This window comes from Abrus precatorius, unplaced genomic scaffold (assembly GCF_003935025.1).
Source record: "Abrus precatorius isolate BTA unplaced genomic scaffold, Abrus_2018 Scaffold8, whole genome shotgun sequence".
Classification (NCBI taxonomy): Eukaryota; Viridiplantae; Streptophyta; class Magnoliopsida; order Fabales; family Fabaceae; genus Abrus; species Abrus precatorius.
In genome coordinates this window covers 38,184,254-38,255,116 of record NW_020874428.1, presented here as the reverse complement: position 1 = coordinate 38,255,116, position 70,863 = coordinate 38,184,254, and the positions used below count along the sequence as shown (strand labels likewise).

Below are 70,863 nucleotides of genomic sequence, written 5' to 3'. Positions count from 1 at the left end.
TTAAATATTTATTTCTTATAAATAGAATTTGGAGCTATTTATGTTGAAATCTCTAAACTTGAAATAAAATATATTAAATATGTGCTTCTCAGTTAGTTGGTCCCTTTTCTTTTCATCCATCTCTTAGTTGGACTCAAATTAGAAAGATTATAATTAAGGAGTGCAAACAAATTGAAGCATGCCTGATTTGTAAGATTTTGAAAAAAATATGAAGTTGGTAAAATGAACGAGTTACCATCATAGTCATCATATCATTTTTTAACTTCACACTTTTTTTAATCCTTTTTTTTAATCTCGAAATTTGTATGAAAATGTCTATAATTTCCTTTACTGTCTTCGCAGGTAAAACTAAAATCCTTTTTATGTCTATGTATAGGATCATATTCATATTTAGTTTGAAACTATGGAGTAGATTACCATATTAATCTATTAAAAATATAACCTCCATTATACTACTTATTAAATGTTAAAAATGCACTCATAGTCCTCAAAGATACCAAATCAATCCTTACATATACACCAGGATTATTAGAAATACACTTTCACTTTTAATATAAAATTTTAACGTACTTTTGATAAATATATTATACCGGTTATAATAACTCCAATGTTTGTGATGGGAAAATAAATTTAATTATAAAAACACAATTTTAAGAGTCTCAAGCGTAATACATACTGTTAATGGATTGACATGAGCATAATTATGGGTTAAGTTTTTAGTATTTGACTCTGTCCCTTCTCTTCTTCACAGGGTGCGTTAGAAGAGACAAGGAAAACTAATAAATTCCATGCACTTGCAAAAGTGAGTCCTGAGGGTCGAGTACTCAGTTGTTCATGGAACGTACTGGTTTGCTGAATGAAGCAAAAGCATGTTTAAACTTCAAATTTTGAGGATGTTGATTGGGATCGCCAACTACAAGATAGCAAACGTAGGATATTAGTTTCCTAGACTCGTAGAAAACTCATGCACATCATATTTTTAATTTTTGGGAATAAATTTATCGTTGAAGCCCCAGTGAAATAGATATATGGGAAGTTCTGTTTTGAAAGATGTTAGCTACACAATGTTATATTCTTTAATTATGTACACTACCAAACAAATTTATTATGGCTTATCATTAAATTTGTCTTTATTTATATAAATTTCGTTTGATAGAAATTAAATAATTAATATAAATATTGCAAGTTTGTATTATTAGGGTGATGCGAATAACCTTATTTGAGGAGAAATACTTAACCTAAACCAATAACCTATTAGTATATATATATATAGCAAGAGCAAAGCTGAGTCAAGGGAAAAGCTGTGTACATACTTTAGGCCATTTTTTTTTTTTCAAGGCCATAAATTTTTCAACCAAAATATGTTTAATGATTTTGTCTGTAAAATTAAAAATATTACTGACAAGTGCTATTCTATTTTTATAAAAAAAAATAATTATGAATTATTAATTGATAAACAGTGATTAGAAACAAGTTTCTTTATTAAAATATATAAAATTTCCACCTTATTATAAATTTTCTTCATATGAAATAAACCCTTCATTTTTATTTAAAAAAAAGGAATTCTATAATTATCTTATAATTCGCCAAGGACGGGTCTAGGGAAAACGAGTTTTGATTTTGACAAGAATATTATTATTATTATTATTATATTTGTGCACAGGCACGGCGCGTGAGACGGTGGCGGTGGTGATATTGGGAGACGCAGCGGGGAGAAAGAACAACAGTAGAACGCGTTAAAAGCAACTTGCTCCAAATTGCAAATACCATTCCAGTAGTAAATAGCGTGGCCATTCCACCTTGCTCCTCTTCTTATTTTCTTCCCCAACCCAAACTGTTATTTTTCGGAAACCCTAGTTTCCTGCAAGATGAACCCCTACGATAACAGATATTCCAACGCCACTTCTTTTCGTGACCGTCGCAGGTATGTTACTTCACTTTCATATTATTAATTATTGTTGTTATTTTCCCGTTTACTATAAAAACAAACACGTTTTTGTCGTTGTAGTGATCTGATTGGATCTATGCCGCCGCGGCCTGTGGTGGGGCGCGGGGGTCCGACTCCCTACGGTGTTCCTTACGGTGCCCCTGGACCCAATTTTGGATCCGCACCCGTTGCCCCGATTCCACCCTTTGTGCCTCCTCCTGGGGGCTTTAACGTAGGCCGAGGCGGTGGTTTTGGTGGTAGAGTGGGCAATGGTCACGTGAGTGATAGAAAGCATGACATAGGTCGCCATCATGGAGGTGGTGGAAGAGGTGGCGGTGGTGGAAGAGGTCGTGGCGGTGGTAGAGCTGGAGCTCACGGTTTTAGGGCCTCGGGGAGAGGAGGTAGACATGGTAGTGGATCTTCTAGGGATGATTTGGACAACATTGCACTCCCCAAGCAAGATTTTAGGAATTTGGTCCCTTTTGAGAAGAATTTCTACGTTGAGAGCCCTTCCGTAAGGGCTATGTCTGATCATGAAGTTATGCATTACCGTGCCAGTAGAGATATCACCGTGCAAGGGCATGATGTGCCAAAACCTGTTCGGATGTTTCACGATGCAAATTTTCCTGGTACTTTACTTGTTTATGCTTATGCCCCTGTGCTTGTTGATGTCTGTCTCTTGCGTCCTTTGTCTGATTGTATGATTTGTTTCCATGTCAGATTATTGTCTTGAAGTCATTGCCAATTTGGGTTTTGTTGAGCCCACTCCAATTCAGGCTCAGGGTTGGCCCATGGCTCTAAAGGGTAGAGATTTAATTGGCATTGCTGAGACTGGCTCGGGTAAAACTTTGGCATATCTGCTTCCTGCTTTAGTGCATGTCAATGCCCAACCTCGATTAGGTACGCATCAGATTCCCTGCTTAAGCTGCCAAAGGTGGGTTCCATTTCATCTTGGTATGATGGATGTTTTTGCTGGTTTTTCAGTACAAGGTGAAGGTCCCATTGTCTTAATTTTAGCACCAACTAGAGAGTTAGCTGTTCAAATTCAAGTAGAAGCTCTGAAATTTGGGTCACGAGCTAATATTAGAAGTACGTGCATCTATGGTGGTGCACCAAAGGGGCCTCAAATCCGTGACCTTCAAAGAGGTACCTCTTTTTTACAAAACTTAAGTTCTTTCTTTGCCTGTACATAAATGAATGATCTTTTTTATGGAGGTCAAAATGGTGGAATAACATGAACACCTTAACTTTTGGGACTTGGCAGGTGTTCAGATTGTTATTGCTACACCTGGTCGTCTAATAGATATGTTGGAAGCTCAGCACACAAACCTGCAGAGAGTGACTTACCTTGTATTGGATGAAGCTGATCGAATGTTAGACATGGGTTTTGAACCTCAGATACGGAAAATTGTAGGCCAGGTATTGTATGCAACTAACCTCTATCTAATAAGTAGTGGGGAGAAAAATACTCGAATCTGTTTCATGTGTATGCCCTATTGCTACACAGTACACACCAGAAAATAATGAAATTGGAAATCATACATATGCAAGCATGGATGTTCAAGAGTAGTTCAGGTTTTCAAGGGATGCGCTCCTGTATACATATTATTTAATGCAATTTTCATACTATGTTTGAAGTTTCTTTTTATTTCAGTTAAGATGGTAATTTTAGAAACAATCTTTGCTAGGATAGTAATAGACATGTGGCATACCCTAGTTCTTATTCTAGATTACTTCATGTTTGGAGGTCAAAATCATGGTGGTTCCCCAACATGGTTGAGAAAGAACTTTCTTCTACCTCTATGTCAGTGTAGTTGCCGTCAACCCCACCCCCTAAAGTCTCCTTATGCATTAGTGGAAGTACATTTAAATCTAGTATACTCATTTTAATCTAATTGGCTTGCAAGTATTCATGAACTACTGATACATACTCTTGTATTATGTTGAATCTCTTAGCTTTAGAGATCGGCTGTAGTCAGTTACAATGGCTATTTGATATATAACAGATTCGACCAGATAGGCAGACGTTATATTGGAGTGCTACGTGGCCAAGGGAGGTTGAAACTCTTGCAAGGCAGTTTCTGCGCAACCCGTATAAGGTTATGCAATAGTGTTTCTGGTTCTTATGTTTACTATCATTGATGCATATCTATATTTCTACTTTGTTTTTTTTTTTTTAATAAAAAATTGTGTTATGAATTAACTTTTTTATTTAGTGCAATGAATTAATATTAAACTTCATTTAGGTGATATACTGATGAGTTTGTTTCCTGTGGGTTATCATCATCTTATAGGTAATTATTGGGTCACCAGATCTGAAAGCTAATCAATCCATAAATCAAGTTGTTGAAGTTCTAACTGACATGGAGAAATACAATAGGTTTGTATCTTCACTGGTAATAGAAAGTGACCAATGATTTTGCTTACGGATTTAACACCTTAGCTTTCTGAATGCAGATTGATCAGACTTCTAAAAGAAGCAATGGATGGGAGCCGAATTCTAATATTTATGGAGACAAAAAAGGGATGTGACCAAGTTACTAGACAATTGAGAATGGATGGATGGCCAGCACTATCCATCCATGGTGATAAAAACCAGGCTGAAAGGGATTGGGTCTTGGCTGAATTTAAAAGTGGCAGAAGTCCAATAATGACTGCCACTGATGTTGCTGCACGTGGTCTTGGTAGGATCACTGTGTGTTTAGAAACCTAGGATTTTTGGTTTAGGTCTAAAACTTTAACCATAGGCGAGTCAGCCGGCTGCTGTCCAGTTCCCCTTGATATAATTTGTGGTTTGGGTGTGTGTGGGGCCATATTTTCAGTATGTTGGAACTGCCTGTAACTTGACCAAAGGATTAATGAGTTGCATTCAAACTTCAAAGATGACATTGTTTTGCTGCAGTCACTAGACTTGCTACTGTAAATTTGGGAACCATCTTTTTTAGAGATGTCAAGTTATATGGATGCCCGGGGGCAGAGTTCCTTGATAGCCTGGATGTTGGCTATAATTTATTAGGTAATATATCATGTGATATGCAGTAAATTTCGTAGGTTGGTTTAATTCGGGGCATTTTACATGATTGGCAAAACAAGGTTAGTTATCAAAATTTGCTAGTCTTGCCTGAAATGATACAAGTTGTACAACAGTCATCCACTTTTTAAGAAACATAGTTGAATTGATTGATCCCCATCCATCCACAGTTATGGAGCTGGTCGTCTTTGCAGCCGGGTTGACTCATACATGCTTAGTCAATAATTGGATGTGGTAGATGGCAGTGATGGTGAAGCTGCTCCTTATCCCTGGAAGGTTAAGGTGGGCACATTGATGCAATGAATGTGTTTCTTGAGTTTGATCTCTAGAATCTTACGGGGCAGGGATAAGGATTTTTGCAGTTTTCTCCATATTTCAAGTCTTGTACTTAATTCCTTATAATGTTTTACTTTGTTGCTTGTAGATGTGAAAGACATTAAATGTGTGATCAATTATGATTTTCCATCAAGCTTGGAAGATTATGTCCACAGAATTGGCCGAACTGGTCGTGCAGGGGCTAAAGGAACTGCATACACATTTTTCACACATGCCAATGCCAAGTTTGCTAGGGATCTGATTAAGATTTTACAAGATGCCGGTCAGGCTGTGAGTCCTTCACTGTCTGCATTGGTTCGGTCAGCTGGTTCTGGTCAATTCGGTAATTCAATTTCTCTTTGACACTGAAGTCTGGGGTTTCTATTGAGATGATCTGTAAATTGTTCATGTCGCTTTGTAGGATCTGGAGGAAATTTTCGCTCAAGGGGACGAGGAAGCTATGGTAATCGGGGTTTAATATCAGGATCCAATGCCATCCCTCTAGGTTCCAAGAGGCCTTGGCAGTGTCTGTAGTTGATGCTGCCTTGGGCAATTTCTGTGAGAGGGGTTTAGGATACATATGCCAGCGTTACATTTGAAACAACACATTCATTGTTAACCTTCAGGACCAAAAACAATTTTACAGTGACTATAGTCAAGTCATGCGTTGTAAATGATTGATACGTGTATTGAATTAGTTGGAATGAACCACTGGGCCTACTAATAACAACTACTTCGTCGACCATTCGTGTTTTGATTATATTTCACCGTTAGCAATTCAATGAGTTAATCCAATCGATATATGTATTAACAGGTAGCCGAAGCAGGATCATACCAAATACAAATATGGGTTAGGCATGGTCTGACTTTATTAGTATGCTGCAAAGGTCCCTTTTCTTATTTGTTGAGATAACACTGCCTTTAGGATTTGGATTGGGTAAATGCAGGGTTAGTGAGTTCCGGCGTGTTTGGTTAGTATTCGTAAATTAGATTATTAGTGTGTTTGTAATGACTTATATTTGATTATATTTATTTTTAAAGTGATTTTTAAGAAATGCAAGGTTTTAAAAATCAAAGTGGACTATAAAATGGTCAAGTTACTAGTCTAAATAACTTAAGAAATTGAAGGAGTAGAAATTAGTCAAATTTGAGTACGAAATGTTGTCAGTGAATTGACTTTGATTAAGTTTAAGAATATTAAAATTTTAAATTTAAGGTTTATTTACAAAATGAAGGTTTATATATAAAACGTACAATGTTAAATTTTAGTTAATTTAAAAAATCACTTAATTTTTATATTAAATTATTATTAACAAGTAATTTTATCGATTCAGTTATCAATCTTCTTTTTAAAATATTAATAAAATAAGAATTGTTTAAATTATATTAATTATAATAATTTTAGATATATAAGTTTTTAAAAGGACACAGTTTATAATATATTGTTGGGTGATTTTTATAAGATCATTTTTTTATGATTACTTTTAAATGTAAAAGTATACATGATATTAAGTTTTTAATTATTTATAATTTTAAAATAATGTCACTAACGAATATCTATTAAGATAAAATTTAATTGATTAATTTTTTTATTCTTAATTTTTCAAAATACATTATTTTTTCATTTGGCTTCTTTTTTATAAAGAGATGTATTTTGTTTGAAATTTTTTCCTTTTTATACTTTTTATGTCAAGCTTTTAAGTTTTTTTAATATTTCGGATTTTTTTTGTTTGATCTTATTTTTATAGAAAAAATAAACAAAAGTTTAATAAATGTACTGTGCAGTTTTAACTTTTTTGCAACAATATCACTTTTTTAAAATGAGATATTAAATAAAAATAATGATATTTTGAGGGAAATAAAAGCATAATTTATCGAATACATTCAGTATTAATTCAAATAAACAATCTTTTAAAAATGAATGAAATAAATAAAATAAATACGATAAAATAAAATAAACAGTGAGGTTACTAAGGTTAGGGCACAGGGGCAAATCAGTAAAATCAACACCAATCCCTTCGCTTATAATTCGCCCAAAACCCTAATTTGTTGCTGCTGGCAGCTCCGTGAGATAGACGAAGAGCAAAGAATCAGAGACAATGACGACAAGGTTCAAGAAGAACAGGAAGAAGAGAGGTCACGTGAGCGCCGGTCACGGTCGTATCGGGAAGCACCGGAAGCACCCTGGAGGTCGCGGTAATGCCGGAGGCATGCATCACCACCGCATCCTCTTCGACAAGTACCATCCCGGTTACTTCGGTAAGGTTGGTATGCGCTACTTCCACAAGCTCCGCAACAAGTTCTATTGCCCCATCGTCAACATCGACAAACTGTGGTCAATGGTTCCCCAAGAGGTTAAGAACAAGGCTTCCACCGACAAAGCCCCATTGATCGATGTCACACAGTTCGGTTACTTTAAGGTTTTGGGCAAAGGGGTTTTGCCACAGAATCAGCCCCTTGTCGTTAAGGCGAAGCTCGTTTCCAAGATTGCCGAGAAGAAGATCAAGGAGGCTGGTGGTGCCGTTGTCCTCACCGCTTGATTTTTAGGGTATATTTATTTTTTATTATAACTTTTTCGAGATCTTGGATTTTATCATTTGCGCCTTCTGTTTCAATCTATCTGAACTGGATTAATTGAAATAGTTTTTATGCTCATTGTTCTGGGTTGTCGTTTTTATTTTTATGTTGCTTGAGAAACTAAATTGGTGCTGTGTTTTTGTTCTTATAATTATCTGATAATTTAACTCTTGAATTGAATGTTGTTAACTTCAAATGGATGCTGTGGAGGGGTTTCGATGTTTGATATTAATTCGAATTAGGTAGTGGTTTAGATGCATTACTTAATCTTGGTTTCTCGTAATGCCTCGTATAAATGGATTTTGTTGTTGTAGGCGTTGTATTTTGTGAGTTATGATGCGAGTTTTACATGAGAAATTGAACCTTTTATTTGTTTTATTGATGCTCGTGCGCTATATATATATATTCCAATTTTCTCAAAATGACTCTAGTGCTGGAAATTCTTTGGTAAAATTGATTTGGTGTGTGGGAGATGGCTCGGGTATTAATTTTTAAGAGCTTCCTTGGGTGGCCTATTTAAGATGTCGATCGTAGTTTCAATCTATAAGGAAGATTGCCTGTGCAGGATATCTCGTCTAAACTAAAAAGAAAAAATTATTAGTCTTTGTAAGTTTGGTAAATAGGTTGCAGCATTACTTCTCAATGCCCATAGAGATTACGTCAATCCATTGCTTACCTTGCATAGGCTAGTTTTGCGATATTTGTGAGAATCTTCTGGGTGGATAGATCCCAATGATTATTTCTTAACTTGAACAGTAGCATGGGCAAATATCTCAAGGATAATTGCCTGTGCATTAGTTACTTTTAAAAGGTTTTCAACATGTTTCCAAACTCACTGAATTTTCCCTTGTAACTTAAAGCTAAAAATGTCTCTGAAAATGTGTTCCGTTGGGCATTTTGGTTCCTTCATTACCATCAATCATTTATCCTCAATGAAGTTGCTCCTGTAGCATGTTAAGTTTCCTATCGCATGCTTATGTGGTGAAAAAAATTGTCATTTTAGTTTTTGTCCAAATAATGGATCAAAGGGGAAAATAATCTTTTAATGTTGAAGTGTCTAGAAGGCAAAACTTATTTTGTTCTTATTTTGATTTAGACACTTGCTAACAAAAAAATGGATGTTCTCTTTTTTTATCCTTTGGTTTAATGGGAAGTCCACGTGGTGAAATGAGTTTCTTTTTTAAGATATTCCTTTTACTACGACACGTCTTTAAACAAAGTGAAAAATAGTAGATAAAAATGTTAATGCTTTCAAACATATTAATTCAGTGCTCGAGAGAGAGGGAGTTGTACAAATAATAGTCACGGAAGCATCTTACAAGGCATTTAACGTGACATGCAGGTCTATTAACATTAAGTAACTGATGTAAATGTGGGAATTAAAGTAATCAATGGAGTTCAATTTTGGGGATTTTTTTTTTCAGAATTAAAAAGTAGAGGATAATCAAATTACTAGAATCTTATTTTTTTAAATATATTAGCATCAATTTATTAAGCATTATTATAAATATATTAAGAGAACCAATGTTTGACCCATTTTATGCTTTTGGTACTGGAAGCATGCAAGCTTCATATATCAATACACTACCTGCATGTAAAACGACTTATTCTAATGCACTACCAAATAAAATTGTAGTAACTCCACTTATTCTACTCTTGTTGGCAACATTTTGGACACCCTATTCCACCTGCGTTCCTTTTATCTACCATGAAATTGTATTGGTCTTGGTCATTCTACACAAATTGTAAATTAGTTGAATGATAATTAATTTAATAAAAAATTTAATATTAACATATACTGAACGCATGCTCTAGAGTATGTTACCAAAATGCTGCAAGGCCTTGGTCCGACACTCCTAATAGTTTCATTCATTCAAATAAGCAGATATATAATTTATACATGTACACTTGAAAATACGTTAAAATCTTCGACTTGATGCCTATGTCCTTCAAATTCTTTTGGGTACTAATTTAGTAACCACACATGTATTTTATTTTAAAATAAATATAAAATATTAAAATATATTATAAAACTCAAAAATATAAAAATTGATAATTTTCTATGATTGTAAAACTAATGAAATATAATACACGAATAAAAATTAAATAAATTATGATGTATGTTTCAAAAAAAATGTAAATTAAATAAATAATATTATTTTAGAAAAAATATAAATGTAAGAAATTACACACTTTTTCATATATGATATTGTGATAGATATAAAAGATACCCTAATTTTAGAAATAAAATTGTTATAACTAATTAAAAAATTTATAAGAAATTTGAAGTTTATATAAGATAATAAAAAAATTATAAAGATAAATATAAGTATTTCAAAAAAATCTATAATTTATATAAGGTAATAAAATATTTTTTATAAGTGTAAAATAGGTATTTGCAAAAAAAATTAAAAATTTTATAAGATAATAAAAAAGTTAAATAATAATTTTTATTTTTAAATTTAGAATAAAATAAAAAGTAAAACAATTACAACGAATTAGAGTATAATTCATATATTATTCTCAAATAATTATAATTATAATATATATATATATATATGTAGTAATTTATTAAGGATAATAATTTCACTAAATGTTTTAGTTATTAAATAGTATATTCTCATTTATATGAGACAAATTGATTTGTTTCAAAACATAATTTTATCATAAACTTATAATATTAAAAATATTGAAATGAATTCTAATTAAACCTAGAAAAGTAAAATTATTAGAAAATCCGATAATCAAGGATATCAAGTTTCCATTAAAATATACAATATGATACTTGCATGTGGGAACTAAGACTTGCAATATATATATATATATATATATATATATATATATATATTGTTGGATTTGTAGACTCCCTTTTCATGTGGAGAAAGGTTTAAATATATTGATTCATTGTGTTTAACTAAAATTAGGAGAGAGAGGTCAAATAAGGGATGAAAAAAAAAAGAGAAAATTTTTATCACAAAACATTTGAGAGAGGACAAAGAAATAAACTCTTGTTATTCTCGCATATTAACTGATCATTTGCAATTGCAGCTTCATTCACTATTGGATCAAACTAATTTTTTGATATCATGTTCATATTTATTTTGTCTAGATAGATTGTCAAGAAAACATCTTGAGAGAGAAACATATATCACAATTTTGTGAAGCAGGATCTTACACTTATGTAAGTTTAAAAATTCTTATATTCAATCTAAACTTTTCATTTAACTTATATCTAACGAGTTATAATTTATTATTTTACTGCAGTTAAATATAAGTTAAATAAAATATTTAAATTAAGCGTAAGAGTTTTTAGACTTACATTAGTTTAAAAAGATCTTTCGTATATATAATTTGGTATGGACACTCAATACAATTCCTTATTTCTATCACAGATTCTGCTTCACGAGCGAAAAAAAATGTAATCTTTAAAAGAAAGTTAAAAAATAACCTGCCAATTAACGGAACACAAACATATTATTGATTCATAATTTACCTGAACAATGACAGCTGCATAATAGAATGCATTAAGACTCATAAAAACTTGCTAAAATTTCTAATCTATTGTTGTTATGACTAGGGATGGAAACAGGTCAGGCCCGTTTAGACTTAGCCTGACCTTTTTAATAAACAAACCAGACTCAGACCTTTTTTAAGGCTTGTTTAAATAAACAAAACAGGCCTGAGTTGTTTATAAAGTCTGTTAAGCCTGACAGGCCGACCTGTATAAATAAATAAATATATATATATATATATTATATAATTTAAAAATAGAGCTATCAAAATATATTTAAATAATAAAGTTATTTAATAATATATTTTTATATTCTTAATTCTGTTATTATTAAATTAATATATTATGTTATAATTTTATTTTTTTATAATTATAATAAACAGAAATTATATTATATTAAAAATTAAAAATTAAAAATATTTATACATGATTACACTTTTTAAATAATAAATTTATTTAATAATAAATTATTATATTTAAACAATTTAAAAATAATTAAGTCTTTGAACAAGAATAATACGTAATCAAAACTAAACGAAATAAAATTTAAAAATAAAATAATAAAATTATATTAACATATTTTTTATACTCTTAATTTTATTATTATTAATTTAATTATTATATTATGTTATAATTCTTTTTATTTATAATAAATAGAGATTTCTTAAATCTGAATTATATTTTATTTGAAAGTAAAAATTTATTAAAAAAAATGATAACAAAATAAAATAAAAAACTTATTATAATATATATATATATATATATATATATATATATATAGATAATCAGACCATGTAGCAAATAATATAATTATAAATAAATTATATAATAATATATATTTTTATAACTTGAACATGTTTTAATTAAATTATTAGTCAATTTAATCAATTTATATGTAATTTATAAATATGTGTTTTAATTTATTGTAGGAGTAATATTTTCTATATTACATTAATATTATAGTGTAGTTAATTTTACATTTATTTGTTAATTTAAAATAACAAATTAATGAGACAAATAAAATTAAATATTTTATAATTATTTTTTAATTTAATAGTTATTATTGTTTTTATTTTATATATATATATAGTACATTAAGTTTAAATTTTTATATTAAGTTTTATCACATATTTTTTAATTAAGATAAAAATTTAGAAATATAAGTTATTTTAATTTAAATATAAATTTTAATAATTCTTCCTATGCTCATATGTTATTTTTCTGCATCTATGAATTTTATAATATAAGTATTTATCATCTACAATTTTTATAATGATGATATTTATTTAATTTTTAAAATATAATAATTTTTTTAGCTGATTCAATAAATTTTATAAGTGTTATTTTTTGTAATTATTTTTTAATTTAATATTTATTATTATTGTCATTATTATATATATATATATATATATATATATATATTGCAGTAAGTTTAAATTTATTTTTTTTAAAACATATAATTTTCTTTTAATTGATTCAACAAACTGTGTGAATGTTATTTTTTTTTTATCAATTTTATGTATTCATTATAACTTTATTTGTTGAATATAAGATGTCTTTAAATAAACAAAATATATTTCTAAAATAAAACTAAAATATTTACTATTTATATAATTTTTAAAAATAAAAAAATATAAATATAAATTTTATTAATATAAAATATTTATAATTAATACTTAAATAATATTTTAAAAATTATTTATAAAATTATATAAATATTATTATAATTATTTAATTATTATTAAGAATATAGATAGAAATTAAAAAAATTATAAACTAATTTAATAATAAAATATTTATATTTTTATTAATATTAATTTTTTTTTAACAGACTTTGTTAACAGGCTTTAGGTCAGGTCAGGCCTAAAATAAAGTCTTTAACAAGTAACAGGTCAGACTCAAGCCTAATAATTATGTTACAGGCCAGGCTTGTTTAGAGTAAAGCCTAGCCTAGCCTGTCCTGTTTCTATCCCTAGTTATGACCTTTTAACCAATTAGTACAGTAACTAATCTTTTCTTTAGCCACCGTTGGCATGCCTTCAAATGGACATTGGTTTGAGATGATGCATTAACTTTGTATACATTTTGTAGGAGCATTATGATAATAAGTGAAGCAAAAGAGAAATCAACTCACTTAAGATAATGTAGAGAGAAGATAAAGAACGTGAAGGGTTTCAAGTGCATCATTTTTTCGTGAGCATGGTGTAGATCAATGTAGGCCTAAAGAAAATAATGCAAAAATAGTAGAAGAAATTAATTAATTTTACGGTGGAAAACGGTTCATTGCAAAGTGAAATGGAATAAAATATATTTTATTTTATAATTATATTTATAATAGAATGTAAAGGAAGAACGTTTGGTATCATCTCATATTTAAATTGAATGAAAGGGGAATGAAAAAGAGATATATGAAATGAAATGTATTTAATCATGAAATAAATAATACATTAATTTTTTACTAATTTATTATCTTATCATATTTATTTTAAAAATTATGAAATTATGAAATTATGAAATTAAAAATTAAAAATTAAAAAATTTTCCTACCTCCTTTCCTTTCTAAAATATCATTTTCAAATACACACTCAAAGAGACACAATAAAATAGCCATTACAAATGTTACATGAATATAACAATCTGCGCTTACAGTATAGTTGCGACCACACCGGCACCCATCCAAATCGAAAAGCTATAGGCCTGTACGTTAAATTTATCTTGTTTTTTTTGTTTTTTTTTCTATTTTTTTTCCTTATTTCTCATGAATTATAAATACCCTGTAAGTGTAAAACATTCATTGTCCATAATAGAATAACTACTGGGATTTTAAGGCACATGTTAACAATAATTTTTAAGGTATACATATTTTAACATGTTAAATATTTATATTTTTAGCAATAATATGCTACAAAATATTAACTAATTTCCCTTTTATAATTAATATTATGTTTTTATTTAATCAATCATTGTTTTTAAATGCATTCAAACAATAAGGTATACACATTTTATAGTGTTAAGCAAACAAACTTACCTATGTACAGAAAGTAGTTCTATTAATTAAATGTTTAAAATTTCATATAATACGTAACAGTGACACTAAAAATACTTATATTTATTTTAATTTTTTAAATATTTTTATCCACACATTTTGAAAACACTCTAATTTCATTGTTTAAAAAACACGACAACATTTTCCATATATGAGATGAGGGCGGAGGGGTAAATTAGTAAAATAAGCAATGATTCTCCGCTTATAAGAGATGAAACCCTAATTCGTGGGTATTGGCAGCCCCGTGAGCTAGTGGGAGCAGAGCGGCGAAGAGAGGAGCGACAATGACGACAAGGTTCAAGAAGAACAGGAAGAAGAGAGGTCACGTGAGCGCCGGCCACGGGCGTATCGGAAAGCACCGGAAGCACCCTGGAGGTCGCGGTAACGCCGGAGGCATGCACCACCACCGCATCCTCTTCGACAAGTACCATCCCGGTTACTTCGGTAAGGTTGGTATGCGCTACTTCCACAAGCTCCGCAACAAGTTCTATTGCCCCATCGTCAACATCGACAAACTGTGGTCAATGGTTCCCCAAGAGGTTAAGGACAAGGCTTCCACCGACAAAGCCCCCTTGATCGATGTCACACAGTTCGGTTACTTTAAGGTTTTGGGCAAAGGGGTTTTGCCACAGAATCAGCCCCTTGTCGTTAAGGCGAAGCTCGTTTCCAAGATTGCCGAGAAGAAGATCAAGGAGGCTGGTGGTGCCGTTGTCCTCACCGCTTGATTTTTAGGGTATATTTATTTTTTATTATAACTTTTTCGAGATCTTGGATTTTATCATTTGTGCCTTTTGTTTCAATCTATCTGAACTGGATTAATTGAAATAGTTTTTATGCTCATTGTTCTGGGTTGTCGTTTTTATTTTTATGTTGCTTGAGAAACTAAATTGATGCTGTGTTTGTGTTCTTATAATTATCTGATAATTTAACTCTTGAATTGGATGTTGTTAACTTCAAATGGATGCTGTGGAGGGGTTTCGATGGTTGATATTAATTCGAATTGGGTAGTGATTCAGATGCATTACGTAATCTTGGTTTCTCGTAATGCCTCATATAAAATGGATTTTGTAGTTGTAGGCGTTGTATTTTGTGAGTTGTGATGCGAGTTTCACATGAGAAATAGAACATGCACACACACACTACTGTTTCTTATGCAATCCTATTCGATGGATGTGAGGACAATGGTTGATTTTGGATAGATGGCGTTGAACTGTCACTGCGTTTGCAAACCAAAGATGAATTGCAAACCCAAAACAATGGTTTTTATGATGAAATGGGGATGGTGTTATCCAATAGAGAGACGAACCTTGTGTGCAAGTGGTGGAATCCATGTGCAGGTAGGCGTGGTTCAGACTTCATTTCCAGTATCCAACGCTGTCAAAATGACCCGAGTGCTGGAAGTTTTTTGGTAAAATTGATTTGGCGTGTGGGAGAAGGCTCGGGTATTAAGTTTTGTGAGCATCCTTGGGTGGCCTAGTTTAGATATCGATCGTTGTTTCAATCTATAAGTAAGAAGATTGCCTGTGCAGGATATCTCGTCTAAACTAAAACGAAAAATTTGTTAGTGTTTGTATGTTTGGTAAATAGTTTGCAGCATTACTTCTCAATGCCCATAGAGATTACGTGAATCCATTGATTATCTTGCATGGCCTAGTTTTGCGATATTTGTGAGAATCTTCTTGGTGGATAGATCTCAATAGTTAATTCTCAACTTGAACAGTGGCATGGGCAAATATCTCAAGGATAATTAACGTGCATTATTTGAAATAGCAGCTTTTACCATATGGCATTACAAAATTAAACTCATCCGAGTTTTTTTTGTTGTTATTTATATTTTCGGTCTATCGATCGTTGATTAAGAAACTCAAAAACACTTACAAATTCGAAGATTACAAGAGCATAACAACAATGTACATAACATAAACAAAATATAACTCAGTATGCATGCCTAGGTCTGCATAGAATTTAGCAAAGTTTAGTCTTAAAAAGTCTACAAAACTAAAACCACTAGCAATTCTTAACAAACCATAAACTTTTGCAAATGAAACTTGAGGGAGCAACAAAATGCAAGTAGGGCGTTGCTTTTTTTCCCAATCCTTCCAGATTAGTCTAGAGCCCAACAACTAATCACTGTTATAATGAAAACTCCACCGGAATACGGAAGAAAATAAAATTGTGGTCATATAGCATATAAAGGAAAGAGGAATAAAAAAGATCTCTTAAAACAGAGGAAAATTCACTTAATGTGAATAAAAATTCCATAAAGGAATAGAAGAGCCCCACAAGAAAGGAAGGGGAGGGGATCCCGCCTAACAGCAGCTAGGGTTTCTTCTTCGACTCTGTCTATAACTTTTTTTTTTTCCTAATAATATAATTACCTTTTTTTTTCCCAATGGTGATTCATTCAAAAGAGTAGGAAGCCCAAATCCAGGCCCACTTGGCAATACAACGGACTGACATGCTTGCGAACAAAATTGAACCCTAGACTAAAATGTAGAAACGATGGGAAAAGTGGAAAACGTGGGAGATCCAGAAATGTAGCGATAGCCTGCCTCTTCGGCCCAAGTAGTAGTTTATTTGCTTAGTTCACTGGTTCGAAACACTATATTAAACAAACACCTAGAGTAATTTAATATATTAAACTATATTAAATTGAATTTTGATGGTTCTCTTTCTCAAACTAGGTAATTTGCTGTTTACGGCAGTATCCTCCATGACCATTTTCTTGTAACCGGGGATCTTAGTTCTTTTTTTCCTTATCTTTATATTCATCAATTAGCAATTATAGCAAACTCAACTTGGAGGAGATTTGAGTCACAATCAACAATTTGCTACGATTATTTTAACTCGTTAATGCTACCGAATTCAGTTAAAATTAATTTTTTTTAAATATATTATTTATCATGAGGTTCCTTTTTATGATTTCTTTAAAGTTCATAATCTCTTTTGTTTCATAAATTTGAAGACCATACAATCAAATTTTCTTAGCGATACGCTCTAATACTTTTCTTTGCATGTGTTAAAATAATATTAATACCTTTTTTTTTTCTTAATATTAGAAGAGTGTTAAGTACATACTTTTTTAACACACTCTTGATTATTAAATAAAATTTATTAAAATTTATTAAAAAATAGAGAGAATCATAAAAATAGAAATAAGAAATAATGTGAGTTACATAATTTTATAATTTTTTATTAAATTTAATAAATAACTCAAAATAATTTAAAATGAGTATGTTAAAAAATATATTATTAAAATTTCTCTTTTATCTTATTCTCCTCAATAAGTCTATCAGAATTTCTTCTCATATAAAATCCTTTTTTGTCATTTTTTTGTGTGTAGATACACATTTATTTCAACATTTTTATTTTTATTTTTCTTACTATTTTCTTGTATAATTTCCTTCAAGTTCAATATATAGTACTATAGACGATAACTCGTTGCATTGCATTTTGATAAAAACTTTTCTTTAGTTTTATAAGTATTTTTACCATTATAAATAACTCTGAATGTTTTTCTTTTTTACTTTAACCACTGATGTTCTATGTTATGAATAATATTTTTGTTAATTTTTCAAACATTCTATAAAATAAATTTCAAATACTTAAAATTACTAACTTATATTCTAATATTATCTCTAATTTTAACCTTCATTTTTTATACCATTTCTTACTAAAATTGTAATATATATACCCTACCAACTTATTCAATAGAAAATTTTTTGATTTCAAAGATATGTTCTTTAAGTTTAAAGTTAACCTCTCATCTTGATTCTTCAACCAAGATTTTGTTATCTTAAAAATAGTATATTTATAGATAATCTTTTGAATATGTTTGATAGGTGCATTTAAACTTAGGTTAAACAAATAAAAAATTCAAAACTAAACTCTAATATAAACTTATTTTTATAAAAAAAATCTTAATTATATTTTTTGAAGTTGTTATGTTTATAAGTAGTTTTCATATATGTTATGTATAGCTTAAATATAAGTTAGGTGAGAACATTTTTTTAAAGTCTTTTACAATACTTATTTTAATATACAATTATATATATATTTTTAAGTCAGTAAAAGTAACACGTGAATCTCTTTTTTTACTCCAATATTTTTCTATCTACGTCTTTAAAAAAGTAATTGTATTTTTAAAACTTTATTTCTATTAAATAAGATATTAGATTTTAACTTTATGAGTGGAAAAATATATACATAGTCTAATTGTGCTTTGTAAAGTTTTAAATACAAAGTAGGTTGAGTACAACTCATACTCTAATAATGCATGCCTTGTACTTATTGAAGCTTACAAAGCAGTACCATAGAGGTAATATTTTATAGATTCGATTTTTCTTGTTGGATAAGAATGCCAAACCATAGACTTCAGCATTTAGTACTTGTCCCTGTATATATGTTTCTACTTTCTAACGCAGCCACATTGGTAGGTGACGCAGCAGTATATTAGATTGCCTTAATCACTGTTGTCTTGCGTTGCACTTGTTCTGTTCTCTCGGAAGCACCAAGCAACACCCTTTTCTTTAAAGTCCACATCTTTTCCTATGATATTTTTTTCTTTGCTCTAACATTAATATTAACTATACATCATCCTTCTGTTTGTTTATTATTGCAATTTATTTCTAAACAATGCTGCCATTTCTGCTACTCTGTGAGAGATATTGGTCCTATTTATTTCAATTATTAATTGCCACTACCCAACTTGGTGGGGAAGGTCATTTCTAAATGGAAAATGGAAACGGATTTGATATTGAGGTGTTCAATAAATACATATATAATTCATATGCGTTATCACCTATGGAGTCCATGAAAGGAGGCCATGCACATTTATATATATGCTGGTCCCTCTCCATTTGGAAGATACCCATTTCCTTGTGATTTATTGCAGAAACATCCTGTCCAGTTGCAACCTAAAATACCCTCTTGGTGGAAACACAACTAGTGCAAAGGTCTGCGTATTTTCTCGTTCTTTATTGAGGTTGTCTTGTGACTTTATGGGTAAAAAAATATTTTTATTAATAAATATATATTATATTAAAATTATTTCATATTTATTTCTTAAGTAATTTTAAAAATATAATATTGTGTAATTAATAATTTTACACAATATATTCATGGACATATAATAAAAAAATTATTACATTTTGAGTGATGTTTAAATTAATATAAAGGGTAAACTTAGGTGTGGTGCCATAGATGTTGTTCTTCAGTTAAAATTGAGTTTTACTTCATTAATATGTACGGACACTTGTTGCATGGATTATTAAAGTAGAATTTTAATTTCAATTAGAAAATAATATAAAAAACACTTATAATATTTTATTTGAATTGTGTTGATTTAAAAATTTTATTAAAGTAGTATATTCCTTTGTAATGCTAAATTTATACTATCTTACAAAATCTTTTATTTATTTTCTATTAATTTATATAAAAAATAAATAAAAAATACATACATTTAATTCAACATTCAAAAGCTTTCTTCATTTAACAAGTAGAACAATTAATACAAAAATGTATAACAAATTTAAAATTATCATACAATCTTAATAATTAGTGGTATTTTTGAGAAATCAAGTGATAACATAAAAGATAAGAGAGCTTATCCCCTTGAATCAACTCAGAAGATTATTAAGTTGCATGACATGAACTTGAACGTGAATTTATTTTTTTTGCAATAAATTTTATCCTTTTTCTCATCTCTTTATCCACTTGTGTATGTATATAATTTCAATTGATTAAATTGTCAGACGTGGACTTCTTTTTTATAAATTTTGTCATTTTTCATCCCTTTATCTACTTGTATGTATGCATGTACATGTGTAATTGTGTGTGTATTATTTTTATCTTCAAGTACTCTGATGCATGGTGTAACTGTGAGATTAGCTCTCAGTGAATTTAGATAAAGCATTTCTTACAATGATGGATTTATGATTAAAAACTTGGACATTATAAATAAACTTATAATTAATTGTAAACTGTAATTATGGCTCTAGGATAAAAAATGTTGCCGATAAACATAGTTAAATATATATTTAAATATATTTTTTGTCTAAACTATAAATATCTTTTACTGAAGACAATTTTATTTGAGTCAGTGTGATTATAAAACTTAAGTAACTTTATTAAAATTTTTCATTAAAATTTAGCTTATTTTAAGATATATTTGTTTTTAAATACTTAAATCTCAATCCATTGTCTCTTTCAATTAATAAACTATTTACCATTACATGAGCCTTTTCTATCACGATTTACTGTCACTCCCTTAAATTAATCGTCTAAATATGTCCATTATCAAAAGCAGACGCTCCTATCAACTCCTACTTACTTATCATATTGTATCTCACTGATAAGTCCCTTTCCATCAACATTTTTAAACTAAAAAATTTATGATCATATATGACTTTCTTAGTGCACTATGGGTAGAAGAAAGAAAGAAAAATAAAAAACAAAAAACAAAAAATATAATGAATAATATGATAAATGAAATAACAAATAGAAAAATATAAGAATCATTTTTAATAATCAACCTAAAATTAACACTTATCGATGACTAAGATGTATATCATTTATACTAACTTTATTAGTGTCTCATGTGTTTATTGTTTTTTTTAATTAATTTTTGCTTAAAATATTTTTATTATTAATATAATTATATGAAAAAAAAGTTTTTAACAGTGATAATAAGCACTTAAAAATATAATAAACACACTTAACAACTTCCGTTTTGCCTTTATCCTTGGACAAAAACAAAAAATATATTATTTAAATGACTAACTTTTATATTATGTTACATATTATTATTATTATTATAATATCAAAATAATATATTATAAATATAAAAAAATCTAAAAAAATTCCCTTTTAGCAATACAAACAACATTTTGAGAAGAAAAATAAACAGAAATTTCATTATAGAGCGCAGAGAGTAAGCACGTGGTTCTGAGCTTTAGTTTGAGTTTATGTTACCGTTATATATAACAAGTCCCTCTATCTTACCACAATTGTTGTATTATATTTGCTTCCTATATCCAAATCACGCTTCTGATTCTTGCCACCAATACCATCTCCATACATAAGAGTCATTGGTCTCAGAGAGAGAGAGAGAGAGAGAAGAAGAGGAAGAATAGAGAGGGAGTAATTTGCTGCATGTCAGTAAACTGTGTTGAGACATATTGTGGTGAGCTCGCTAACCCTTCGCAATGGCCTCACCAGCTTGGACCCATCATCAGCGTGACAACAACATACCCATCTCCATCTCTGAACCTTCCACTAATGCTCCTCCTCCTAAAGGTACCATCTTCTTAACTGCTACTGCTATGCTTTCTTTCCTATGAATATGCCAGATTCTAACATGAGTTTCTAGACCATGCCTTTTACTTCTTCGGTATTTTAGTTCTCTATCTCGTTGTATATAATTGATATGCATATGTATGTGTGCATGCATGTATCCATGTACGTATGCATTGCTTCATAGAAATAATGGACTCACCTCCGTTGATTTGTTTCTCAAGTCTGTTGTCTATTCCTGTTTGGGGAAAAAATTTCAAATTCACTACTAGAATTGTAATACACTCGCCTTCCAAGATTCATATACTGAAGCGTTTGTTTTATAGTTTGTCACTTTATCTGCCGATGCTTTTCAAAGTATCTTTCAGTGAATACGTTACTCTGATTTTCCATTACACTTCTAGAAAGAATGGAAGTGATAGATTTTGTCGTTCTCTTTTTGCTCTGTGCTCTTTTAGCTATTTGGTTTTTCCAATCAATTTTAATTTGTTTAAAAGATTAGGAAAAGGTCTTGTTAGTAGCTGATTGCTTCTCGAATTTGTTTATAAAGATGCTTATTTACTTCTGGACGTAGGCATAGCGAATTGAATTTTATATCAGAGCTTCGGAAGCAACTAAAAAACAAATATTTTATGTGACATTGTATATAATTTTTCTATTTTTTTCATATATGTCTAAAAGCATACCTTAAAATCAAAAGAACATTTTTTTGTTGTCTTTAAATCTGTGTTAAAAAAACATTTTCCATTCTTGTATTACATTTCTTGCAACGTGGAACAGGAATCACTACAATGGAAAGGACCCAATCACGCCACCCTTTGGACCCTCTATCTGCTGCCGAAATCTCTGTGGCTGTGGCAACTGTGAGAGCAGCTGGAACCACTCCTGAGGTTAACTACACCATGAATTGTTTATTTAAAGGATATATTTGTATATTTGAGTTTTTCATAGTTGTCCCTAATGATTCTTTTCCTCCAACTGTCTTTGTTTCTTATAGCTCAGAGACAGTATGCGCTTTATTGAAGTAGTTTTATTGGAACCAGATAAACATGTTGTTGCACTGGCAGATGCTTATTTCTTTCCACCTTTCCAATCATCATTACTTCCTAGAACTAACGGAGGGCCTGTAATTCCCTGTAAACTCCCTCCAAGACGTGCTAGACTTGTTGTTTACAGTAAAAAGACAAATGAGACTAATATATGGATTGTTGAGTTATCTCAAGTACATGCAGTAACTCGTGGAGGTCATCACCGTGGAAAAGTAATTTCATCATATGTTGTTCCAGATGTTCAACCTCCAATTGTATGTCCTTTTTCCCCCATGACTTCTGGCTCCATTTCTTACCATTGTGTACTAGTTTCGGTATTTGAAAGTAATTTAATTACTTACTGTACTTTTAACTGCCATTGGGTTTGCTCTAAGGAATTTTGCACACTTTCAGAAACATACATGGAAATCGAAATATGTTATATCAACAGGAAAATGTCGGTAGACTGTAATGATAATTCTTGATTTTTCCTTGTTACATTTTTCATTTGTTTATGAATGAGAATTTCACATTAGAATATTGAATAGTATATCAGATTGAAATGTTGAAATTTGAGTGAGTCAGGTTCTTTACATAATTGTATTTTATTTGCATTTTAAATCTTTCAAGTGTAGTGGATAAAACATATCTTCCAGTTCCACATGAGAAAAAGAAAAGATTGGTTAACTTGTCAGATTGGTTATTTGAAATTCAATGTTCCATTCCATCCCAAGTTTTGCTCCAGAAGATAATCAGGGTTGAATTAAATATATCTGAAATATGAGCATGCAATATGAACTGTGTCAAACTGCAACAGATAGCAGTTTTAATACACTGCAAATTTCAATTCCGTAATGTTCTATCCATCTTCAGGATGCTATGGAGTATGCAGAATGTGAAGCTGTTGTTAAAGATTTTCCTCCATTTAGAGAGGCTATGAAGAAAAGGGGTATTGAAGACATGGACCTTGTAATGGTTGATACCTGGTAATTTTAGTTGGGTGTCCATTGTTTATAAATTTCTTCTTACACTATTTAAACTTTTTTTTCATAAATCTGCTGCAGGTGTGTTGGTAATTACAGTGAAGCTGATAGTCCCAGTCGTAGACTTGCTAAGCCACTCATATTTTGCAGAGCAGAGAGTGACAGCCCTATGGAAAATGGGTATGCACGCCCAGTTGAGGGCATCAATGTGCTTGTTGATATGCAAAACATGGTGGTAATTGAGTTTGAAGACCGTAAACTTGTTCCTCTGCCTCCGGTTGATCCCTTGAGGAACTACACACCTGGTGAAACAAGAGGTGGAACTGATAGAAGTGATGTAAAGTCCTTGCAAATTATTCATCCTGAAGGTCCAAGCTTTCGTGTCAGAGGGTCTTATGTTGAATGGCAAAAGGTTGATGTTGAATTGCTTCTTTATTGATTTATATTCAGAAAAGTGAATATAGTAAACATAATGATTAGCTACTGATATTCCTAATGTCCAACTAGTTCTATAACTATCACTTTGTTCTTTTCCTGTTAACAGTGGAACTTTCGTATTGGATTCACACCCAGAGAAGGTTTGGTTATATATTCTATTGCATATGTTGATGGTAGTCGAGGGCGGAGGCCTGTGGCTCATAGACTCAGTTTTGTGGAGATGGTTGTGCCCTATGGAGATCCAAATGAACCACATTACAGGAAGAATGCTTTTGATGCTGGAGAAGATGGCTTGGGAAAAAATGCACATTCTCTCAAGAAGGTTTAATATGTTTTATTTGCTATCTTTATCTCTCTGATTGAGTTTCAGTTGCTCAAGTCAATTTTTGTTACAGGGATGTGATTGTTTGGGCTACATCAAATACTTTGATGCTCATTTCACAAATTTCACTGGTGGAGTTGAGACTATTGAACATTGTGTATGCTTGCAAGAAGAGGACCATGGAATTCTGTGGAAGCATCAAGACTGGAGAACTGGCTTAGCAGAAGTCCGAAGGTCTAGAAGACTTTCAGTTTCTTTTATGTGTACTGTGGCTAATTATGAGTATGGATTTTATTGGTACTTTTATCAGGCAAGTCAAACATCACATCTTTATATGAGATTAATATGCTTAACGTTAATGACATAAAAAATTGATCTGGTTTTTCTTATAGATACTTTCCCAAGTATCACAAATTGATTATCCTCTGAATAATTGTGAGGCAGTTATCAGCCATTTGTACATTGTGACCAGACCCTTATGCCCTGATAGCCGGTTTTCCATTAAGCAAGTTCATCATTATTTACTTAATCTTTCTTCTCTTATCATGAATTAATTGGATAACGTTTTCTTCTTTTTTTGAAATATTCTTGTTAACTGTCTGGAATGGTGCGTCCTTCCAGGATGGAAAAATTGAAGCTGAAGTTAAGCTAACTGGAATTTTAAGCCTAGGAACCCTGTTGCCTGAAGAGTTTCGAAAATATGGAACCATGATTGCACGAAGTCTATATGCTCCAGTTCATCAACACTTTTTTGTAGCTCGCATGGACATGGCTGTGGATTGTAAACCTGGTGATGCTTTAAATCAGGTACATGAGGATTGAACATCGGTAACATTTTGATGACTTCTTTTATCATAACTAAGTGCAACTAAATCAGGTTTATTGATTCTATCAAACGTATTCTTGTTTGTCCTGTTTCTCACTTTCTTAATTTGATAAAGCTGTTTTGTTGTAAAGTTAAATGAGTGTGGCTATTTTAATGTTTTGTTCGTGATTGAACTTGTAATCACTAATCAGAATTCTCCTCTTCTAATTAACTTATATACAACATCTTTACTTCTTTTCCAAGTACTCATTCTTACACTATCAAGATGTTTGGTAGGTTGTGGAGATCAATGCCAAAGTTGAGGAACCCGGGGAGAACAACGTTCACAACAATGCATTTTATGCTGAAGAGACTCTGCTCACATCTGAATTGGAAGCCATGCGTGATTGCAATCCTTTGACTGCTCGACACTGGATTGTACGAATTTCGCTTTTTCTAGGGCCGAAATTTTCCTATTCATGTTAATAATTTAATACTTAAAACTAAATTCTTTTTTTTCTATGGCGAGATCATTGATGATTTCTTTACTATTCACCAACAATTTTGCATGCAGTTATTTCTTAAGAAAGCTGTGTCTCAGAACATAGCTTTTGACTTAATTATTTAAATGACACTGCCACAATGGTACTATTTTTTCAATGATGGTTCAGGTAAGGAACACGAGAACAAGCAATAGAACTGGACAGTTGACAGGCTATAAGCTTGTACCTGGTATAAACTGCTTGCCATTAGCAGGTTCTGAGGCCAAGTTTTTAAGAAGAGCTTCTTTCTTGAGGCATAATCTTTGGGTAACACCATTTTCACACGATGAAATGTTCCCTGGAGGAGAATTTCCTAATCAAAATCCACGTGCCAGCGAAGGACTAGCTACATGGGTTAAGCAGAACAGATCTTTGGAAGAAACTGATATAGTTCTTTGGTCATCTCTCTCTCTCTCTCGCACTGTTTTTATCAGAAAAGAAAAGTCTATTAAGAGATGCAACAGCTCCATGCAATAATAACCTCGAGTGGTTTACATTTCGTAAATTATATATAAAAATTACTTAATTGTTTTGCTAATGAAAAATGTTGCATATTTTCTCTAGAGACTAACTTTGTCAACTTCAGGTATGTATTTGGAATCACACACGTCCCTCGTTTAGAAGACTGGCCAGTTATGCCAGTAGAACGCATCGGATTCATGCTGGTGGTAATTGCATTGTTGATTGTTGTGGTGATGTTTCATCGTTTGTGTCTTAAACTGGGAGTGAATGGCTTTCATTTGTGTGACTTGTTTGTGGGTGCAGCCTCATGGATTCTTCAATTGTTCCCCTGCAGTGGATGTCCCGCCAAGTTCATGTGAATTGGATTCTAAAGATAATAATGATAATGGGCCTTCCAAGCAAATTCAGGGTGGATTTGTGGCAAAACTATAGACACTTGTCCCATGTCATGTCTGCTTCCTTTTCAGTCATCTCTCTTCTCCACTCTAAAGCTTCATCGAGTAGTGCGTGCAAGTGCACATTATCTTTTCCAATATTGGATATTAATCAAGCTAAATCTGTGTTACTTTCTCCTTATAATTCATTTGTATTATGTTAGATGTATTCGAATTCTGAAATAAAATAAAACTTTTATGATAATTAGATATTTTTAGGAAAGCATAATATAAAAAGCTATTTTTTTAATTTTTTAAAAGTATGCTAATAAATATTTTAGGATATTAGTTAAAAGTTGAAAATTTTATAAAAAAGTATTGGTGACATGTTTTTTATAATTTCTTAATCAGTGGTCGTTTTAGAACTGAAATTATTATTAACTTTGAAGGGGTTGTTGATGTAGCAGTGAAGTGACAAGTCTATTGGTTTTTGTCGGCATGGCACGCAGTAGCAAACGTAACGAGTGGGTTATATTAGACGCGGCACCCTGTGATTGGCATCCTCCAGTAAACCATGTTTTCTCTCCACGTCAGATTCCAATCGAAATCTTAATAAGGATCTATTGGCTCTTTTAAAGTAAATATTTTTAGAACAACTAAATTAATAAATAAGAATATATTTAATTTAATTCCGTTTTCATAAAACTTATAAATAAATACAATTGTTTAATCTTTATTTATTTTAATTACGTATGTAAATATAATGTAATTTCTATATTTAATACATTTTAAAATACATTTTTACATGAACAAATATTTTTAATTTGTTATTATATTTCATTTACATAAAAATATAAATTAAAAAGCCTTTAACTTTAACTTAAAAAGTTAAGTTTAAGTAAATAATTATAATAAAATTGTATTAAAAATATTGTTTATATTTTTATAATTTTAATACAATAAATATGTTATTTTTTAATTATTTTATTTTATTTTATTTTTAAATGTTTAAACTTAATCTTAAAGGTTAAAGTTAATAAAATTATGTAAAATAAAATTTTTTTTTATTAGAAAAAAATTAAATCTGTCTTAAAAATAAAATTAATTTATATAATATAAATATTTTTTTAACTAAATATAATGTTTTGTATTTTTCATAAATTATAATACATATTTATCTTTAAATTAATATTTATTTATAAATTAATTTGTATTGTTAAAATTTATATTTTAATTTGTTGACGTGTATTTTTAATGTTTTAATCTATTTTACTTGGCACTAATAATATATTTGTAAATGATAAAATTAATTGATCTTGTGAAATATTTGGTTTGGGTTGGGTTGGGTTGGCATTGGCAGGGATCTGTGAAGATTACAAGAAGCGTGTATTCACTATTTCACTTCAATACTCCATCCTCTGTTCAGTGTTCAGCTTCAAAATATGAACATTAATTAATTTAATAGGAAAATATCCTCTGTACGGACACCGAATGTATGTCTTGATATTTTAATTAATTTTCCTTATCTAATTAATTAATATTAGCGACTTACTATTCTCAGAGTCAATCCGGGGACGGCAAAGAGTCGTGTAGGAAGAAGCAACAAACGACCTTCTTCGATCACCCTTCAACTCAACACTGTTTACAATACTACCACTTTTCTTTGCTTCCTCTTCAATTTTCTCATTTTCACACTATTCAATTCGATTAAAAAGAAAAGAAGAGAAAGACCACTGCTTCAGTTCAGCCTCTCTGCTTCAGTCTACAGATAAGATAACAGACGGAGTAGTCAAAGCGAGAGGAGAGGGTTGGTGTTGACTCCAACCATGAGTAACCCTAACCCCAACCCAGAAGAGGAGAAGAGGCTCCAGGATGAGCTGTTGGGTCCCATCATACTCGGAGAAAGAGTCATAAAACTGGCTGAGGAGGCTGAGTCATCCAAGGGGGACTGCACGGACCTCGCGAAGAAGGTGCAGGTGCTGTGCGACAACCTACGCTCCGTCGTGCGCGTCGTGTCGGGGAGTCAGTGCGTCAACGAGCGCCCCATACGTCGCATCGTCGGCGAGGTCTCCAAAAACCTAGAGCGCACGTTAGCACTCGTTCGCAAATGCAAGAAGCACGGAGGCGTCCTCCGCCAGGTGTTCTCCATGACCACCACTGCCGACTTCCGGAAGGTCTGGAACCTTCTGGAATCTTCGAACGGCGACATGGTGTGGCTCCTCAGCATCTTCGACTCCAAAGGCACCAATCTCTCCCTCCCTCCCATCGCCAGCAACGACCCCATCCTTGCTTGGGTCTGGACCTACACCTACACCCTCCAATTGGGCCAGCCCAAGGACCGCGCCGAAGCCGCCACCGAGCTTGGTTCACTTGCGAAGGACAACGACCGCAACAAGTTCATCATCTTGGATGAAGGTGGGGTGTTGCCGCTCCTCAAGCTTCTCAAGGAAGCTGCTTCTCCCGATGCTCAGGTTGCTGCCGGCAATGCTCTCGTCAACATTGCCACTAATCAAGATAGGGTCGTTAATTTCATAGTGGATTCCCATTCTGTCCCCACCATTGTTCAGGTCCTCGGTGATTCTCCTATGAGGGTTCGTGTTTCTTGCGCCAATTTGGTAGCTGTCATGGCCGAGCAAGACACCCATGCCCGTGAGGAGTTTGTGAGGGCCAATGTGACTAGGCCTCTAGTGTCCTTGTTGTCCATGGATACCGTCCTTGCCGACCCCATGGCAGGCCGTGCCAGCATTCATTCCCTGGTTCTGAATTTGTCCTCCGCAAAGGAGGCCAATTCGGATGGGAGTGGCAGAGGGAGCAACCACCATCGCAGGGAAAGGGAAAAAGAGGTTGAGAGCCTGGAGTTGAGGAATGATGTCAAAGTCAGTTGTGCTAAGGCTCTTTGGAAACTCTCTACGGGGTGTCTTTTAGCTTGCAGGAAGATTACTGAGACTAAAGGTTTGCTTTGTCTCGCAAAGATTATTGAGACTGAGAGTGGGGAATTGCAGTTCAATTGTCTTATGGCTGTTACGGAGATTGCCGCTGTGGCAGAGTCGAATGCTGATCTTAGAAGAGTTGCTTTTAAGAGAACTGCTCCGGCGGCAAAGGCAGTGTTGGATCAGCTTTTGAGAGTGGTTCAGGAAGAGAGCAATGTGGCATTGCAGATTCCTGCCATTAAGGCGATTGGGTCCTTGGCCAGAAACTTCTCTGGAAAGGTTCCACAAGTTCTTGGTCCTTTAGTTGACCAGCTTGGTAACCGAGATGTTGATGTAGCAAGTGAAGCTGCCATTGCTTTGGGGAAGTTTGTTTGCCAGGAAAACTACAACTTTGTTGACCATTCTAAATCAATACTTGAGCTTGATGGAATTCCCAAGTTGATGAGCTTGCTGCAGTTTAATGATCGTCAACAAGTGCATGGCCTAAAATTACTTTGTTACCTTGCCTTAAATGTAGGTGACAGTAAGGTTCTTGAGCAAGCGCGTGCCTTGAGTACTATAGAGAGGTTTGCTCGTCCTGTTTTAGCTCAACATCCTGATATGAAAGATCTCTTGGCAAAGGCCATACACCACCTCACTCTTTATCAGCCAGGAGCTCAATTGCACAGACAGCCCTTGGGGCTGTAAGAGCAAGAGCCACTGATTTCGTTAATCAAAATAATGATTCTTGTAAGTCTTTCCAATAGAGTGTATTGTACATAGAAAATGATTTATTACATTGTGAAAATGTCAAAATTGTAATTTAACTGCCACTTTTATTTGTTTGTGGTATTGACTGAATGATCATTCATTCCAATTACACATAAGGCTGGTTGACGCAAAAGATGATTAGATTTACAACTATGCATCGAGAAATGTTGTACATGCTATAACTTACATTATATTTAATGGCATTAGCAACATTTCATTTCCTTGTGATTTCTTGCTCTGCCTTTTTTTTCCTCTCCCTATAAGTAACACTAATAGTTTGATTTCTGTTTTGTAGACTTTTGTCTTGTGTTTTACTTGGTGTTTTTCAATATATACATGTGTAAGGCCATAGTTACTACTAGTTATGTGAATGCTACTCATGTATATTAAAGTACGACATAGGCATTCCCTTTAATACATAATAAATAAATAAATGAGATAAAAGCTGAGTCAAGAGCTGTTGACACCTGTTGTTAAACTTACACACTTACATCACTAAATAACTTTTGATAGAATGTAAGATTAAGCAATTCAATTGTTGGTTTGAAGGTTCTTATTAAGTATATCAATTTTATTAAATTTCATACAAAAACACAATTAAATAGATACTTCATCACATTATTTTATTTTAATGGATAATAAATTTTTAAAATATTAGTAAATGTTTAAATTATATAAAATTTTATATACATGATCAAGAAGATAATATAAGATGATTTAATATTTAAATTAATTAATTTCACGTTTTGCAAAATGTTATTAAATAGTGTAAGTATGCAAGTTTGACACTTAGTGTCAATAGATCTTGACTCGATAAAGCCTTGCATTATGCCTATATACATGACAACATATTCTATGCATTTTTCCCTCTGAATTTATGCTTAAAAAAGTAATATCCTTAAAGCATTTTTTTCCAAAGTTGAGAAAAACCCACCCTTAGTATTATGGCTCTATTTGATGATGCTTGTATGCATCTACATTAATTTCATTATACTAATTTATTTGGCAAAACCGTTTGTCTGAAGTTAAAAAATGATTAGATTCATGCCTTTATCTGCTTACCCTGGGAAAAAAATTGTTATTCAATGTGTGGATATCAATGTACTTAATTTTTTTAATTGCAATTCATTTATATTGACAAATTTTATCACTTAAATGTCCCAATTGCTCAGGGTTTCCTTCTAGAGATCTAAATCCCGTCCGGAATTATGTGAATAAGCAGAAGTCATGTATTCCTCAGACATAACGGCTTCTGCAATCAAATTTGGAAGAGAAGAGAAGACTAGATTTCATATTTGTTCGCTGGTTATTAAATGAAGGGAGGAGGGGTATAAATATTTTGCATTGTTTGGTGGGAGCATATCAGGAGCTTGTACAATATGTTGATAATGTAAGTTGGCCTAAGGATCTCTTCGGATGTACTTCAAGAGGCAATCTAATGTTTGAGAAGTAAGGATAATGGCGACCATAATTTTGATCCAAATTTATCCTGGTAGCTATATCTGTGGAGTTTCTTGTTATTAATTACTATATAAACCTAAATAATATGAAATGTAAAGTTTGTACAAACTTGTCAGGGATTAGATAGTGTCTCCAAGGTTTGCAGCTTGCGCTCTGGACTAGGTAATATATGGACAAATATGTTGTTTTAAACAGTTAGCATGAATATCTTGCATTGTTTTCTGGAAGCATAATATCAGCTTGTACATCACTGAGGATATCTTGGGATGTTCTTTTAGAGGCAATCCAGTGTTTGAGAAATAGAGTGTGGTGGGAGAAATTGGCTTACTAGATATTAATTCAGGAATGATGTATAAATTCTTAAGAATTTCTTGGCATTATGAACTGCATAAATCTACTTAATGGACTGTCTGAAGCTTGTACAAAATTGTCATGGATTAAAAGTGTCTCCAAAGCTTCAACTGTCGTTCTGGATAGGAAGGTGAATATTTGGGCCAACTATGTCGTTTAAAGCCATGGACGTGATGTTTTAGAGTAATTTATTCTCACTCGGGCTACATTTTTTCAATATTATTCTGATTGTTCTTCATTTAGCTTTGCATAGCATATACTGAAAAAGAATTAAGTAAAATGTCATTGACCAAGTTGTGAACAGGGAATGGACTTGCCGGTGGCTTAGTCTTCAGCAAGGTATCGTGCATTTCTGTTTTCTGCTGTTAAGTCGCGGTATTTCTATCTCGGAGATACTTGAGAGTTGTGATAAGGCCTGGATGATACTAACCTTCTCAAATTAGTGTGATAACTTCGTTAGACCTAATCTGTTAGTTGTTATTAAATGTCATCCCCGGAATCGGATTTTGTTGTTGGTTGTAACATTGTAATCAGACGGATAAGTTTATGACAGCAGGGTAGACCACCCTGAATTCCCATTTGCTTCGATATTCTAAATATAAGTGTGTTGTTGCACAGGCCCTGTCACTGGTTTTCAGAATAAAATTTACTACGCCCTTCCTTGAGTCTAACAAATTGCAATACAAGTCATTTTCCTGGGGTAAGCACAAGCACGTGACCTTCAATTTTTAGTTGCTAGATTACGTTTCTAATGCCATCAATTTCTGATTACACATCGTTATGTATTTTAATGCTCAAAAAGTAGACACTTGGTTCGATGGTCTTCCCCCAAATATAGATGAGCCAAGAGTCTATCCCCATTTCCCCCCAAACCTTCTGATGGAAAATTGAGCTGCTTTTTCCTATGGTAAATAAATAAGTATATTTAAAACCAATTTTAATAATGATCTTTTCACCCACGCTGAACTTTCATTTAGGAATCACTTTTCCTTATCTAATGATACGGATCAATTGTCACTTACGTACAAAGAATGATAATGTATGGATGAGTAAGATGGCCATGTTGTATGTTTTGTCAATTGCCAATATTTTGGGATGGCATTTTGTACAGCTAACAACTGCATCCTCAAAAAAACACACGAGAAATCATGCCATTGAATGTTGGCAACAACACCTTTTTTATTTTTTATTTTTTCAATGACTACGAGGAGGTTTGTACCTGTAATTTCTTGCAAGTTACTGCAAACTTTTTTCTCCTGGCCTATTCCTAGTGACTTGTGCTGAGAGTAACTTGAGTTAGAAGGGAATTCGAGTTTCAGTTAACTTTGTTAAACCAAGTAATTCATTAGGATGTGCGATGAAACTAGAAAGTCACACCTCAATACTCGTATATGCAATAGAAGACGCTCAGTGAACACGTAACTAGAAGTTTCGTGGTTTGAGTGAAGAAAGCGCAATCAGTGAAAAACACATTTCCATGGATGTCAACTGGCAGCTTATCTTTTTGATGAGTAGCTATTATTAAGACGTTCAATTTAAGGAATGCTTTATGTACTTTTAAGTTTGTTCGCTTTCTCGTTAGCCTCGAAATTAAAAAGAAATAGGAAAAAAGCAGTCTGTTTCCTTTGTGGTGTTAAGGTCATAATCACTTTTAAGCCATGAAGCCGAATTCATTCGGTAAAAGTACTCTATTTTGCAATTTTTACCTTGTTAAAGACTCGCCAAATGTCAAACATAATTGTTTCTAGATATTTTGCAATCATGCTAAGAAGTATGTTTCTTTTATCTAACATCATTACAACATATCATCGATTCTTCTAACTTAGTGCTTGTAATTATGTTAGCAAGGTCTTTCGGGCTAAAATTCATCATTCCCAATGACAGTTAAAGTTTATTTTTGACATTGTTTTCCATTCTCATGGCCATGGTCCATCTATTCCTCTAGAAGCATAAGCTCTCTGGTTAAGTTCAACGCTTCACTCATGCATTCGATTTAAAGCCCAGACATCATGCATCATTGGGTTCTACCTAACTTCATTTTTATTCGATTTCTCAAGTTCTTTACTTTAGTGCCATTGCCAATCGCATAAGAAATCAATTGTTAGCTATCATATCATTTCAAACTCAACGTGTAAATTGAGCTTAGCTTATAGAAGCTAAATATTTCACGGGCCCAATTAGTTTAATTCAAGATTATACACACTTTTGACATCCGTGATTGTGTAATATTATTTATTCAACTTCAAGGTTTAAAGTAATAGATTACCTTTTTTACTACTTAGATGGTTGGAACACGTGAAAATTTAATTTACGATTAAAATTGAGGTTTAAAACTTTATGATGTATAAAGAAAAAAAAAAATAAAAAATAAAAAATAAAATATATATATATATATATATATATATATATATATATATATATATATTTGACTAACATCATAACTTGTTGGAATATATTTTTCCCCTTTTAAGCGTGAGACAGCATCTTGTCGGTGTCCCTTTATCATGTAGTTGAGAATTTGCTAAGTTCAAAGGCTATTATGCGGCCAAAGCATCTCAATATCACTTGTCGGATGCACCGTTAGTTGACCCGAAAAAGGCTACAACATTCCTTAGTATTTCACTTCAACAGTCTTTAATATTTCTCCTCTTTTTCCCACGTTGTCTTCTTTAATTACACTTTTTTAACTTCTATGACGAATGCAAATGGAGCCCGAACTCCTCAGGAAGCTACTAGCTAGTAGCTGCGTCGGCACACGTAATTCTTCTCACAAATGGTAATAAGGGTCATTAAGATTTTAATTCAGAAAATGAAAGCAGTTAACTAAAAAATATATATTATTTTAAAAATACAAAAATCAATTTAAAATGTTTGATAAAATGTAAATGATCCTTAACTAATATTTTATGAACACACGTTATAGCATTAGCAAGAACTTCTCTTTTATCTTTATTGGCATGAACTAATTAAGAGCCTTGTTAACTTTTTTTTCATTTTTCACCAAATCCAAAGAGAAAAGGTTTCACACACTTAATAATAAAGGTTTTACAATGGTTGGTTCAATCATTGCATTTAACCTGCTTTTCATAGCAATTTTATTGCCTCCGATTTTGCTGAGAACCTTAATGACTTTTGACCACAGACACGTATAACTGCCTCCAAAATCAGAACCTCTTTGATAATTACTGAGAATTGGCGGCAGGACCTTTCGTAATTTGCGTATAATATGAGTACATGCTAGCTGTGGCTTAATTATGTATCTTTTTGTCAATGTCTATCATAATTTCAAGCTTAAGATCAATTACATGAACAGCCATACATGATAAATCAGCAAGCGTCATCTTAGCCTTAAAACTTGAAGTTAATTAATTTATGATGTGGTTATGTACTGTCCCTCTCATGCTTTTATGATATGGTTATGCCTCAGTTCACAGCTGTTCTAAGTGAAGTAGTAGTGTCTTTCACCGTCTTAATCTGGTATATGGCAAAGTAACAACCTAGGGTAGGACCATTTTTTGTGGTCCGGCTCGTAGTTACTACACACTTTTGTATGCTCGCTAAGTCAACATTAGCTCTAAAATACATGCACTGGGTCCAAATTATTAGTAACATCATCTATGATTTCTCATCCGATCATCCCCATCACCAAGGTTTTCTCAATCTAGAGGACCTATTGACTTTTGTGAATGGGTTTGCGTGAGAATTGAGAGCACCTTTATCCTGATTTATGACTCACTAATGGCTTGTGCTATGTCTAATGCATGTGTGGTTGTAACAAGTACTAGAGTAGGTGGTGTATGTCATTGTGTGGGTTCTCTTCTCTCATTTGCTTTGATTGGCTTTCTTTTTCATAATTAAAAATCGAGAGCATGTATATATAAACAACAGAACGAAACAGATAGGCATATTAAGCTGCTATAAATTGTACAATTACGTCTTGTGTGTTTAAAAGCATAATTTTTTGAAACTGCCAGAACCCAGAAGAGCCAAGATTATATATGTATAAATAAAAATATCTATAGCCAGTAATCACCATGCAAGTTGTGGTCATAAGGCATGAATTGGTTCCGCCGGTGACTACTATATTGGGCCTTGAAACAGCATGTAGTGGCAGCAAATTAAAGATGATTTTAAAGATGGCTTAAATTTGAACATCTGTTTGGAACCGTAAACATTACACACAACAAGAGGACCCTAGCTTTAGACTTTAATAATGATAATAATCCATAAAATATCTCTCTCCAATAATGCAAATTTTGGGCAGCCAATTTTAGCCTTTTGGAGGGATTCACCAAATACATGGTGCTATCATATGCCAGCAAAAGCAGCATCCCTCATTATACGATTCGACAGGATAATCTTCTTATTCAAACTCTGCCAGCGCTGGTATATCTCTACCAAAGCCCACTATATACATGATGTATATTGAGAAACACACGAGCGTGTGTTCCTATGTGTGATATATAATATAATATTGGAAGGATCAAGGAAAAAGAAATAGAATTCGTAATTTGCTGCAGTGTATGGGTGTTTGTCTTTTTTATCATATTTGAGTCTTTGACTAGCTGTTCTAGGGGACAGCTAAAGGAAGCATGACAAGGACAAAGAGGGAAGAAAAATGAAAAGGATAATACATATATGCATCATAAGTGCATGTAATAATTCACTAGTGGGACAATAAGGAAATATTTTACGGTCATAAAAGAAAATTACACTCAATACTCTTCAGGAATATATCGTTATTCAAACTTTGGATGATGAAAACATACATCATTAGGAAAAATAAATGCGGGGGAGGGGGAATCATCTCAAATCTTTCGCTAGAAATCTCCTATACTATCAACATATTTCTATCTTTGCTAACTCGTTTCAACATGAAAAAGAGTTAAAAAAAAAAAACAAAAGAAAATAAAAAAAGAAAGAAAGAAAGAATTTACAGTTCAGATATGCTGGAATACATCAAAATTTGCTCCTGTTAGATCTTCAGTAAGTGATGATAGTGGAAAGCTAGTGAAATCTATGGAGTTGTGAGTCTGCAGCTGCGCTTCTTCCCATGAACTTGTCTTAAAATCCTCAGATTTTACGGCATTTACTTGGAACTGAAACAAGGGGTCAAACTTGTTCTCACCGTCCCAAGAGAACCCTGCATTCTCCATCATGCTTCTCATATCACACCCTCCTCCTGGATAAATAGTACTCATGTTTGAGCTGTTGCTGGAACTCTCTTTCACCTGATCATTCATGAACAATGAACTGATTTTGGAGGCTGAATTATTGTCTGAAAACTCAGTCACCGACAAGTTTCCATGATCAGAATTGGTTAGACTTGGCATTGAAGAGAATCCAAAGCTTGAATTGGTTCCAAACTGGCCCTGATCACATGCTCTAAGGCTTGTGTGATAATGACTCACAGGTAAGTTAAAACCTGACTGTGTAACGCCCATTGGGAAATCATAGTAGGACAAAGGGTCCAATGCTGGCTTGCTCATGAAAATTTCTCTTGAAGCTTCTGTTAGCCCTCCATCATAGTAATTGGAATCGCTTATTAGAAGTCCTGATCCCTGTGATGATGCAAAGGTTGATGTAGCCGAAGGCCCTTGAGACAATGGCGTTTGCATAGAAGTTGTCTCTGTGCTTTTCTTTTCTTCCTTTACATGAGCTTCAGTAAGAGGCTTGTGGGTAGTTGGGTCAATCCCTTGCTTCAGAAGCTTCTTCTTTAAACATGAATTCCAAAAGTTTTTAATCTCATTATCTGTTCTCCCTGGTAACTGTGCTGCTATTTGAGCCCACCTGATATTGAAAAGAAAATCATTTCACAATTGTCAATTTTCTTTGTATGTACCAAAACAAAAGGAATTTATTTTATATATTATATTCATATATCTTGATCACCCTTCAATAAATGTTGTTACCTATTTCCAAGCACTTCATGAAGACTGATTATAAGATCCTCCTCCTGCTGAGAGAACAACCCTCTCTTTAAATCAGGCCTAAGATAGTTTATCCATCTCAATCTGCAACTCTTTCCACATCTTTGCAATCCTGCAATTCATGAAAAGAGTTAGGCTCTTCCCAACGTTTTTCAGTTGAAGTAATGAAACATGTAACTTGTTGTTACCAGCTAGTTTGGGAACTGAACTCCAGCATCCAACTCCAAATCTTGTTATGTAATTGAATAGCTTCTCATCTTCTTCAGGGGACCATAAGCCTTTCCTCAATTTTTGCTTTACACAACAGGAATGGCGACCCATTTGTGCGAGGACAGTGGGAATGCCAATGTTACTTAATTTTGGAGGAAGACTATGAAGTGTGAAGTGGTCACTGCCTCTATATAGTGTGAAATATTACCCCAATGCTTGTGTCATTTAAACGTTTCAAGAGGTAGAAATATTGTTATGTTGTGGGGTGAAGAGGGAGTAACTCAAAAACTAATTGTGTTCATTTAAAGAGAGGAGGGCTAAATCATAAATCATACTTAGGATTGAAGTTAAGAGAGAGAACCCTGAGGAAGGTGCAGCAATCAAGTGGGTTTTACGCAAATCCGGTGCTGCTTTTGCATTGCAATGGATTGGTTTTTAAGATATCCATATTTCTAGAAAATTGTAAATAAATAAACAAATTAACGGGAGTGACTCTATAAACATGTACTGTACCAGTTAAGCTTCTTGTTTTTATTAATTGTCAATTAAATGCTAACTGCTAACTCTGTTTTCTTTCTGATTGCGTCTGAAATATTACCACATATAGTAAATGATAATCATGTACATATTCTGCATGTTAAATTTCGACCCTTTTGGCTTTTTATTAGATTAATTAATATGGATCAGTCATCATCTCGTAACATATAGTTGATCTTTAATTAGTTTTACCCTTCACAATATGACCTCATCCCTGCATGTCATTTGAGAAGGTTACGTCTTATTATTATTTATTAAAATTAAAGATGTACGGAGGTTTAAGGAACTTATATTTGTCGGGCCATTAGTTTTGGAGAACTGTTCAGAGATGTACATAAATCTTACCTGTAATTTTTTTCATTATTATTAAAAAGTCTGCATTAACAATAAATCATAAATAATTTTAAAAAACAGCTCAAAATAGTAATACGACAAGAAAAAAGAGAGAATTTTTCTTCGCTTGCCCTGCCAGCTACTTTTACGCAGAGCAAATTGCCATAAACAAGTATCTTGGATATGTAAAAATAATGAAAACAAAAACTCTTTTCTGTATAATTTCTTTATATTTGTTGGCCATAGCTGTTTTAAGTTTTCTGTGAATGTTAAGAATACTATAAAATCAGCCGACAGTAGTACATGGAAGGATGTGTGGGGCTCCGAGGACATTTTAACTCTAAATTAAAAAAAGACTCAAGCGGTACTTATTATCGATAGAGTATATTTTTAAATTTTGTAAATATAATTCAATTTAATTTGTTCTTCATAAATTTTATAATTTTAAAAGTTATTTTTTAATATTTATTTACTCATTATATAACATAATTTAAGATGTATCATCTTAGAATAATTATATATTGATGTGACATAATTAAGGGTATGTTTGAATATATAGTTTAATTAAGTGCTAATTAATAATTTTTTAAAATAATAAACTTAAATGGATTTTAAATCCATGTTACTAATATGCATGATTAAATGCATTAATGTATATTATATACTATCATAAAATTTAAAATAAAATTTAATGATGATTATAGAATTAAGAAATATATATTTAGATTTATTTATATATTAAAGTAAACCTATCCAATTTCAACCCTCGTTTCGTCCCTTCATATGTGTCCAAATAACTTTTCTATCTTGCCACTTTACCATTTTCTGCAATTGCCAAAGTGACCTCTTTTCTCAGCGAGTTTGGCCATTCATGGCAATTATATTTATAGATAAGTTCTTCTCGAAGCAATAATAGATCATGTGTGACGACAATGCTGCCTAGCACAAAATATTTGTTAATATGCGTTTTACTCACCATTTTATCTTATAATACAAGTTGTTGATCATTCAATTTTTAAATAAAGGCACATTATCTTGCAGAGAAGATTTTTGTCGCTATGCATGTAACAAACCCTAAGCAATGAGTTGAACATTTTCCCTTTGAAAATTAGCCTTGACGATTGACATGGATAATAAGAAAAGATTCTTGTCAATGTCAAAATGTCTAAACCTTAACTAGCACGGTAAAAAATTGATTATTTATATTTGACAAAAATTGTTCAGATTACTTTTGTTTCCTAATTATATTTACAGTGGCCTCAGAAAAGGGAAGATAAGTTTAACTACCAAACATAAGCATACAATTGATAATTTGGATAATAATAACGTAATTACAAGATATTAACATTAAGTAATGATATGCATACAAACTTTTTCCTTCGTTTATTTTAAAAAAATAATCTCCACATTTTTTCCATCTCCAACATATGCTTTTTTTGTTAGGAAAAGTTCATACAACCCTTTTTTCTTAATATCTTTTAATAAAAATTATAATGATTTGAAGTTACGTATATTAAGTTATTTATTTTAATTGTCCGAACAATGTTGTAACAGTTATTGCTATAGTTGTCTAAATCATTTTATAATTCCCGAGTTTATGTAATATAATTTGAATACTTTATTCGCAGTGAAAATAAAAGAGCAAAATTTTGCAACTATCCTTGCATGGTTTGCGTTACATCAGCAAGTTTTGTAAAGTCAACCCAAAAGACGAAGGGAAAGAGAAAGCATAGCCAGTAAACTCAAGTCCCATAGTATTGACCGTAGAATTGATATATTTAACAATGTAGTTAAAATATGATGAAACGATATGTAATTTTATTTTATTTTATTGGGAATTTTTAAAAAGTAATAGCAATGGCTAGTTAATTCAACTGAATTTTAATTACTTTAATCGGTTTAAATATGCCTTTCAATTATAATTAGACGGTACAATAATCAATTAAGCATCCTTATTACAATCCAATCATCCCATCCGATTCCATCGAAGCAAGACAACACCGATACTCAAGCACTTAGCAAGAGGTCCAATAAAAGATCGTATTAAATGATTTATTGTTCTTATTTAATCATATTTACAATAATGTGTTTGACGTAAACATCATATAGTTAGTGTGAATGAATGTGATACATGTGTTCATAAAGCTCACTATTGTTTAATTATAAGGAAGTTATGTATTTTCCATCACAAGTTATATGGAATCGCGAACACATTGACCAGTGTGCTATTAAGTCATTTTCTAAAGATTTGAAACAAAATATGTGAACCCGCGTGGAAAACACCAATTTTAACAATTTGAGAGCAATACGTGACTGTTATAGTTTACTCTTTCTACTATTTGTATGAAGAAAAACATAAATATATATTTCTATATCTTCATCATAATTTTACTACTATTATTTTAAAAATATCATTATTGATTTATTTTTTTATTGAAGATCAACTGCATAAAAATGATATGCAAAATTTTGATTTACAATTACAATTTTCTGCAAGGTTTATTTAGAGTACAAATATAGAGTTATAGATATTTCGAGAAGTTCGGTTTAGTGAAAAATATATTATAGAAACGTTAGTATTGGGCGATTATGCGGATAGCTGCTAGTTTTAATTTTTTTTAAAATGTAATTTTTAAATGTGAAACATATTAGAATTACTAAAACATACATTATTGTCATTGTGACTGGCACTATTCGTTAGTCAGTATCACTGTCACTAATATAACTATAGAATGAGATCTTAAATTTTTTTAGAGATGAATAAAAAAACAAAATTAACGTTATATAAGTCTTTCAAAAATATATATATCAACCTACCCTCTATTATTGTCTAAATTTTATTAAAAATTACAAGAATGATTACTACTCTTTTTCATTTTAAATTAAAATATTATTAAAAAAAAACATTTACGAGTCTATGGTGACTGAGAATTGTTCAATCCGTTCATCACGGCAATGGAGAGAAAAGACATTTTTTTATTTATAGAAGACTGTAGCAAGGAAAAGGCAGGGGAATGAGGGTAAAAAGAGGGTAAGCTTTCTGCTCTCAGTCTATTTTCACAACTAGAGAGGAAAAAAAAGGGTACAATACATGATAAGTTTTCATTTTTCTCTTTATTTAATTCGATAATGAACAAACTCACGAATTCATGATTTTTTCTCTCTATCACTTTTTTCTTCTGATTTTCCACCAAAACCCATGAATGAACTCTCTCAGGTGAATTTCAATGATTGGAGGCTGTTTCATAAACGTTTCCATCCATCACCATGACCGACACCTATGTTCACAGTGTCAAAAAATATTATTAGTTTAGACAACGAGACATTAGAAATTTGGCAAAATTACTATCTCTAAATCGAGACAATATATATAATAAAAAATTAAATATTATATCTAAAGTTATTTATATTATAAAATATTTTTAATTTAAATTATAGTAGATATTTTTTATTTTACGCATATTTTTACTATAAAATAGTTAAATTTAAATTTGAGATATTCAAAAATAAAGATGATATAATACAAAAATAAATAAATATCGAGACTTGAAATTACAACAAAATTTTTTAAATATTTTTAATAATTATATATTATTTTTAATTAAATAAATTATAATTTTCATAATTTGATTTTAAATGTATATGAATATTATTTATTTTAAAATATATATTATAAAATATATCTTAGTTTTAATGTATGCTTTTCTAATTAATAATGTAGTTTATCTGTACATATATAAATTGATTTATTATGTCAATAAATTGGACTGATATGCTCTTATCTCTTATATTGTTTAAATCTCAATTCGAATAAAAAGAGTTTGATTAAAATTCTTTGTCAAATAAGGATAAAAATAAATTCATCTCAACCCATTTCAAGAATATCTCTAAACAATACTTCCACTTCTATTTAAATAACCTAAATTATAGAGATTTGAATTCTTTCTCTTTGTATCAGAAACTGGATATTTAATTACATTTTTCTTAAGAGAAAATATAAAAAACAACAAAAAAATTTATAGATTTGCTTAAGCGAATTTTGTGTCTTCTCTCTTAATCTTCTCTTCATGCTTAATACTTTATTTTTAATATTTATATTCAACTTTCTTCCTTGTCTCATGCTTAATTCTTCTCTTCCTCTCCTAACTCTCTCTTCCTTTCATCCTATGTCTAACTCTTTTCTTCTTTTTTCTACTCTCACTTTAACCCATACTTATATCTCCCTCTTTCTTCCATATTTACCTCTCCATCCTCCTCTCCATTCACCATTATTCCTATACCACTTGCTCTCTTTATCTCTCTTCATCCTCAATCCTCTCTTTCTCTCATATTTAGTCTCCATCTTCTCAAATACACAAAATCCGCTTAAGTTAAAATAATTTACTTAAGCGAATATGCAAAAAATTACTAAAACAAAAAAAAAGAGCTTATTTTTGTATTTTTGTTTAAGCGAGTCCATTTTTGCTTATACAAAAAAAATTAGATGTCTTAGTTCCCGCAACAACAGGAGAAAATTTGGATCCAAATAATAGTCTATTTTAATGAAAGATTAAAAAAATCAACAAGTGTATTAACGAAGATTCTTCTTTATAATTAAAAAATTCATAAATAAATTTTTTATTGAAAAACTTTAACCCTATAATTATTTTTCTTATTTCTAATAATAATAATATAAGTAATATTACCTCATTCATCAAATTTTATTTAAAATATTATTATTTTTAAAAAACATTCTTGTATTTTTTTAAAAATAATTAATAAATTCAAATTTCTTTATCATTATTTTTTATTTAAGTAAATAAATTTGCAAGTGAAAGTATAAAAATGTAAATTCTCACAAAGAGTTTTAGGCTCCCTTCAGGTAGAAGATGGAATACGGAGCAAAGAAATAAAAAATAAATAAAACATAAACTACATAAAGTATTTTTATAACAATAAAAAATAAAAGAAAAGAAAATTTTTCACTTAATTAAATGAGTAAAAATAAAAAATTATATAAAAATATTTATAATAAAAAAATTAAATTTTTAATATAATATTTTAATAATTTTTTAAAATTTTAATATCTTATATTATTTTAAAAAATTAACATTAAAAATAAAACAAACAAACTCATGCACCCTTGGCATTAGTGGTGAGAAATTAAAAGTGAGGTTTACACGTTCTTTTTTTTTTTCATGATAAGATAAAATATTTTTTTGGTAAAAAAAAATTTAAAATATTGAAAATATATTTAATTATTCTAATTTTAACAAACATAATTTTTATCAAAACCAAAAAATAAAAAATAAAATGAATAAGTATTTCTTCAGTATAATCCTATAACAAGCGTTGCAGTAAATAGTAATCGACCGAATGGTGTTCGTTGATTTGTTTCCCTTATCATTGCATACGATACGATCGGTGGATTACCCAATTATAAAATCTTACGTGTCCATCTGTACCAGCAGATCTTTTATACGCGTCAAATTATTTTGTACCAATTGTTATTAAGTTTTACGAGTATTGTTCAATTAAAATAAAAAATTGTTGAAATGAAACAATTACAAATATTATATAACTATTTTAAAATTTTAAAAACAGTATAATAGTTAATAAAACTTTTATTAAATAAAAAATAAATTTAAAGTTAATATTAAATTAATTAATTAATATTTAAAGTAAAAATATTATTTTATAATAAAAATAATAATTAACTCTTATTTATTGAATTTTAAAAAATATTAATTTGTACTCTAAATATATATGAAAATCGATTAATATAAAAAACATCGTATACTTATTGATTTCACTCCAAGTTGAAATCTTATAAAACAAAATATATATTGACTATTCTCTGTATATAATTTATATCATTTAATAAGAGTGAGTATAATTTATATTGTTAATAAATTTTTATTTAATAATTTATTTTTAAATTTAATTATTAGATTAAAATTTATAATAATATAAATTATATATACAAAATTAATATTTCAAAAGTATTTAATATCTTATTTATACATATCAAATTTAATACATGTTTAAAATATATAAAAATAAGAATTCTTTTATTGTAATTTTATATTTATTAAATTTTGACACAAATAATTTAAATAATATTAATTGATTGATAAAAATTATTTTTATATTAAGTTGATATGAATGTAATTTACACCAAGATAATTTGATATATCATATATATATATATATATATATATATATATATATAATATGTTCAACAAAATAACTTAACTAGTTATTTTATTCAATAATTTATTGGTACACAAAAATTTATGATATAAATTTAATTATAAAATGTATTTAAATAATTTAGAAAAGTAATGTTAATGATTTAACATCACCAAAAAAATTATAAAATTCACGAATTATTTTTAAACGTTCCATTATCGTGATATAAATAAGAGTTGATTCTTAATCGTGTAACAATTTAAGAATTAGTTAATTACATGGCATTAAAGTTGAAAAAGAGTTTGGTAAGACAATTGAATAAAGGAATAATGGAAGAGGCATGAACGTGTTTAAGAACATTGGCTTTTCATCCACATCTTTCTCCCTTATTCATGATTCTTTAAATTGATGGTAATCTGGGCAACGCAAGATTGGAGCACTTTCATTTTCATTCTAAATACGAATGCATACATCACATTCCGAGGGATTAAAACACGAGATTTTTAGGGTATATGAAATGCGTGCCCTATGCGCCAAACTAGGGCACAAATAAATCAACTTGTGTATTAAATCCAAATTAAGATATTGATTAGTGATTTAAACATACTTCCTCTCTAGGTGGTTTAGGTAAAGTACTTCATCACATATAATTGATAATAATTTGAGGGAGTTATTGGTTATTTTAATATCAGCCTCCAACCTTCCCTTAATTCCTCAAATAAACCGTCATATTAATTGCACAAATATGGGATTATCATAGTCTGAATAAATTTTTCTAATATACGGCTAAAAAAATATAGAGAAATTTGCAAATAATCAAGTTATCACATGCATGCTTGATATATACTAATAGCCCAGTACCCTTTCTCTTGTGTATATAAATTTCTTCCCTTTCCCCTGACCCATTCTTTTGTACTAGTGTTTGTGTTGTACTAAGGTTACTTTTGCAAGTGGTGCCATTAAATCCTCGTTTGGCAACATCAGCATGATGTACCTTGGCATAGACTTTCATCCCCCTTATCCCTTGTCTTTCAGTGTTAACAAAAGTAGACAATAAGGAGATCTTGGCAATTTTTCCTTAACTCCCCTTAGACACCAATTTCCTCTCATTTTTCAAAGGTAAGCAAAAGAAACAAGGCCAAGTACAATGACAATGGGGTATTCTCTCTCTCCAGAGGTTGACTACTCCAAATTAATATCGTTTACTTCTAGCTGTACCATTTAGTTGATTTAGTGTTTATAAATGGGAAAATGACAAAGCTGCCATGACAGTACATATCAATGTATCTTTCAACAATTTCCAGCCTGCATTTTTGACAATCAAATCCACAGACATGCATGTGATTTAACACCATTTCCTTTGTCCCACTGAACGATGCGACACTACGTAGGACCTGTGATGAACTTTTATATGTTTATTAATTACTTTCCCTCAAACATGTAAAAATAAAAGTTGTCTTTCATGTACTTCTCTCATCTTATCAATTCGTTTAACACATTAATTCTGTTAAAATTGTGTTAATGTGAGTATCTTTTTTCAATTGTATAAAAACTTTTAGCACAATAATTATATTAATAAAATTAAATTTATAATTTTTTAAATTTGACACATGTTATTAATTGATGATATATATATAGCATCCTAAAACAAAAGTATGAGGGGTCGACGATCATTGGAAGATACTGGTATTTCCTATAAAAGCATTGTCATTTTCAAATGGTCCCAACAAAGACCAACTATAAAGCTTCCTTTTCAAGTGACGATGATCACAAAATGATAGTGAAAGTAAAGGGTTGGAAAACCATTTCTTTCCCTTCATCCTTCCCCCAAATGATTAGCCCCTTTGCCTGGCCTTCAAACTTTTAATTTTGCCCCTCTTCATTAAAATACAACGAAGTAACTAAGAAAGAGGAGCTGGACCATAATAGAATATTTCTTGTCGCCAACACAATTCCTAAAATGACCATCGAGGACACATAAGTTCTCTCAAATTCAATTTCCTGTAGTGACGTGTGGCAATGAATTTTGGACACAAAATATAGGTAGCCAATCCTACTCAAACTGTTAAATTATACAATATAAAATGTAAAATATTTTTCATATATTAATTCGATTTAATATATTATAATACATTTTTTATACTATCACTAAGTTATATGTTGTCACATCTTTAAAATATTTTAATTCTAAAATATTTTTAAAAAAATCACTTCTTAAATGTACTTGAGAAAATGGTGTGGTACCAACTTGAAGTTATCAAAATTCTTCAATCAGATGTTCCTTGTAGGGATTTCATGAAATAAGTTATGCTTATACTTCACCCAACTCTAAATTTTGACCTATTTTTTTGAACCCAAACTTATCGCTAAACTTGCAAAAATTTAATTATGTATGGGTTAAAATGAAATAATTTAGGCGCAATGAGATTGAGTTAGCTTAAATTAAGATATTTTTATAAATAAGATTATCACACTAAGGGTACTATTAGTTATTTTACTTAAATCTTTTAAAAAGTAGGTGAATAATTAACGTAATTTTAAAATTACAAATATTACTAAAGGTAGTCATTATTTTCAAAGTCACAATTAAAAGTTCATCAATTTACACAACAAAAAGTAATTGTACCAAGATTACTGAGTCTAATGATGTGAGTAAAGAAGAAAAGTATAAGGAGTAGGGAAAGTGAATGGGCAATAAGTGAAAGACAAAAAAAGATTAACAGAGAAATCTTACGTCATATTTATTATGTTCGATGGGTCAACAAAGTGTAAATTGATAAGTATTATTCTGTTGGAGTAGAATGATTTAAGTATATGTGCATATATATTATGTTCGAGTCACATTGGGTGATCTAAGACTAGACCCTAAAGCCTTCCTAGCTTGACACTAGGTCAAGACACTATGAGCTTCTTTTTTGTTTCATGGACAAAGGTCAAACTCAACTCCAAGCTTTTCACATTTTGGATGGGTTAAGGAACAAGCTTAGATCCTAAATAGTCCCAGTAAATTCCTTGCGATGAGGGTTATTGACAAAAAATTATTAATGCATGAGCTGATCTTGATACTATAGAGTGGAAGTAAAAAATAAAAATAAAAATCAAGGTTTGAACATGAAAATTGTAGTAAATTGTTGAGGTGGAAAACAAGGTTATGATGAAGATAAATGGTGCGCATAATATTACCTGGAATTTAATAGATCCCATTGAAAAAGTCATTCAACGAGGATTCAGCTTATTAATAAAAAGCTTTAATTTCAACACAGAAGGATGGAAGCAATTAAAAGGACTTTATTGATTAATTTGTTTTTAGATTTGTAGCCAATTTTATCAGCAGACTAAATTTTTTGATTTGAAATGATAATCTTTAGTATTTGTCCAAAGAAATGACTACTAAAATTCTAAAAGCCGGTAAAGGGCCTTGGAATTTTAATATGTCTTGATGGATTCAATGTTGTGGTCTCAATTTTTCTCTCCACTGTTCGTATGGATACATTTGCAAAGAATTCAATGTAGCACTAAATTTGGACAAAGTTGGAAATTGCTTTTGCAATCTAAACCATTTGAAGATGGATGATCAATGCATCTTCACATTTAGTGATTCTTAACATTAAGCCTTGGGTGTAAGGATGGAGATAAGTTTTTCATTGAGGGCTAGGCCTATCCTACATCAAGCTTAGGTCAAGGTAGGCTTTTTTATTAAACAAGTAAAGTCAAGAATTTTTTAAAAAGCAATTTAGTTAAAAAGGTAGAACTTCAAGCCAACTAAAAAGTCTTTCAAAACCTAATAAATCAATTTATTTAAATAGTAATAATATTATGATATTTTTATATTATATATTTCTTTTATTTAAGGTTTAACTCTGTTGATTTATATACGTTTACGTTCGTTAGCTTATTTAAAATAAAGTTTTTCTGACATATTTAAAAAATTGTCAAGTATAATTTTAAATAAGTTTACAAGTTAATTTAAATCTTTAAAAAACGTCAAGTCAAATCTTAAAATATAGTTGATATCAAGTAAATAAACTAAGTTCGACCCTTGAATTCATGAATCGATTTGATTTCAAACTTTACAGCACTTAATTTAACTCCACCTATTTAAATGTTTCCTTCAATAGTGATAAACAACCGACAAATGTAACAAAGCAATATATGCTGACTTAAGATTTTTTATTTTTTTATTTTTTGAAGGTTGCAATCATGATGTTGTTGATGTAACTCCAACTCTCCAAGGTAATAAGCTTACATCTAGGAAGTTAATTCTTATTTAATTTATTTTATTGTTTGATAGATATTGAATAAATGTCGGAGTTATTAATCATTCTGATTTTGCAAGATTTGTTATTTTTTATCGTGAAACTGTTAATTTGCTTGATCAATCATGCAGGGAAATGATTGACAAAGTTATATATATTGGTTGTAATAAAGACTCTTGCAAAACAAATATTTTTATATGTTCTATTTTCAATTAATTTTGATTAAAAAAATATTTTATACAGTGTGGTAAAATGTCTCAAACTCCAAGAGAATTGTTGGAATTGGTTGAAATTCACTTTTCTTTTCAAGGTTGAAATTAAATATCCTTCAATCCAATATTTCAACCTTCTTATTCTGTTGAAAGAATGTGTCATGATCCAATTCTAATGAACAAGTTTAAGAATCTGCTGCAAATAATTTGTTTTTTCATGTTAATTTTAACAATGCTATTAAAATGATAATGCATGTTTATTTTATCTTGAAAATGACTTCTACCAATAGAATGTCTTTTATGGTGTTGGTTCTAGTTGAAGTGAAAATAATTTTGTTGTTATCAATACAAACCCAAAGAGCTTGTTATATTTGATTGTTATCGAATGTGTTTATTGGAATAAGATTGGCTTTGTTATAAAATAAAAAATAAAAAAAAATAAAAAAACTTGTTTTTTATATTATATTGTTGAAATTTGCTTATACTAACCCTTACTTCATAGATGAGTTTAAAAATGGCTTTGGGTCAGTCTGATTTTTGAAAGATATCCTGTGGACAACTCTCATGGAATTCAGTTCACCAGAGTTAATAACGGAGGTTTGATATCTCAAGCTCATCTTCAAATCGTCTAGGGTCTGGTAACATACTCTTAGTTTGTGGTCAACTATTTAGTGAGATTTTCAAAATTCAAATAAGGATTTATGATGAACATGCAGAGGATATTAAGTATGATATGCTTATAAATGATGAAGTTAAAAACAACATATAAAGATGATCATGGATATGAAAATCCCTCCCAACATGAAGTGAATTTTACTGTCAAGTTACGTCCCTAACTGGCAACTGACAGTTAGAAGGTAAGTTTAATCCAACTATATCTTTTTTACTATGTATCGATAAGTTTGTTTATATTATAGAGTTTGCCAAAATATGGCACAACATGTGTTTGAAATCTGATGCCAATAAATGGATTTTCCATGGATCATTTGGAAATGAAGCTAGTTTGCACTAAATTAAACCTAATAGGAGTTAAAAATATTAATTTCTGCATTTAATTTATTTTATTTTATTTATGTTGGACGAATTATTTCCTCTTTTAATTATCAATTTATGCAGGAAAACTAGACCGAAAAACTAGTAACTAAATTATTTTACTCACTTAGGTACTTAATTTCTTCTGTCAGTATATATAGTCCAAATTCTTATATCTTAGCAACAAATTACCCCCCCCCCTTTATTTTTTATAGAATCATAACAAATAACAAATGAATCGTTGTTCCAGAATAAAAATAAAAATATTCAGAATTTAATAATTTTTAAAATTATAACCACAGTACGTGAGAAAGATCATATTTATTCAAAGTTTTTGAACGTTAATATATATTCTTTCATTGAATAAATATATTCAATGTAACCAGTTTGAGATTTATGACCATTTTCTATACATGTGTTAAGTTAATTAGTATGCCATGTGTGTAACTAGGGAAATAGAAAATAATTTACCCAATACCTTATCGTTATGCATTACATGCACATTTTGGTAAGATATGAGAACTGACATCATTGTCTGGATGGTCTTGTCCCTTGAGGTAGTTTCAGTGGAATATATTATATATGTCTATCTTGTCACATTATTGCCTTAGTTAACTTCAAATTGGGGGTACTAACAAGTTTCAACCCCTAGATTGATCGATGAAGAGTTTGAAGATTCCTTGGTCCCTCTTAAGCGTACCCAATCCACTAGTAAACAAGTCAAAAGTTGTAATTAGAGTGCCTTGCGAAGAAATTAGCTTTCCATCGTCTAATCAAAAATCAAACGGCTAAGCAGATAAGCCTCCCTTGATTAAAGTTCCCTATCTGTCCCCAATTCATAACCAAATTTCTTATTCGACAGCATATAAAGCGTTCTAGTTAACATCTTTATTATACAAGGTCTGGTCCACATGGTTTTACTTTATTGATTATGAACCATTTTATCTTTCAAATTTTAAGGATTTAACATATAATCTTATAGAGTTCCAGTCGACACGTCCACGTGCATCGTATGCTCATACTGACGTTGAATATAGTATACTAGAAAGCAAATCTAGTTTTAAACTGAGTAAATTAATCCTTCAATTAGAGCTAAAAACAGAAGAGAAGTGAAGGAAGAAAAAGAGAGTTTTTATGGGATAAAAATGTCTTACTTAATTTACAAGAAGGCAACAGAAACAAGAAAAACTATCATTATATACTTGTAATCATAAACTATAAATTTTAAGTTAAAATTAATTTTGTTTAATTAGTACAAAATTTTAATTAAACTTTTTTTTCCTTTTCATTAAAAAATATTAAACTAAACATAAAAAATTCATTGTAAAAAACTCTTTCATCCATTTTTCTTTAATTTAAAAATATGTTAGTATGTATAAAATTAGTTTACTCATCATTGAGAAATAACTTGGTTTTCATTCTTTAGGTTCTGCTTCTTCTTTTTTCGTTCACTTTGTGTTAGCTGATGAAATCAGCTAAATAGTATTCATTTGAGTCAATTGACTATAAGCGACTTTAACAATCGAATCAGCTACCTAGTATTCATTAGAAATTCGATATATTTGATGAGAGTACGAATCTCTCAATTTCTTTTAACCAACAATAGATATAATAATCAGTAGAGATTAAATAAATTACTATTTCATGCCTGTATTTTTTTAAAAATATTCATACTTAAATCTATATGCCCACAGTTAACAATTTTAGTACTAATATCATTACTTGTTGGGTACTTATTATATTCTTGGATCTAGACTCATTACTTATATTTTAATTAACTTGGATATTTTCTTAGAACGTGTTTGATTGATAAACTAATAAATATAAATATGATTATAATATTAATATTAGTGATATAAAAATAAAAATAAAGTAATGATTAAAAAGCAAAGTACGTACATAGCTTAATTAAAAAAATTAATTTAATTCCTAATTATAAAATTGTATACTTAGAATGGTTTAAAGTAACTATAAGTTATATTTAAAATATTTTCAAATTTTAATTACTAAATATAATAAATATATTGTATAGGTGTGATACGATTGGATACTATAGTATCAATATATAAAATTTTATGACTAGTTGCAGAGTTTCAGAATCAGATATATTTGATGGGTTAATATATACCCTGCAAATTATAAATAATTATTATAAATATCTAATAAGTTTGAGTCTGATGATTGGTACCCCCAATCAAAACAAACCTCGCAATAATTAGTTTTATGATCCAACTCATAACGGGTCAACCATTTCAAAGCCCTATAATAATTTTTCATAATCGATATATTGCTTCATAATTCAACTAACAATTAATCTAAACAACTAGTTAATATGAATACATAATATGTATAAAATGATATTCTTATTTGGTAGGATTCGAGGTTTGAGGTTAAGAGAAGACCCTTCTTTTTTGTCAAGTTCTCGTGCCCTGATGAATCCGCTGCATGCATGCTTTTGATCATTAGCAGTGGCAATAGTACCATTTGCATCATAGTCCTGGAGATTATGAGTTTTCTCCATCTTGGGTGTTTCATTCCGAAGCTTTTCTTATTGTTCCAAAATAGCTTCTCTCGTTTTAGAAACCCATTCAATTTATCCTTAATTAGCGGTGAACAGCTACGTTCTTTATGACCAAATTTACCGCAATATTTAGTATAATACAAGTAACTAAAATTAATTATGTTTGTAGAATACTCCTTAACAGTAAGTTAATTAATTTATTCTTATTTTACATATCTCTTTTTAATGAAACTAAATTTCCAAAGCAATGATGACTGGCTAAAACCATCACTCCATCAGCAGCTGAATGCTTTACAGCAACGAAGCCTCGCGCTTCATGGCTCCTGAGAAGTATAAATGGATTAGTGGAATAATTACTTTTTAACAACAGAATAAATTTCTAATAGCTTGTTTTATATTATTTTATTATTTTTCACTTGTTTTATAATTTATTATAAACACAAATCATATTTTCTTAAAAAGAGATAAAATATTATATATATGTGTTTTTTTCAGGTAAGGTTTTGGATTCAAACTTTACTTATGAAAAAAGAACGTTAAAATAGTTAACTCTATAATCTTCTCCATTATTTTAGAAGAGTTTAGAAGAGCCAATTAATCTCGTATTATATAAACGTTCTCAATTAGTTAGAACAGAGCTGTATGTTTAATATCAATTATTTTGAAATTTTGTTAACTTTCTTAAAGAGATTTTTTGGAGAAAATAAATGAGTATTTCTCTTTATTATACTCAATTAAATAATTTATCTTTTTTTAAAAATATATTAATAGGATTAAAAAAATATATTGTGGTTCAAAGAAAGATTGGATCTAAGAATTGGGCTAAAGCGCATTGCTTTTGGATATATAGGCTTAGATTGTTAAAGCCTCGCTGAAACATACATATTAGACACCCCAAGCCTTCTTACACCAAAAACAATTGATCTCTTAGACCAAAAAATAAAATAAAAAAATTCAGATTCTCAAATAGTTTCAAAAACACAGTTTTATTAACATCCATGTTTACAACTTTTTTTTATCAGAAATCTAATTTCTTATACCTTTTTTCATATTTTATGTAATAGATGTTTATTTTTTAATAATTTTTTACTATTTGTATATGCTTAAGACTAATGTTCATTTTTTCTTGAAATCATTATAAAATTTTCAACCTCTTATGCATATAAATTTTTTAACTATTAAATAAAGAAATTGTTAATTTTTTATATTTTCAAGATTTATGCACTTTTTATTTAATACTTGTTTTGTAAAATAATAAATAGATTGTTATGAGAATGTGTAAGAAAATATTGCAAAACTCGTATTAAACTTATATAACCAGCGCTTATTCATCATAGCAGAATGAAATCAATTCATTGTTGCTATTAGGAGTGTTTGAGGAACTTGATTCCTTTTACCCAGTTTTAAAATTTGATTGGGTCAATTTTTAGATTTAAATTCATCTTTAAATATGAGAAAATTTTATGAATAAAAACTCGGTCCATATAAGAGATTATTGTACTAAATTGTGACATTCCATAAATAAAACAACGACATATATAGGTATTATTAGTTGATTCACTTAAATATTGAAATATTCAAAAATATTTTTTATTTCTTAAAATATTAAAAGTTCTATTGTTTTTAAAGATTTATAATTTAGTCTTCATTTTTTTATTTCATATAGTCATGTATTATTATTTCTATATTTAGTCTATTAAGTATCTTCGTATCTCTTAAAAATTAGAGATTAAATGAGAAATGTATAATGTTCAAATAGATTAAATGAAAAAATGTAATTCTTATCATGATTAAATAATAAAAAATTTGAAATTTAAAGGGATTAAGCTTTATTTAAAAAATTTATCAATAAATGCTTATAAAATAAATAAATAATTATTTTTAAGATAAAATTCACATACCTTAACTTTTGATTCTTGAAGATGTTGGATAAAAAAAACTTGTATGATTTTTTTATTTTTTTGCTGATAAAAACTTCTATGCTTTTTATAAGCTAATTTTAATTTATGAAATAAATTTAATATATCATATCTTTTTTTATAAATTTGTCTGATTAAATTAATCTAAATTGAGCCTCAAATGAATAAACAGTAGTGTCAATTCACAACCAAAATAGATCACACAAAAGAAAATTTTAATGAGAACTGTAACGCAACTTGAAGGGGATGCTTATGGAGTTGGTTTCTTTGAGATGATTGTGCTGTTAACCTTATTTAAATCAAATATGTATGGTATTTAAAAAATTAAAAAATTAATCAAATCTCTATGATATTTAAAAAATTTGAAAAACAAATTAAAAGCAAAAAATGATAGATCAATGAAATATCTATGATATTTAAAAAGTTAAAATTTATTTAAATAAAATTCAAAATATAGCTAAATAACTAAGTTTTAACATAAAAAATGAAAAATAAAATAAAATAAAAGTCTATCACTGTAAGAAAAGTATGGTATTAATTTCATATTGGGGTGAAGTCGAATTCAACGTGATATATCTTCATGCTGATTCACACCTCTAACTTTTGCAAATTAGGAAAATTTGATCCTAGTCTTAAATCTGGTCAAAATAGGTTTCATTCGTCAAAGTCAGAGTTGGATGACATGCAATGTATAGTACGTTAGATTTAGTTCTATTTTTATTTAATAAATAATATATATTGAATATAAATTTATTATAAAATTAAATCAAATCAAGATGTTGTCAGTTTAAATTTAATTTTTCTTTATATTTTATTCCTTTGGTATTTTAAAAAGTCTTTTTATATGAATTTTAATTTAGATCAAGGAGTGATTTAATAAGGTTATAATTGAAGCAGGTTTATTGGGGAAAAAATGCAGAAAAAAATATTAATTAAGATAGATTTACCGATAAAAAAAATATTAAAAGAAAAGTGTAAAAATCTAAAGTAAATATCAATACAAAGTAATGATAAGATTTTGAAAAATAGGAATTAGAAATCAAATCAATACAAAATTTTCAATTTTTGGGTTTATTTATTAAATTAATTTAGTTCTGAACATTCTTAGTGAATGAATCATTTGTTATTCTCTACTTGCAAGTTGCAAGTTGCAAGTTGCAAATTGCAATAATATTTGAGTGTTTCTGACTCTGAGTGAGGGTTTTGAGGGGTGGGAATGGAATTGGAAGAGGGTAAATCTGCTCCGGATTGGCCCTGTTGGCATCCTAATCAGCATACGCACGCTATAAAAATTGATGTATAAAATAATATTTTGAAGAGAAAAAAAAGTGAAATTAAATGGTGCATATGAAGCATGGATATAGTAATAAGGGCGAGAAATGTAGAAACTAACAAGAGACTTGAATTGGGATATATAACCCTCTCAGGGCAGCCCCTAGAAATGGACAGACATAAAAGAAGAAGGGTTTGGGTATGGATCTCATAATCTAAGATTTTCTATTATAGCAAAATAGAGGGATATCATATCATAATATCATATGCTATGCGAATGGGTATGGAGGAGGAGAGTAGCATTACCATTAGCAATACCAACATAGAAGGTGGTGCTTCGTTACCATCATCAGGTTCAGATGCTAAGAAGCGAACTGTCACATACTTCTACGAACCCACCATCGGCGACTATTACTACGGCCAAGGCCACCCCATGAAACCGCACCGCATCCGCATGGCCCACAACCTCATCGTTCACTACTCCCTCCACCGCCGCATGGAGATTAGCCGCCCCTTCCCCGCCTCTCCCGACGACATTCGCCGCTTCCACTCCGACGAATACGTCGAATTCCTCTCCTCCGTCTCCCCCGAGACCCTCGCCGAAACCACCTTCTCCCGCCAGCTCAAGCGCTTCAACGTCGGCGAGGACTGCCCCGTCTTCGACGGCCTCTTCAATTTCTGCCAGGCCTCCGCCGGTGGCTCCATCGGCGCCGCCGTCAAACTCAACCGCGCCGACGCCGACATCGCCATCAATTGGGCCGGCGGCCTGCACCATGCTAAGAAATCCGAGGCTTCTGGGTTCTGTTACGTCAACGACATTGTCCTCGGTATCCTTGAGCTGCTCAAGGTTCACAGGGTAACTCTTTTCTTTGCCTCTTCTTACCTTATTTTCATTACTCCATTTTTTTCTCTCTCTCTCTCTCTCTCTGTGTGTTGGATTTAGTTGTTGTACGTTCTACAACATGTACCATGTACAACCTAGGCTAAAACTGTTTGGAGTACCGTTGTTATGTGAGAATGACATTTTGTTTTGTGCCTTCGTTATGTTGGAATGGGGATTTCTGTGTTTGGCACCAAAGAAAGGAATAGATAGATGCTTCAAACGACAATTCCATTCCGTGTCCCATTAATATTAACCTTTTCCTTCCATTTTTGTGTTTTCTTGTATAGATTCATTTATAGCGTGTTTCTTTTTCAATTCTTTGCAGCTGCTGGTGGCCAAAATAGCGTTTATTTGATTTCATATGCCAATGAGAACAAACTGGAATTGAATAAAATTTCACTTCGTTATTGACAAACACTAGAATAGGAATGGCCACTCCATGGCCATTTTCCATTCTGAATCCTGATTTTGATTACCTTGCTACCATGCCAAGTGCCAGCATTGCTTAGTAAAATGATTCTGATGACATAATTAATTGTTAAGTTGTAATTTCATGCTTATTAGGGTTAAGACTGGATTGCTCCTTTCTAGTTCTCGTTTTTTTATTTCAAGGTCCTCAATGGTGCACCTTTGTGTTTTCAATTTTACATAGTTCTTCTGTGGGTAAAAATCGAAATTATGTTTGTGCTTATACAGAAACTTTATTGCTTGTAATATGAGTTATTGTTTTTGTGTTTATGGCGCGTGCTTTCTTCCTTTCATGAATATATTTTTCATTATCTGTTCGGTGTTACTTGGCAGCGTGTACTGTATGTTGACATTGATGTGCACCATGGTGATGGTGTTGAGGAGGCCTTTTACACTACTGATAGAGTGATGACTGTGTCTTTCCATAAGTTTGGGGACTTTTTCCCAGGCACTGGACACATAAAAGACATTGGGGTGGGCTCAGGAAAGAATTATGCTGTAAATGTTCCATTAAATGACGGAATGGATGATGATAATTTCCGTTGTCTGTTTCGTACCATCATTCAAAAAGTCATGGAGGTTTATCAACCTGAAGCAGTTGTTCTTCAATGTGGAGCTGATTCATTGTCTGGTGACAGGTTGGGGTGCTTCAACTTGTCTGTGAGAGGTCATGCAGATTGCCTTCGTTTCCTTAGATCTTTCAATGTTCCTTTGATGGTCTTGGGTGGAGGAGGATATACAATTCGGAATGTTGCTCGTTGTTGGTGTTACGAGGTCCTTTTCATTATCTTCTTGGGCTGATTATAATGTGACTTATATCAGTTTAATTTCTTATTTGGTTCCATGCTTTTTATTTGTTTTAGACAGCTGTGGCAGTAGGAGTGGAGCCTGATAATAAGTTGCCTTATAATGAATATTATGAGTATTTTGGCCCAGATTATACTCTCTATGTTGATCCAAGCAACATGGAGAACCTAAACACACCCAAGGATATGGAAAAAATAAGGTATTTTTACTAATAATTTCATCTTGGTTGAGTTAAAGTTGATGATTCTTATTTCAATTTTATTTCTCATGAAAAAAAATAACAGTCATAAATTGTTAAGAATGTAATTACTTAAATGCATTACATTTAGATTCATCCTTGTCATGTGACATCCTTTCTACAAATGATGATGTTTTCAGAAACTTATGAACAGTTGCATTTATACCTGGCATTGTTATTTTTGTATTGGTTGTAAGACATCGTAATGTCTGGACATAAAATATTTAGTGAGGTCACCATGGAAGATGTGCCTCTGTATGTGGCGGAAGCCAGGACTGATTTAAGCTTCCTTTGTCTCGAGTAAAATATTTGGAGATAATTTCTACCATTAAATTGATTTTTTTTATCCATTAATTCCAAGGAACACACTACTAGAACAGATTTCCCGACTTCCCCATGCTCCCAGTGCACCTTTTCAGACAACACCACCTATCTTACAAGGTCCAGAAGAGGTCTGTACTCTAACTGTTGCAGTAGTTGTCCCTTTGCCATTCTCTTCTCTCTGTTTGATCTTATTGTGTATTCAGGCAGAAGAGGATATGGATAAAAGACCAAAACGTCGCAAATGGAATGGTGAAGATTATGATTCTGATCCCGATGAAGATGAAAAGGTTAATTCCAAGTGCTCAAACTTCACTGCTCATATGAGGTAATGATTATATTTTGTTTTTGAAGCTGAATATAATTCCATGTAGTTTACACAAGTCCCTCTTTTTTTCAGTCGATAAATTGTGGGTTTGTCCCTGAAATCGAAACCTTTGTGACTTAAGCTAGCTTGATAAATATTCTAAAGTCGGTTAGAGTGGAAGTTTTGATTAGATTATGTAACTTACTATACTCATTATACTTCTATTATACAAACTTCTTAGCCGATTCAAATGAATTTATTAACTGTTTGGCTCCAATTTTGAAAGCAGAAATGTTACTCTCTGTGGTGCATGGATATTGCAGATGACATGGAAGAAGAGAAGCCAGAAGTGCATCCATCATCTTGCTGCTGATAGAATAGAGCAAGTTCTTGCACAGCATGTTTGTATTGTAATATCTTCCGTTGATGGGGGAGGTCATTACTTCGAGTTATATAAATAGTACATGAGCAACTCTAATGCCAATATAATGATCAAATTGTGCAAATGTATTATAGATTAAAACAATGTCTTGGTTCGGATCCCCATGTAAGCATTATTTTTGCTCGTTAGAGTCAGTTTTTTCCCCTTTTTGTCCCTGTGGCCTTGTCCCTCGTGAATACACTTAGTTTCGATTTAGTCTCACAGTCAATTTCGTTTATTTTGATCATTCACTTTTGTCCACACTTCATTTGGCCCAGTGGAGACATTTTGGTTATTGGTAATTGTTATCACTCTTTTTTTGTCGTGTCTTTCTTTCACCTGTATGATGATGATTTAAAGGAAATGAGAAAGATGCAGAATCGTTGTTCTTCTTGTTATTTGTGACAAATTCTTATTTATAATCCAAATATTTTAATTAAATTCTAAGTTGCCAATTATCTTATCCATTCAAGTGGAAGAATGTAGGATGAAGATGAAATTGAGTACCTCTCAATGTTCGAAACTATAAAAAGTTAACTCAGAGATACCACAATCATGTTGCCAAGGGAGGGATTGTATTGGTTATCATGCTGCACTTTCTACTTCTCTTCTCTCCTTTGTCTTTTTGTTTTGTGGATGTCCCAAAAAGAACAAGATATGCATTTTCGAACTCCAACAGGTACAACTAATGATAATTAAGGTATGTCATTTATTTATTTTTTTAGTCGTAGAAGAAAGTATTTTTAATGGTTGATATTGTCTGATCTCATTTTTAATTGAACTTTTTAACGTAAAAAAAAGAAAGAAAGAAAGATGAAGTAAGAATCTATCTACTCTTAATTTAGTGTAAGTTATGCTTACAAAATGTTTTAGTTCAAATTAATAATCAATATATATTCACCTTTTTATTTTATATATCTCTTTATTTTAGATGTGTTATATTCTTATTTTGCAACATTTTAGATTCTCGATGTTGTGTGTAGTTTAGGTTTAAGAGCAGTAAAAATACGAGTTAAATTTTAATAATAACTGATAAAAATGATTTTAAATATAAATTAAAAACAATAATTATAAAAATTAACTATGTTTTAATTATGTAGTAATCCATGATTCAACTTCAGCGTGAAAAAATAATTTATCAATGTATTTTTCTTAAGTTATTAAACTATTTAACTTTTATAATTAATAAAATTGACTACTGAGACCCGCAATTTTTAAAACACAGAGATATAAACGCGAAGGTTTGAAGAAGTGTTTAATTTTATTATTAGAACAACATTAATTCTTTCAAATATACTAAAAAAATTATTTTTCCTTGGATATATGACTATTAATTCTCTCCTTTTTTATGCAATTCTCGGTAGGATAAATTTGTTTTCAACTGGATAAACACAGTTGGATAAAATGTATATATACCCCCTTGAGAGTGACGTTAAAAAAGAGCATATTGACATGTTCATTCATACTGGAGAGTGAAACCGAAAGTCGATGTTCAAACACAAACGTACGATTCAGATTTGACCTGAGACATTCTGAATTTTGGCTCAATAGCCGAGCTCTTTTAGAAAATAATATATTTATATTACTGAAATTGAAAAATAAAAATAAAATAAAAAAATTGATAACTATAAATGTGTAACGGAAAGATCCAAGAGGAGAACATGGCTTCCCAAATTTCAGTTTTAGTATCCTTGGGAAGGATGTGGACGATGGTTTCTTCCCCAAAAACAGAGACACAAACACAAACGTTATTTGGCAATTCAATTACAACATCAAGGCATCACGGGCAACTCCAACGCACCCGAAAAAGAAGCAAAATATCCTTATCTCTGAAAACCCCTGCAGCTTCATTAGCACCGAAATGCCACAAAACAACTCCATCCTCCTCTGTCCAATCAAAAAATGCCCAAGAAGAGGGAATTCCCGGAGAAGACGTGAAAATCCTGGTCAAGTTCAAGTCGCGCCACAACTACATCCGCGTTCTAGAAGTTTCTAGAGAAGCCGAGCACCCCTTGCGCGGTTCCAGGTTGCTTCTTCTGGACGCCCCCGGAAACATCCACAGCATATCATTCCTCTTCAAAACGTTAACCAACACCTACTTCGATGTCTTCGCCACCCTCCCACCCATAGTGCCACCTGGACCCCTCGCCATCCTCGGCTTCGGCGCCGGCTCCGCGGCTCGCATTCTCCTCCACCTCTACCCCGATGCCATTCTCCACGCCTGGGAGCTCGACCCCTCCGTCATCCAAGTCGCCAGAGAGTACTTCAACCTTGCCACACTCGAGAGGGAACACCAGAAGCGCCTTTTCATCTACGTCGGCAACGCTTTGAACGCCACTTTGCCCAACGGCTTCTCCGGGATTGTCGTCGACTTGTTCTCCAAAGGGAGCTTGATTCCGGAGCTTCAGGAGCCTGCCACGTGGGAGAAGCTGAGGCAGCGTTTGAAGAGAGGAGGGAGGATTATGGTGAATGTTGGAGGGAGCTGTGTGGAAGCCGAGAGTAGGCTCAGAGATGGTAAGTTTCTTATGCAAGAAACTCTCAAGGCCATGAGAGCCGTTTTCGGAGAGAGGCTTTTTGTTCTCAATGTTGGCAATCGCAAGGACGATAGCTCTCTTGCTCTTACTGGGGATTTGCCCCAACATGATGCATGGAAGAAGGCCCTTCCTGCTCCCTTGAAATGCTATGTCGATATGTGGAAGCCTTACTCTGCTTAGTCACCCCTTTTTGCTCATCAATTGTTTGTGTTTATTCCTCCGTGAAATATTTTCTTTTGCTCCTTCACTTTTTCAATACCCGCAAGCAAGGTAATTGATTAATCCCATTTTTGCATGCTTAAACCATTCACCAATTAAACATGCAGTTATAGGCTTGTTAAGTGTTTTTATCAGTTGAGTGGTAAGGTTAGGTTTGCTAAAGTAGAATCAGTTTGAGCCATGGACGATCTATTCATTATGTGCAGATTCAAGTAAAAATCCAAGTATTAAATAAAATGTCGAGCAGGACGATCTGGTTGTGCAATTAGCTGTGTTGGCATCATTGGAGGAGAGATGCGTAGAAATGATATAAAATGTATGCGGATAACATTACTCAAACGTAGAATACACAGTCATTTTGCTTTCTGTTTTTAGGATTATTCAGTCACTGGTCATTGATGTTTAATACAATCAGGATTTTTTTACAGACATCAAATATCAAATTGGTTAAAATGCCCTTGTAATTGAAGCAGTTCACAAGTATACACAGTTCAGAAAGAGTTCGAGTTCCATCTAGAATCAGTCATTTAGTGGATAGGTTTGAAATTAGGTTCTCAACAGGATAAATGAATCCCCTTTTTCTTTTAGATTAAGGTGATTGCAACAATGATATTTATATATTGCCTAATGTTTTTTTTCTTTATTTCACATCAATTTTGTCTATCTTTCGTTTATCATCATTCATAATTTATTAGTTCTTTTGTTTCTTTCTCTTCTATTTTTATCTTTTGCTAAGTGTAAAATGTGAAAGTCCATGCCACCACCGTAGAGAAAAAGAAGAAAATAAATAAAGTGCAAGTAATTTTTTGAAATAAAGAGACTCTAGTTTGGACATTGCAACCACCATTTTGCATTTTCCAAAGTGTGGGAATGGAGTTCTTACGAAGGCCTTTATACATTTATCTATCAAACCACGTAAGCTAGAATAAAAGCTATGAAGTTTTACTAACATATGTGATAGCTTTAAAGTGACAAATAAATGTGGTTGATTACAAATAAAAATGTTATATTTGTTTAACAGATACATGCATAAAGAAAAATAAATAAATAACTGCTAGTTTGAATAATTGACAGATATGAGAAACAAGCTAAAGCTAAATTCATCGTCATATTTACTCAATTGTATATTAATTCGTAAGTCAACTCGTATCCTTTCGTCGTCAATGAATTATGAAATAGCCAATTTTAAATTAGTAAAACGCTAAAAGCCCTATTACAGCACACGCACAATTCAATTTTGTTTTCAGTACAAGCATCCATTAATTCACAAGGTGGCAGTCGTACAGAATCTTAAAACCCAGCTCTCCAGAGTTTTCTGAGTCAAGGATTTTACATTTTACAGGCCCAACATAAAAATAAAAGCACAAGTTTGATACAATGGGTGTACTTCAGTTTCAGACAAAGTCCATGCTGCACTACCAGGAATAGATTTAATTGATTACTAAACTAAGAAAAATATTATTTTTATATTCCTCTGTTATGTTATGTAAATAATAATTAATATTTTAATATTTATTATTTCAAAAACATTTCAAAATATATTTCTCTTATTAATTAAAATGTTTATCAATTATCTTAGTGTTCGATGTATATAATTATTAATTATATTAGTTTCTATATACAACGTTTTAACATACACGTTAACATGTTAAGTACTAATTATATATGCTACGTAACATTTAATAGTAATATGATAAAATGACATAATTTAAAGTTTTTTTTCTTAAAATCTATTAATTTAATTTTCATACAATTAGACTTAAAATTTTACACGAATTAAATTAATTAATCAGAGATTTTTTATGTCATCATTAAATTTATGCATCATGTTTAGTTAGTACTTAATATGATAGATCAATTTGTCTTTTAAAGCAACTAATATCTAAATAATAATAAAAACTAAAATGTTTGACAATACAATATATTGAGGTTTTAAATAATGATTGATGATTACATATATAAAAGATTAAATTATATTTTATTTAGTTTATAAACGCTATTTTGAAAACAATTTAAAATGATAAAAATTAAAATAATTGATAATTGTATTTATAAATTATTAAAATGATGTTTTGCAATGATAAGCAACGACATTTGACGACGATTGTGAGTGATGTTGTGCTGCATGGCCAGGCCCTGGAAAAACATAAGCAATAGCATTTGACAGCAGATGAACAGCGTGGAGAGAGATCAATGCTGGAAAAGGAGGAGCTACATCACCACCACCTGCTCCCATGCGAAATCGACAGATAATAATGGTCAAAGCATCCACTCCTCCTTCGAGTATTCACTGTTCTCACTCATTTGCCTTTCTTTAATCAACAGAATCTTCCATCCACACACATAATATGATACATCCAATCAACAGGTCATATGAGACCACTAGTTGAAATAGTAATCCCAAACCACTGCTACAACTATTTTTTCTTAATCTTATACTTCTGTCTTGTATCTTTCTTCTCTGCATGTTATTGTATTGCGAAAAAGAGTAGAAATATATATATATATATATATATATATATATTCTAATTTTATATATAAAAACTGAATTAGGTGAATAAAATTTATCCATGGTTGCACACTGTATTCTATTTTCTTTACAGTGAGCGTGTTATAACTTACTTTTATTTACTTCAGTATTTGTTTAGATTAGCCTTTAAGAAAATTATTGAATCAATTTTGTTATTTAAATAATTAAAAATTGATATTATATATTGCCATTATTTATTTTGTATATATATCTTTAAAATACACTTAGAAAGTGAAGAAGATAACTAAAAATATTTTCCCAAAATTATAGAAAAACTGTTTTCCAAATTAACCTTAAATGGTAATTATTATTATTATTATCTTCTAATATTTTTAAAAAGTGAATTAATCATTAAATTGGTGAAATTAAAGAAATAGTTTATAGAGTTGATTTAAACATAATATAACAATGTCCAGAATTTGATCCAACAAGATTCAATGCTTTTCATTTCAATATTTCATGTAGACAGATGATAAAATCAAGTTCTAAAAGGTGCCCACTTATGGACGAATGTCATGATCGCACCATATTGGGCCGTGTGTAAAATAAAACAGTACGAGCTAAATATCATGTTTAGGCGTTATGTCTAAGTATCATTTTTCAAGTTGACCAATTATCTATACTTATCTTTGATGCGAAGATAGCTTAAGACATAAAATAACTAATGTTGTGTTAGGAATTTAAATAAACGCTAAAAAGGCCCAAATAAAGTTTTTTGAAAAACATTAAGGGTTCGATTTCACTAAATTATAAATTCACTCTCCATAGACAAAGCACTCTATGGGGTACCAGTAACTTTATTATCCTGATTTCAATTTTCTAGTCGACTGCCAAATCTCTTAAATTAATCATAATTTAAATTTCTTTGATGAAACAACATTTTCTAAACTCTATTAATAAGCCTGATTCTTTAAGTGAAATTAACAAAGTAAGTTTATGAAGCTGAGTAAAATTTAGCAAAAGAAATGATGGGACGCTCTCAAATATGTATTTTTTAACATAAAATTTATTAAAATGCAAAAAAAATAAAATAAAAAATTTATACTTATTATATTTTTTTAATTAAATTTTAACTAAGAAACAAAATTATGTTAGAAAAATACATTACTAACACTTCTCTTTCAACGATTAACGTAGAAACAAAGCTATTTATGATCTCTAAATTAAAAAATTATTGTAAAACAATGAGGTTGAAATAGTAGTATTCAGTTTAACAATAGTACTTGTAGGGATGAATACAGAGTACACAGGACAGGGGACAAGCTTCAGCATGTTGGAGATCACAGGATATCTCTCCGGCCTCCGCTGCAGCCCCCACCAACTCACCCCCTCTCCTTCCACAAGAAGACCACTTTTCCTTGTTTCTTCATTCTTCTCCTCCAACCATCCTCTGCATTGTTGTCCTTTTCTCTTTAAATATTTTTCTACTTTGCCTTTCCCTCCTTTCCATCTTTCTTTGATTCAATTTATATATATATATATATATAATTTTTTTTTAGTTCATGCTGATATTTTCTGCTTTTCAGATCAAATTATGAGCCATTAGATGTGCCCTGCTGTTATACCCTATTTTCTGGATTCCTGTCTTGTGAAAAAAGAGAGAGTGGTGGGTGAGTTTGTTTGTTTCAATTTGTATTTTTTTGCATATCTTTGTCTTGTTCTGCGGCTTAAGTCTCAATTTCATATCATTATTTAATATATATCACCTGTGCTAATTTAATTATTTATTTATTTAGATGCATTCTTTTTATAACTATTTTCTTTTATTGTAAGTTTTGCTTTTTTATTAATATTATTATTTTGCATTTTAATAAACAATATCATCATTATTATCTTCACATTTTTCCTTCTAAATGTCAGGTGTAAGTTCCTCAAAACATAATCAAACGACTGAGTGAGAAGGTTCTTATTCAAAAATAAGATCTTTATTTTATCAATACATATCCACATCTGAATAGTATAGTCGTTTACGTTATTAGTAGAATTAATTGATAAGCATTATGCAGTCCTGTTCAGCTATTCTTTAATAGCTCTTACACATGATAAGATCGTCAAAGTTTTACTATGGTATCCCACAAACCTGTCGTGTCTTTTAGCTATTCTGCTGGCCTCGCGTGTCCTGTATTGCAAAATTCCTTGAATCAGGTAGTCGTGCTCTATTTTCAAGCTACAGAGATTCTGCTGGCCAGGTTAGCTTTTAATCAATTTACTTTATCTTTTATAGTTTTTACCAGTCATGGTTACGAATTACAATTTTATCAGCTAGGAGAAATAAGTGTTGTTATCCCATTTAAGTGTGTAGCAGATTATGTTCGTACTCCTGAGCTTTGTAACCATAAATATGAAATCTTGATTCATATATAGTTATATACTTGGCCTGCATCGTATTATTGTTTGTTACTACTTGAGTCCTAGCTCTTGAAGAAATTCGCTACAGGTGAACCCATTCATTTCTCCATCCATTTTTGTTTGTTTTTTAATTAGAGGTTTGTCTTCGATTCATCAATGCGTTGTTTTGTTGATTACATTGGAGAGTTATTGATGAATTGAGAGGAAATCTAACGCTGCACTGAGTAGTTCTGCAACATAAGCAAGGATTCTTGCTTTCTTTTGTGCACTTCTCTGATTCAATTTGTTATAAATCCCACGTTAAGTGAGTAAGAAATCTATTGCATATTTAAGTCTTTTCTAATAGATTGACTTTTTCAGTTATGGTCACTTGTCTTATTAAGTATTAGTGTGAGTGAGTGTAAAATTGATTTTATAAAATTAATTTTGTTTAAAAGTGACATGATATATATTTAGAATATTTTTTTTAATTCAACACACAAATTATAATTTATCACGTTGATTTAAATTTTAAAAATAATTAACTTAAAAGTAACTAAACATTGTTTTAAGATGCATCCGAATAAGAACAAAATTAAAAGCTCAGTTGAAGGTGATGCTGAACTAGTTAAATTTACTGGTGTGGATACTTTTGAACCAACTATTGCTCCGGAACATTAGTCATATTGCGTAAAGATCCCATCTAGTTGTCAAGGGGATGTAGCTCAAATGGTAGAGCGCTCGCTTTGCATGCGAGAGGCACGGGGTTCGATCCCCCGCATCTCCACACCACTTTTCTATTTTCAAGTAAACATATAAAATATATATTTTTATTAACAATTAATCTGATATATAAAGAAGGGTTTATTTATGTCAGTAGAATTTACCTTCTAAATTTTGTTGAAGTTTTCTATTAAGTTATTTTGACCCTTGTTGGCACTAATTTGAGCTTTAATTAACTACTCGAGCGAGGTACAAGAAGTGGGACTCATCTCGCTTGGATTCTACATGTAGGGTAGGCCTTACTTCAACCATCTAATGAATGTTCAGAGCTACACCTCTCTGCCATGATTTTCTTTGGAAATATCTTCATGAATATATTCATATGTTTGAACTAGAACAATTGATAATGATGAAAAATGCTTCATTAAAAATTCAACATATAAACGATCACCATCTAGTCCGAGAGTTCACATGTGACTATAGAGTCATGGGCAGAGTTGTATAATTCAGTTGCTGCTGAATGATAATTTTAAATTGTGATTGAATGGGGGTGGCCGGAAATGTTGTTATGGCAGTGAATCCGACGCATGGGATTCTTCTCTGAAAACAGGAATCAGAATCTTGTTAAATTGAAAACTTCGCGGCCCAGCTATCAGAAACATTACACGTTCTGGTTGGGTTTGCTAGCCTAAGCTAGAAGAACTGTAGAAGCTATCATGCTAGCACTTATCATTCTGCCAAATTATCATGTCTCTAATTACTAGAGCATGCATGTTATACTTAATCACACATCAAGGCACGCAACAGCTATCACATCCGCACTTTCTAATTTCACACTACTTACAAATGAGAATATCTGTAGGTCTTTTTTTTTCAATTTTTTAATGATAGGGACGGGGAAAATAAATTTACTTTTCTACGAGTATTCATGGGAAGTGGTGGTGAATTTGTTTTAGTAAATTTGTGAATCATTCTGTTTAAGGATTTTGATCTAATTGAATGAATGAATATTTAATATGAACCATTTTTGTTGTTAGTGATCCTTGGCATCAAAATGGAATAAACCTTAAGGTGTGGGAAATGAGCACGTCACTGCGTACGTACCTATTAATTTATCCGTGGGATGGTTGCCTGTGCGCAATGTTGGTTCTCAGTCTCACATGTTTGTATAGTGAGGAGTTAATAGTGTGTTGATGAAAAAGGATGAATATCAATACTGTTCCGAACACATGAAGATAACGTGTTCCTATTCTTACGTGTACACACAAACCCTGTTTTTGTTACATCGAAAATGTTCATCTAAAGTCATAATCTCTCCCAGGAATATATGTAAAGGAAAGAACAGTAGCGATATGTCGTGTCGTGCAATCTCATAATTCCTCTGAGCTTTCATTGCAACCCATTCAAGAGGGATCAAATTTATAAATTACTATACAGGCACAGGGTTTGCTATACAAATTTATTACTTCGTTCACATATTCATAATCTGTTGATAAATGAATATTTAATATAGCCATGCAACTTTTGTACGGGTAGAAAGCATAATGTGGCACGTTCCCAAAGGGTAACAAAGATTATGCATGTTAGCATGTAAGACATCGGACAACATATATATCCCTAGAGCCAAAGAGAAATAATCAATAGTATTCCATGATATACTACTATTAATTATCAGGAAATTTGCATTTAGTACAAATAACGAAAGCAACAATTATTTTCATACACTCGTATAATATTTTTATACCTTTTCTATTTTTTATTTTTTTTTAAATCATACATCACATTATATTTTTATCTCTCTCTCTTCCATCTCATACACCTCAAAATAAAAGTATACGATTAGCTTCTAAACATAAATTAAGGAAGTCACCAATTCATAATGTGAATTAATAACTTTAATTCCTTTCCTCTTATATGTTGTAATGAAGAAAATTTATTGTATAAATTTACGTTCTCAATTTCTGTGACCAAGTTTATAATAAATACTAAGATTTTCATTTTTTAATTATTATTTGTGTAATTATATCATTATAAAAAGAAAAAATAATAATGATATAAGAAATTTTAAAGAAATAAATGAGAAATATTAAAAAATTATAAATAATTTAAATATAAAAAAAGATATTTTTTAAGTGTTATAAGTTTAAAGAGTAATACATTACTTTTAGTCTTTAAAATTATATACAATTTTCAATTTAGTCTCTAAAATTATTAAAAAATAATTTTAAAATTATTAGAAATCAACCATTTTAGTCTTCAAAATTACAAAATAATTCATATTTATCCTTGAAATTATAGATATATGTTAATTTAGTCTATAAAATTATGAAAATGAATTTATAATTTAAAAATTTTTAAAAAATCAATCATTTTAGTTCTCTAAAATGATAGGCACCATTTAATTTAATCATTGAAATTATATGTTCTATTCAATTCAGTCTTTAAAATTATGAAATAAAATTTTTATCTAACAAGTTAATTATCATAATCCATGAAACTGTAGGCTCATGTCAATTTTCTCCTCAAAATTATGATAAAAAAATTT

The 70,863-nt window shown here is 30.9% G+C and overlaps 9 protein-coding genes and 1 non-coding gene across 19 annotated transcripts in view; 9 read left to right on the top strand and 1 right to left on the bottom strand.

Annotated features, from left to right (window-relative positions):
- The window catches only part of LOC113874848, a 2,624-nt gene extending 1,768 nt beyond the window's left edge, over positions 1-856 (top strand). The window contains exon 5 of the mRNA XM_027513062.1: positions 752-856. Within this exon, the coding sequence (XP_027368863.1) occupies positions 752-856 (105 nt within the window). The remainder of the gene's footprint in view (positions 1-751) is intronic.
- Positions 857-1,600: 744 nt separating this feature from the next.
- LOC113846170 (DEAD-box ATP-dependent RNA helicase 20) lies at positions 1,601-6,321 on the top strand. Of its 3 annotated transcripts, XR_003501643.1 has the most exons (11): positions 1,602-1,924; positions 2,009-2,556; positions 2,648-2,827; positions 2,912-3,073; positions 3,192-3,346; positions 3,934-4,026; positions 4,222-4,307; positions 4,385-5,020; positions 5,129-5,240; positions 5,383-5,616; positions 5,695-6,048. XR_003501643.1 is itself a non-coding variant. In XM_027474135.1 (10 exons), exons 1-10 carry the CDS (start codon positions 1,869-1,871, stop codon positions 5,805-5,807), a joined length of 1,854 nt encoding a protein of 617 aa, XP_027329936.1. In that variant the 5' UTR covers positions 1,601-1,868; the 3' UTR covers positions 5,808-6,321. The 3 variants fall into 3 exon arrangements, 2 of the variants coding, with proteins under 2 accessions (XP_027329936.1, XP_027329937.1); XM_027474135.1 differs by lacking the exon at positions 5,129-5,240 and having other exon boundaries at positions 1,601-1,924; positions 4,385-4,611; positions 5,695-6,321; XM_027474136.1 differs by lacking the exon at positions 5,129-5,240 and having other exon boundaries at positions 1,676-1,924; positions 4,385-4,611; positions 5,383-5,607; positions 5,695-5,830.
- A 967-nt stretch (positions 6,322-7,288) lies between these two features.
- Positions 7,289-8,060, top strand: LOC113845936 (60S ribosomal protein L27a-3-like). 2 transcript variants are annotated; one of them, XM_027473666.1, is made up of 2 exons: positions 7,289-7,615; positions 7,694-8,060. In XM_027473666.1, exons 1-2 carry the CDS (start codon positions 7,373-7,375, stop codon positions 7,811-7,813), a joined length of 363 nt encoding a protein of 120 aa, XP_027329467.1. In that variant the 5' UTR covers positions 7,289-7,372; the 3' UTR covers positions 7,814-8,060. The 2 variants fall into 2 exon arrangements, with proteins under 2 accessions (XP_027329467.1, XP_027329466.1); XM_027473665.1 differs by having other exon boundaries at positions 7,289-8,060.
- A 6,589-nt stretch (positions 8,061-14,649) lies between these two features.
- On the top strand, positions 14,650-15,277 carry LOC113845935 (60S ribosomal protein L27a-3-like). 2 transcript variants are annotated; one of them, XM_027473664.1, is made up of 2 exons: positions 14,692-14,934; positions 15,013-15,277. In XM_027473664.1, exons 1-2 carry the CDS (start codon positions 14,692-14,694, stop codon positions 15,130-15,132), a joined length of 363 nt encoding a protein of 120 aa, XP_027329465.1. In that variant the 3' UTR covers positions 15,133-15,277. The 2 variants fall into 2 exon arrangements, with proteins under 2 accessions (XP_027329463.1, XP_027329465.1); XM_027473662.1 differs by having other exon boundaries at positions 14,650-15,270.
- A 6,329-nt stretch (positions 15,278-21,606) lies between these two features.
- Positions 21,607-26,712, top strand: LOC113847913 (copper methylamine oxidase-like). The gene is made up of 12 exons (XM_027477244.1): positions 21,607-21,703; positions 22,481-22,590; positions 22,698-23,003; positions 23,602-23,714; positions 23,793-24,123; positions 24,256-24,471; positions 24,545-24,781; positions 25,093-25,278; positions 25,574-25,714; positions 25,948-26,216; positions 26,405-26,486; positions 26,584-26,712. Exons 1-12 carry the CDS (start codon positions 21,613-21,615, stop codon positions 26,710-26,712), a joined length of 2,211 nt encoding a protein of 736 aa, XP_027333045.1. The 5' UTR covers positions 21,607-21,612.
- A 1,466-nt stretch (positions 26,713-28,178) lies between these two features.
- Positions 28,179-34,484, top strand: LOC113846726. Of its 3 annotated transcripts, none has more exons than XR_003501717.1 (3): positions 28,459-30,313; positions 31,507-31,783; positions 31,894-34,483. XR_003501717.1 is itself a non-coding variant. In XM_027475304.1 (2 exons), exon 1 carries the CDS (start codon positions 28,481-28,483, stop codon positions 30,269-30,271), a length of 1,791 nt encoding a protein of 596 aa, XP_027331105.1. In that variant the 5' UTR covers positions 28,179-28,480; the 3' UTR covers positions 30,272-30,313; positions 31,507-34,484. The 3 variants fall into 3 exon arrangements, 1 of the variants encoding a protein (XP_027331105.1); XR_003501718.1 differs by having other exon boundaries at positions 32,451-32,697; XM_027475304.1 differs by having other exon boundaries at positions 28,179-30,313; positions 31,507-34,484.
- Positions 34,485-37,043: 2,559 nt separating this feature from the next.
- Positions 37,044-38,397, bottom strand: LOC113847428 (myb-related protein 330-like). Its single transcript, XM_027476529.1, has 3 exons — positions 38,265-38,397; positions 38,059-38,188; positions 37,044-37,936 (listed from the first exon to the last, which is right to left on the bottom strand). The coding sequence occupies exons 1-3, from the start codon at positions 38,395-38,397 to the stop codon at positions 37,087-37,089; spliced, it is 1,113 nt and encodes a 370-aa protein (XP_027332330.1). The 3' UTR covers positions 37,044-37,086.
- Positions 38,398-56,629: 18,232 nt separating this feature from the next.
- On the top strand, positions 56,630-60,428 carry LOC113846430 (histone deacetylase 6). 4 transcript variants are annotated; one of them, XM_027474684.1, is made up of 7 exons: positions 56,817-56,835; positions 56,869-57,395; positions 58,224-58,664; positions 58,754-58,896; positions 59,297-59,387; positions 59,463-59,584; positions 59,876-60,254. In XM_027474684.1, the coding sequence occupies exons 1-7, from the start codon at positions 56,817-56,819 to the stop codon at positions 59,934-59,936; spliced, it is 1,404 nt and encodes a 467-aa protein (XP_027330485.1). In that variant the 3' UTR covers positions 59,937-60,254. The 4 variants fall into 4 exon arrangements, with proteins under 4 accessions (XP_027330486.1, XP_027330483.1, XP_027330484.1 ...); XM_027474685.1 differs by having other exon boundaries at positions 56,630-57,395; positions 59,887-60,378; XM_027474682.1 differs by having other exon boundaries at positions 56,664-57,395; positions 59,853-60,428.
- A 1,223-nt stretch (positions 60,429-61,651) lies between these two features.
- On the top strand, positions 61,652-63,187 carry LOC113847774 (probable polyamine aminopropyl transferase). Its single transcript, XM_027477047.1, has one exon. The coding sequence runs from the start codon at positions 61,685-61,687 to the stop codon at positions 62,696-62,698; it is 1,014 nt and encodes a 337-aa protein (XP_027332848.1). The 5' UTR covers positions 61,652-61,684; the 3' UTR covers positions 62,699-63,187.
- Positions 63,188-68,309: 5,122 nt separating this feature from the next.
- Positions 68,310-68,382, top strand: TRNAA-UGC. Its single transcript has one exon. It is a non-coding gene; the product is annotated as a tRNA-Ala (tRNA).
- The last annotated feature ends 2,481 nt before the right edge of the window (positions 68,383-70,863 follow it).

Bases quoted from the DNA above. Each gene is read 5' to 3' on its own strand.
- LOC113846170 (XM_027474135.1), top strand. From the start codon at position 1,869: ATGAACCCCTACGATAACAGATATTCCAACGCCACTTCTTTTCGTGAC. The intron at 1,925-2,008 runs GTATGTTACTTC...TTGTCGTTGTAG, and splicing joins TCTTTTCGTGACCGTCGCAG to TGATCTGATTGGATCTATGC. The intron at 3,347-3,933 runs GTATTGTATGCA...GATATATAACAG, and splicing joins TACGGAAAATTGTAGGCCAG to ATTCGACCAGATAGGCAGAC.
- LOC113845936 (XM_027473665.1), top strand. From the start codon at position 7,373: ATGACGACAAGGTTCAAGAAGAACAGGAAGAAGAGAGGTCACGTGAGC.
- LOC113845935 (XM_027473662.1), top strand. From the start codon at position 14,692: ATGACGACAAGGTTCAAGAAGAACAGGAAGAAGAGAGGTCACGTGAGC.
- LOC113847913 (XM_027477244.1), top strand. From the start codon at position 21,613: ATGGCCTCACCAGCTTGGACCCATCATCAGCGTGACAACAACATACCC. The intron at 23,004-23,601 runs GTATGTCCTTTT...ATCCATCTTCAG, and splicing joins CAGATGTTCAACCTCCAATT to GATGCTATGGAGTATGCAGA. The intron at 24,472-24,544 runs GTTTAATATGTT...TTTTTGTTACAG, and splicing joins ATGCACATTCTCTCAAGAAG to GGATGTGATTGTTTGGGCTA.
- LOC113846726 (XM_027475304.1), top strand. From the start codon at position 28,481: ATGAGTAACCCTAACCCCAACCCAGAAGAGGAGAAGAGGCTCCAGGAT.
- LOC113847428 (XM_027476529.1), bottom strand. From the start codon at position 38,397: ATGGGTCGCCATTCCTGTTGTGTAAAGCAAAAATTGAGGAAAGGCTTA. The intron at 38,189-38,264 runs GTAACAACAAGT...CATGAATTGCAG, and splicing joins TTCAGTTCCCAAACTAGCTG to GATTGCAAAGATGTGGAAAG. The intron at 37,937-38,058 runs GTAACAACATTT...TTTCAATATCAG, and splicing joins CATGAAGTGCTTGGAAATAG to GTGGGCTCAAATAGCAGCAC.
- LOC113846430 (XM_027474682.1), top strand. From the start codon at position 56,811: ATGCGAATGGGTATGGAGGAGGAGAGTAGCATTACCATTAGCAATACC. The intron at 58,665-58,753 runs GTCCTTTTCATT...TATTTGTTTTAG, and splicing joins CTCGTTGTTGGTGTTACGAG to ACAGCTGTGGCAGTAGGAGT. The intron at 59,388-59,462 runs GTCTGTACTCTA...TTGTGTATTCAG, and splicing joins TCTTACAAGGTCCAGAAGAG to GCAGAAGAGGATATGGATAA.
- LOC113847774 (XM_027477047.1), top strand. From the start codon at position 61,685: ATGTGGACGATGGTTTCTTCCCCAAAAACAGAGACACAAACACAAACG.